The following is a 60,948-nucleotide window of genomic DNA, read 5'->3' on the forward strand; positions in this document are numbered from 1 at the left end:
TTCAAGTGGAAACATGTCAAGTATCGTTGCATATCGCTGTGTCCTCGTGGAGCTATATCCATCATCCTCTCCACTCGCTCACATGGGAGGGGAGCAGGCACATCAGGGACACTGCCTGTGGCTCATATTAGAGAGTATGAGGGCTGCATTCAGTCTGCATGCAATTCATTTGTGCTTCTGTTTTGTCTGCCTTCAGAGGTTTGTGCTGCATATTGGGCTACACCCTCAGTGTTAGATAAACCCCATCATTACACCACTACTTCTGCATATATTAGCATTTATCTTTGCTAAAATATGATAAGTAATTTGGGCAGCTGACTTACACCTTATTGCACAAAAGTAACCGTCAACACAGACATTGTTAAAAGAAAAAGAGAGATTTCATAAATTTAAATAATTATAATAATAAACATAACAAATTCAATATTATTTGTGAATTATGTGTATTTGCATTTTGTTTATGTTCACACAAATGTTTGCATCTCTCTGTAGTATGATAATTCATGTTCACCCATGGTCACAAAATGTGCTGAGGGAGCAGGCACACACAAGCGATGCATGATATGAGCCTCATTTACTATCTCTCCAAGTCTTCCATGACACTGAACATAATCTTCACCAAATGGGAGCAGAAGATGGCACTCTCCACACACACACACACACACACACACACACACACACACACACACACACACACACACACACACACACACACACACACACACACACACACACGCACATTCTCTCTCTCACACACATACACATATATGCGCGTGCATCCACATGCATACAAGCACACAAAAGGAATCACCATAACAAATGACTGGAAGAAAATGATGATGACTAACAATTATGTGCTCCAAGGTCAGAAATACACAAATGGAGTTGGAGCCATGCCACAAAGGATGATGGGTAGTGCTTCTGATATATGTTCCTTACAGATGGTGCACCGCACTTTGTCATCTGTGTCCAGCTGGAGCATACAAGAACAATCAGCATCCCTGTGAACTGTTCTGCCATTGTCTGGCAGGAACATTACTTTCAGGGCTCTCACAAGCCTTCGCTGCATCAGAAATAATGTTACACAGCAAACAACTCGACAGCACAGACCTTTTTAAGATTATTATGGCAGAGCATTATGCAAAGACTATTGGTACTGTAATAGTATCAATTCAAGCCTAAACAGACAACGCTCTGTTTGTAGAAAGAATAAACTAGAAAAAATACCCCTTTAACGACATTATTACAGTACATTATGTGTACTTCTACCTTACTGGACCACTCAGACTGTTGTGGTATTGAAAGAACCCATGACAACAGTGGGGAGATGGTCATGTAAGTTATTGAAAAGCAGGTTCAAAGCAAGTCAAATGAAACGGTCACAAGCGGAGAAAACTGCACGACATGATATCTATCAGTTTTCTGGGTCTCCCCTGAACTGAAGGCCCCACTCAATGGACAAGAAGAGGTCCTAAAAACAAAAAGAGGAACTGTGCTAGACAAGATTGTGGATGGTAGACTGCAGCAAAGGAATGTAAGCAAGTTTGCAAAAGCATCTCTGGATACAAGATATTTAACAGCGGGCAGTCTGAGAACATGCCTGGTAGGGGACCTCTGGTCTCCATCAAGTAGGTGGGGGAGAAAAAGATGATGGCCCCATTATCAGCAATCAAGGATGACACCCCTCTACATGGATCCCTTCTATGGCAGGCAGCTTCAGAAATAAAGTTACACTACAGCATGTTTTCTGCTGCCACAAGGCTCTATTATCATCAGCAGACCATAATACTTCCTATACAAAAGATGCAATTACACATAACAGCAATTTGTTTTAACTATTAATAAGAGGATCAAGTATTATAATTATCCAGATTATCTGCTCAAATGTAAACGCTGCTGTTCAGATTCTATTAATCAGATATTGCTGAGCTAATGTAAGCTTTTATTTACAAATGCTTTTCCCCACTGAACACATTATTTCAGAGCACTCTTGTACATCTTTATTTTATTTACTATATCTTTATCTCACACACTGTATGTATTGAGCTTCATTTTCTCCACCTAGCATGACTCCACCAAACTGCATTACCACATCTGCCCCCCAGCCTCTGAGCTGGGGGGCTGGCACCAAGCTGGCACCCTGAGCTTCTGGGCTTACTCCATTTTACCTTCAGTAGACTTTTTTAACTATATAACTATACAACTGACATTTTTCCTATTACAGCTACTACTGCACCCTCAAACACCAGAAGGGTGTGGTCTGTCTTTGCAACCTTGTGGCATCTTATATATTTTTTCCAACATCTCAAGATTTTTCAAAATGTTTTCTTCAGTTGTCTGAAGATTCTCAGTCGTCCAGGGGAGGTTATCTAGAGGTTGTGTCGAGGCAACTGGACTTTCAGTTTCTAGGTCGACCTAAAAACTGTTTTCTTCAGTTGATATTTCTCAAACGGAGGATGTCTGTTTAAGCCTTACAGGTCTGTTGACGATGTTAGTGACAATGATGTGACATTCTTTCCAATAGGTGAAATAGTGAAAATAACCCACAGTTCTAGACTCTTGGAAATGATTCTGTGTCATCTGCTAGTCCATGACCCTGTTTTTTATTTTTTGTTTCTTTTAAAGTAGCTGCTATGGCACCACCTGTTGGTCAAATGTAGGAACTACAGCAGTTGCTGTACAGAGTGAAGGAATCAAAAGGAGATAGAAGACTGTCCATAATATTAACTGCTGATAATGCGTGAGCAGAGTTAATTACCCTCTGCTACCTGTCCACAAAAACAAACAAAAAAATAAATAAATAACTTTTAAAGAATGGGGGGTAACATGGGCCAGGTCAGAATTCCAGTGCAAAAGCATAAATATATGTGAATTTTTAATACATTTTGATAATAGATGCAACTGATTCATCATCCATTTATACTATCCAAAAACAGTATGACAAGGACATGGCAACTTGCAATGAAAAGTCAACCTATGCTGCCTCTCTACATGATTGAACAGAGAAGAACAATAATTCAATTCAATTCAATTCAATTCAATTTTATTTGTATAGCGCCAAATCACAATACAAATCATCTCAAGGCACTTTACAAAAACAAAAAACCCAACAAGTCCCTTATGAGCAAGCAATAAGAAAAAATAACTGAATTGACTGTTTTTCATTTCTGGTCGGGTCAAATAAAATGGCACTTACGTGTTTGTAAAATTGAAAACTGATAAAAGGAAAAAAAAAATTCTTTCAGGTGTTCTTGTTAACAGTTACAGTGGACCTTAAGTGCATAGTATCGCTCATGTCAAGCTAGAGTCAACAAGAAATACTGTACGAACAATCACTACCAACAGTCATGGTGAAAATGAAAAGGGTATTGACAGCACTGACAGCATCAAGCACTGTTTTAATTCAGTAGCAAAGTGGGAAGTAAATGGACTGACAGTGCTTGCTTTTAGTTGATTCAGTTTGGTCTCAGACTAGAATCAAGACGAGCCAGTGCTTCACTCTAATGTTTCAGAATAAAATGTTAGTTATATTTAATATATACATAGGTCGTAAACTCTACAATTGAGTTTACCTTTTCACTTTTCATTCTTATTATTTTACATTTCTTTACATTTTAAATCACTGGGCAATCATCTTTTGGTTAATCTGACACAAACCACTATATATATATTTTTGTGTATAATTACCCATATAATGTGTAAATGTGTAATTTTATCTTAAACCTCATGGGGTCACTGTTGACCTAGAAAAGGAATGAATTCATTTATCTCCTGTATTCATTACCTTGTTTCCCTCTGATACTGGGAAACTGTATGGGAAAAGTAACAACTATCATAAATATAAAATTATTTTAGATTTAAAGCAAGAAAAAAATAGGTAACTAAGTGTAGTTTGACCAACTTAGGATGACAGTTTTTGTCAAGTTAAGTTAGAGTAGCTTTCCCTTTAAGTCTGTCATATCTAGCTTGGGGAAATATTCTCTCAACTTATGAATTCTGTGCATTTAATTTTATTCTGTCACAGATACTTTGAAGGTTGTGCAGGAAAAAAACACAACACACATAAATGACATTTAGGTATATTAGAAATTCTCTGACAAGAAGCTTAAAACCATTTCATCATGTCACTTAGCTGAAAAACAATATACCAAACACCGTGAGCCAGCCATTTGAAAATGGTACAAGCTCTGGCTGTGGGAATCAAAAGGCTCTCAGAGAGCACAGCTACTCTTCACAACTGCTGCTTGAGGCTGATGGGAGCAAGATAAAGTCTTGACATGCTCACTAAGGTCAATTGCTGCGTGGTGTCTATATGTACCCAAATGCCAGGAGGGCTTCCCACCCTCTTAATTAAATGCTACATTCACCTTATCTCAGTTCCTCCTGCTGACAAGACTCTCCTGCAAAATAAAAGCATCTTTTCTTCGGCTGACAGATCAAATGCTAATGAACAAACAAACAAGCAAAAATCATCATGCTAGTGTAGGATGAACAACTGTGGTGTAGCCTCTCAACGGACTGCAAAAACCACACTGCTAATCTAATGCACAAAGATCTCTGTGGGCTTTATCTTTGACTCCGATGGATCAAGAGCAGAGGTAATTACCTTGGTCAAAGAGGTCGTTGTGGAACATAATGGAAAAGTAACTGTGCAGGGAGTTGAACTTAGTTCCATTTAACCAAGCCAGAGGAAGGACACCGAGTGATATCACAAAATAAGAAAGAAAATATCAGCTTTGTGATTGTGTCGATTCAGTCAGTGAAGGACTGAACAGAGACACAGCAGCATTGTGTTAAATAATTACTATCACCTACATGTGTTCCAATCAAAATGTGACAGTTTTGTCAGCTGTTTTTTTTTTTTTGTTTTGTTTTTTTCCATTTGGAGTAATTGTTTTAAAATTAAATTCTGGCTAACACGGAGCTACTTTGATTGTCGAGTGTTGATACTTCGCCTACTTTTCCCCACAGAAACAGGTTGTTAGAGAATTCCCTACAGAGAAGAGACAAACAGTGGATTGTAAAAAGTGTGGCAACGGAGTACTTGAGCTTTATTTAGCTGTGTGCCTTTAATTCACAGGGGGATTGGGTGCAACACTGATTGTTCACAACCACGGCATTAAAAAAAAAAAAAAAGGAAGCCTCTCTGATGTTGCCACGGTAACGCACATTGTGCCTTTAATGACAGCCTCTGCTCACATCTTTTTGGTGATCATTTGCAGCCACGATAGTATCCAACTTACCCTGCAAATAGCAAATAACTTATTGGGTTTTTTTTCAGTTTTACTCATTATAATACCTTTTACAACAGAAAGAACACTGTGTCATTCATGTTTGCACATAATAATTACCTCACAGTTTGTGTGTTTGCATGCATGTCGTGTCCTGTTGTGTTCCCGCTGCATTTGTATTTGTATGCATGTATCAACATGTGTTGCTGGTACTTGGGTGTTATGTCCCTGTTCCGCCACGGCGATGATCATTCAACTGACCATCATCTCTCTCCCTGCTCCCATGTGGATGTAGTTAAAGCAGGGAAGAGCACTGGCTGACAGACATAAACAGCATGAGTATTTCTATCACGTTTATCTGACCATCCACCGTCCAAACTGTTAGGGAGTTGCTTTCATTTTCAGCTCATATTTGTATAGCCTTAGGCAGTAACCCAGAGTAATACCTAGTGGCAGGCAGGACTCAGATAGTTGTACATCACTGACGCATTAATGCTTCCACTCAATTAAGGTGAAAGTGCATATTTGTGAAGTGTTATTCCAGCTAATAGCTCAGGTTTCTTTGCTGCCATTCATAATCAATAGTTCATCTGGATATGCATAGAAATAGGAACATATGCTAGTACCTTCTCTTTGCCTGAATTCACTGTATAAGATGACAGTCTGCACTGCATACTTAATTGAAAATTCAAAGGATGAGGGGATAATAACTTGCGTCTGTGTGTGCTTACGCTCTGTGTGAATGTGGGAGAATCTGCAGCCGGCAATACAACTCAAGGTTCTTCCTAAAATAGAGACAAATTTTCATTTTAGCACATTATCACCCTATTAAATCATTTGGAAATTGGTACCAAGCACTCTCCTGAAAGCTCAGTCTGTTCATCTCAGTACCGAGCTCTATAGACTTTATTTATGGTTACCTTGAGGCATCTGTGTGTGTTTGTGCGGTCTCTTAAAAATCTCCCTCAGTAAGCAATGGTGGTGTTATGAGGATTCAATAGGCACACATCTCTGTGAGTTCAGAGATAATCTTTAGAAGTTTAATTTTGGCCTCAGTGTACCTTTGCTCAAAGAAAAGGTTTGTCTATCATTTAAGCTCCTAGAAATTACATGCTCCGCTTTTTCTTCCTTAAATCACTGTTCTTTTGGGGTTTATTTTGACCCACTGGAATTTCAAAGAGAGAATATTCCAGCTGTGGGCTACCTCGTAGGACCCCGAATACTTAAAAGGACCATGTATTCACATATTTGGGGATTGTTTTGGGGCCTTGGATTTTTACGAAGACTTCAAAGTATAATGGGATAATTATTGCACTTACCACCAGAGGGAAAGAGAAGGAGAGAGAGGGAAACACACATTGAGACAGACAGGCAAGAGAGAAAGGGGCTGGGAGGGAGATTGGTAGTAATGAGTGTTCAAAATAGACAATAAATCTAATAGTGTGCAAATTGAATGGAAATATGCTTTCACAGGAACATAGAATCTGCGATTATTATTATCAACTCTGATGATGTGTTCTTGGCTTTTTTTTTTTTTTTTTTGGTTTATTTAATGAGAATGTTATATTGCTTGAACTTGTTGTAAATCCTTTTTTTTTTTAATATTTTCACCTGCATGTAGAGCTCACCCTGGGTAACACAAGAAAGAAAGAAAAAAAAAAATACACAGCTGGTGCAAGCGTGGCTGATAGCAGCATGCTCACACTGATTAAATTGCAATCGATTTCTACAAAATGTCAGGAAATGCAAGGGTCTAGTGCCATTTAATGTGCGTCAGATGAGAGCTGAAGGTAAGGGCCTGTGTTATCACTCATATGTCACAGAATGTGGAGAATGACAGGGTGGTGCCAGGGGTTTAATTGGCGTTAACACTTGTGGTGTAGAGCACAGGCTGAGTCTCCTAGGCAATGCCCAGTCAATGTGAGTCAAGAGAAGCACTCAACAGGCTTTGAAGGGAAGCAGTAATATTTACTTACTGAGATGGATTTCGGGGGACGGGTGGGGGGGGGGGGAATTTTTATAAAGCCCTACAACAGTCTGGAGAGTGATGGGAGGCATGAAGTTCAAAAGAAATAAAAACAGAAAACAATAACTTGAGTACACACAAATCAGGATCAGTCAACACTGGGGCTCACCTGAGCAAAAGAAATCCTTAGCTGATAAAAGCTGATTTTGTCGACTAATAAAACAGAGCTCATGATCAATATTGCTGTAAACTGCTTTTGCCGGATAAGGAACCACCGCAACTGAATAAATATAGTCATGCAAAATAGCCTCTCTAGATTTATTTGTTATCCAGAACCTATTCTTCCACATGGCTATTATTGGAGTAATGCAGAAGGAACTGACTTAAAACATCTTGTTTGACAAAAACCATAAATACTTATTAGCCCAGTAATTGACCAGGAGGGGACAGCCAGCCCTGATCAACCTACTTGTTTTAAGGTTTCAAAGACATGAGAAGATTTTTCTTTTGGATTACTTAAATGGCTTTGCAGAAAAAAAGCCATTAATCAAAGGCCCCCTCTGGTCAGGAAATAGCTCCATAGAAAATATCTACAACCTTCTCATTTTAGCACGGAGATTTCTGGCAAAGCTATAAAGCACAGTGTCATGAATGACTGGCCTCACTCCAAACCCATTAATGATGTGATGATTGAACTCTCATTCACAGAATAACCCGAGACACTCAAAATGTCATATCAGGTTTGTCAGCGAAGATTGTTTTTGACAAACCAAGGTCACTTACTGGAGATGTTTCTTGTTAACTTTTTGACTTTTTGAGTAACAGTGCTGTATATGCTGGGGCCTATTTTTGCCAAAAATGATTGAGGGCAGTTGCGCGCGCACACACACACACACACACACACACACACACACATATACACACACGCACACACACAGACCCGGACACCATGAGTCATTTTAGCCATACATAATCGTTTTCAGAGCACATAAACTTGTCCTGGAAACAAAACCTGACTGATACTGTATGTTGGCCCATTAACTGCCGTCAAACTGAATAGATTTGACATATATAAGGGCTGTGCCAAAACACTCAGCTCAAAACATATTCTCCTGCACATTATAAATATGAAGACAAAGAATCTGCGTCCCTCAAGTATTTGTTGTTGTGATTTTCATGGTCACATGAATTTCCTGATGATAAGTTACTCTGCTTTTGCCAGTGAGGCTGCATTTTAGTCATGTAAAACGCTTCCCTCTGGATGCTGTCCTCTTCTGAATTGACTGAGATTGTGGGGGGGGTTGATCTCTAAAATTCCCACACAAACCATGACAGATAAATAAAACAGAATTCAGTTAGAAGTCGCTTCAAACCACAGATAATTTATTCGCCTTTGTTTCCTTGTTTTTCCTCTTCTCCACAAGGACTAGTACAAACTGTGGGCTAGGTCATCACAATACAGAAGTAGAATATCTGATGGAAATAATGCATATGAACATAAATTTTTGTATGCGAATTACAGATTCTTAAGTCTTGCACGTTTCTTGAAGTTAGTTGAGTTAGTTAAATGCAACCACCATGAAAAACCATTTTCAAATCATTACAACTTGTATGAGCGAGGATTGATGTGATGTGGGTGGAGGAGTGAGTGAAATGTATGTAGGGGAAGGTATTTTATTTGTCTGTTCAGTTGATGAAAAGGGCTATTCTGTTTGCATGGTAATAAATGATGAAAAGCGTGTTAGAAACAAAAAAATACATTATTCACATCCTGTCTATAACTGTGAGCAAGATCTTTATTAAGTTTTGAGAATTGTTTCATAGCTTCAAATTCTATATAATTCAGCTCTACACCATTTCTCAGAAGATGCAAAGTTATTATGTTAGTTTTCTTCCGCTTTGACGGTCAAGTACCTTTGCTGTGCTGCTTCCTTTCAGTTCTTTTGGCCTTGGGAGGTTATCAAATGCTAAGTCTTGTGGGAGAAGTATTTGCAGAAGGCTAACAAAATAATTGCTGATTTATTTTAAAACAAGATATGGTGATCAAATCCTTAGTTGCACATACAAGGCTAAATGTTACTTAAAACACTGCACAGAGAAACCCCAGTTATTACATTACAGCTTGTCAGAAACGCTATAAAAGAAACTCTGCGTGAGAAAATGGATTGTGGAGCTGAGGCCAATAGAACAAAAGCTAGTGCAGAATAAGGTTGAGACTTCTCCACTATGCAAAAATGCCTTAAGATAAAGTTCTTAAAGTTGCTGGCAGATGCTGCACTGAAGTCAACAGTAAAACTCCCATATGAGGTCTTTCAGTGCTCCCTTTTATTTATTTCAGCCTGAAAATAACAACACTGCCCTGAAAAGGAGATATTGCTGTCCCCACACACCATAGCTCCTGCAATATGTTAAAGACGGCACTCAATTCAGGTGTCAGCTCCAACCAGTCACTTCCTTCTATGCCACATTTGCTTTAATCTGGATGTTTACATCACTCCACTTGTCTTTCTGATGCACATTTTCTTGACCTCATGACATGTTTCCATCAAAGTCAAAGAGAAGTGGTTATAGAAAGAAAAATGAAAAAAAAAAAAAGCACAGTACTATTCAGATCCAGCTCTAATCTCCTTTCTCAAGATGACGGAAAAAAAGGATCACATATGACGGAAGAGTCTTTATAATGGATTGAAGTAAAAAAAAAAAAAAGGATGACGAGAGCCCACGCAATCACTCCACCCTCTGGTGCAAGAACTAAATCCCCAACGGAAACTCCTCATAAACATTCAATTTGTTCAAGGCTGCTCAAAATGTGTTCAGTTTCACATTTATTATACCTTTGGTGCATATCCAGCAGAGCTCTGTGGTAGCATGTCAACCAATCAAATAACCTGGTAACAGGTTTGCTCCCTGTGCCATGGCTGTTACAATTTCCACCTGTCTGACAAACTATCCAATTTAATTTAATTGAGGTCAATTATACATTAAATTAATTGTAAATTAATTTCAATTGATTTGGATTTAATCAGTGATGTGATTTGTTTGGGTCAGCTGAAAGATTCACAGAGCTGCAGGACTGTGGGTTTTAAATGCCATGCTGGATGGTTACGTTTCATATCCCTCACTAAAGGGAGAAAAAATAAGGGATCAAGGGAATGTAAATGCTTCCTCACCTCATCTAAGCCAGAATGAAAACTCCACTTTGGCTGCCATTTTCATCCACACATGTGGAGTTTTCAGGAAGGGGAATAGTGAAAAGAAACACATTTGCCTTCACAAATTGCATGAAATCCTGCCCAGCATTTGATGATAAGCGTTCAAGGCTTGAAGAGACATGCTCATTTTGTCAGAAAAGCTTTTCATAGATGCCATGAAAACATTTTTTATCAGCAATAAACAAGTGACCTTGGAGAGATAGTGGCTAATTACCAAGGTTATAATATTCAGAGTGATTCAACCTGCAGTGTTTTTTTTTTTTCTTCCCTGGGTTAGATGGGGCGTCCTTGTAGCAGACATGCTGGGGATGAGAATTGAAATGAGAGTGGATTGGACAGGAGGTATTGCATCACAATCTAATGTGGAGTCTGTGCCAGTTAAAGCATGCAGGTTTGAAATGGGGATGCAGTTCATTTTAACTGAGCTGCCTATGTTTCTGGCTTTGTTCAGGCTTTAGGTAAACAGGAAGCAGACCGCACATAATGTAACTATGGATGTTTGACAGCGTAATTAATTCACAAAAGGAATATTTTCAAAATGTAATGTAAGAATGATTCATTTTACTGTGACAAATTCTGAGAGGAGAAACAGCCAGATGGACAAGAAACAGAACACTGGAGTTGGATCTCACTTTAGTCACGGCTCTGGGGTCAATATTGCAAACAGTGTTTCGACTCCAACACAAACAATTTTGATCCTAGTGCTCCCAGTGATCCAAACATTTACTTATCCAAATTTACTTGCAGTTATTGCCCGAAAAGACAAAGTAGGCTTCAGCCCAGCAGAGTGTGGATGCTGTTAAAGCATGTTAAAAATTATGACGGCTAAGCATTTAACATGTTTTCTGTCAAATAGTTCTTTGATTGTGTTTCATTGCTTTCATAGCAGTGCCACAACTGACAGAATTTTAACATTCAAGTCAACACTGAGACCTTTTTAACCTCTAATCAGCATAGCTGTAGCTCTATGCAAACACTAGAGTTCCTGACTTTAATTATAGACTATTATTATCATTGTGGGAGGAACACAGAGGTCACTGAATCTTGCAAATTCATCCTTACAATTCTTTTTTTGTTCTCACCTCAAACTAATGCTCTTTCTGAGGGATGGTATACTTTAAGAAGAATTAAGCAGCATTAAAAGCCAAATCATAGAGAACTGATTCAGTCCACCATTTTAGGATTACTGTAGTCATATGCATTCATCAGTCTAGGTTTGATTTTAATTTAATTTGCAAGGAAAAGAGAAAAGCAGAAACTCTTGAACAATGGGCATTTAGAGTTCAGAGTTCTTACACAGAACTCATCTGTCGTCATCATTTTGGTTTGGTTTTCAAAAGTTAAGGTGATGATGAACAGGACTGAAAAGAGGTATATAATAGCACTGCATGCAATTAGATCCAAACCCATGCAAGAGCTGAAAATGGATGATTTCCCAGGGGTTTGTGCTAATCCACTAAAGTGCCATGGCACCTTGTCATGCACTGCTTTAAACAAATCATATATTTATCCTGGCGTAAGGTCACACTATTTACATGCATTTTTGCTGTTGCCAAAATTATTAGATTTGGCATCACTTCTTAAAACATTATAGCGATGTACATTTACTCCATTCATAATAAATTCAATACACATCTATAAATGCACTGTGCTTGTGGAACAACAGCACCACAGGACATCTGTGTCAAGCCTGCAGGTCTCAAAATGCCACTGGAGTCGATTAATATATTTTGCGAGACTCCTTCATCTGGCAGCTGCTGGGAAAACTGTAAAGACTAGCAGCACTCATCAATACTTGTACATAAATTCAAGTATTTAGTGCGTCTCACATAATCACCACCACTACAACTGTGTGATCTCATATAATGACACTGATTTTTAACCTGTTTATAAACCAGTGTATGAACTGTGTCAGTGGCCACATGTGTTTAGATGGAGAATCTTATTTCTAAGTCAAGTGAACTTGACAGTCAATGTAGCTGTTATAACTGGTTCATATAGATAAATGTTCTCATTAGGAGGTTAAGAGGCTTGGCATGCTGTGATATTTACCCGACTTGCACAGCGTTATGGTTAACCTACTTTTGCTCCTTCAAAGAGGGAGGGGGTAGCTGGCAGCTGCTTTTCATAGTTTTATGCCAGCGGAATGATCCATCTGTGGGTGACACGCTATGAAAGATGGATAAGGATATTCTCTTAAATGCTTTACTTAAGATGACAGTGCCTTTCATTTGAGGTGTTATCAAAGTTGCATGAAAACAGCTTAACCATGTTCCCTAACCTGACTGTGGCTAATGGCCAGATTACTGGTGTATGAAAAAGTTGCTGGTGTGCGACTCATCTCTATATCTATACTCTATAATCTGTCTACACGTTATTGCTACCAGTTAACTTTAAAGTATTACTGTTTAAGTCTTGTTAACTGCGCAGATTCATTCATTCCTGCCTACCAAGATAAACTTAATACAATAAATAACGCATATTGAAACCAACATTACAATAAACAAATCAACAGTGCTAATTGCTGCAAAGACTGCACTACAGTTGAAAGCTTTTTAGTGCACGGCGTTGAAGACAGTGAAAAGGAAGTGCTTAAGTACTTATCAAGGGAGTTAAAGCTGAATAATAAGATAATTATGAAGAAGGTCACAAATTAGGCCACATATACATTCCATCTATACGTTTTTTTCGCCGTTATTTCTTTAGATGAAACATAAATGCTGTATATGATGTTCTGATATCTAGGCCTAAAAGGTGCTCTGAGTTATTCTGAACGATCAGATCTCTTGGCTTTTGAAGGGGATTACGTTAGGTCCCAAAACTCTATGTACTAATAATCATAAATGTGTAAATTGACTGACCTTAACAGGTTCAATAAAACTAACAGGAGAGTGAGGGGGATGTCAGTTGAGCACTCGTCTGCACACACCCACACAGTCCTCAGGCAAGGTTTAATCAGCCAAAATAAGTGAAAACACCTGTGTGGGAGGACCACGGGTGTATAAAGGCTTTTATATCAGTGGAACTGCAGCAAAACAGCAAACTTTTAAATGCAAGAAAAACACTTTTACACTACACGGTTCTTTCCCTAACATCCATGTTTGATGATTTTTTTTTTCTTCTTCTTCTCAGTTTGCTTTTTCAACAAAATCTGTCACAAATGCAACATTTTTGAGAGCTGACTTTTAAATGGAGTGTTTTTGGATGCACAATGCAGACCTTATCACAATGAAAAGTACCAACAAAAAAAAGCATATATATGAGCAATGTGACACTGTAATTACCCATTGCTAAGATGTTTCAGTTCTCTGCAAGCTGATTTGTATAACGAAATGAAAGCTTGTACATATCAAAACACTTCCATGGTTAATGTGCTAATGCATGCAAACGTATGCAAACTTTAAGGTGACCAAATCATTAACTGAAGAGCTAAATCACAGCAAACGATAATAAGAGCTCGTCTCTTTAAGGCCAGTATGAGTTATAGAAATGTGATCTGTACATGGGGCTTTGTGACAACTTATTTACTGTTACCATCACTGTGTCAAACAGCTTTAACATTGTAAAGACCTGCTGTATTTAAAAAGCTCAAGGATGGTATACTTATGCCTGCATGATACTTAATCTGGCCTATTCAGCATCTACCACTTTCATCAGACAGGCAGGTTTTGCGCTACACCAAACTGTGTATTGATTCAATAAACTGTCTATTGATTTTAAAAGGCTGGGCATGTTTCTATACGCCGTCTAGCTCTGTTTACTGCCTCCTTTTTCTCTCTGCCTCACCTTTAAAATTTCCATCTTATTCGCAATGGCAGACAAAGCACTTAAAAGGGTGAAGCTTTTTAGACTCAGGACTTTTGAGCATATGACAGAGCACATTAGCTTTTCCACTTTATGCAGATATTGGCCCACTTTGTTGCTAAAAAGGCGTGTAGAGGCCTATTTTTGCTCAATTCAAAGAAAGGAAAGTGTGTCATGACCCAGTAGCACGTAGTGAAACCTGTGTGAAGTCCTGCCGGGTTGCTCCCTCATGCTATATCCTATCTTGGCGTTAAACATTAATCATGATGGACAGATTGGCATGTATTTGAAGAATCCTCCCACAGGATAATGCCATAGGTGACGCCCTTTAAACAAGCAATTCAAAAAGAAATGACTGTGTAGTCTGGGATTTTCTGTCAGACGGGTGGGGTCAATAAAAGGGGTGTTAATTCCTGTGGGTCTCTGTGAAAACTAAATGCAGTCGGCAGTGTCATACTCCTCTGAGAAAAGGAGCAGAACAATGTTTAAAGGACAGTTTTTGCAAAAGCCTCCCAGGCTGCCCTGTCAAGACTGTCTACAGTCACAAAGGGAAAATATATTGTGAAAGTTGCTTCAACGCATGCATTTATTATTACAGCGCTACTTTGAATCCAAATTAAGGAAATCATTACTGAACAGTGAATGCTGGCTTTTACATTTATTTCCATGTCACTGCGCTCGGTAGAAATTTAACAACACATTAATCACTTTGGTTAACCGTTTGGCTTTTTCCTCAACGTGTTTTCACGAGGGTTTCACATTCACCTCCTCTGACCGAAATATAAAATGCGATGCAGTATTCCTCTGGAATTCGTATGAAATTAGTTTGCTTATAGAATCTGTTGATAAACCTCTGAGTGGCTATGTATTAGCATGTAGAGTGTCTTTTCTGTCAAAGAAACTTAATTAACCTTTAATAAAAAAGAGCCTGACTTTACTCGGGTCTAAAACTGTGAAACAGATGGACAACATATTTTAAGGCTTGGGATAAAAAAATGCCTAATATTTACTGGAAGGAGTTTGACATTTTGGGAAATGGACTTGTGTGCTTCCTTGCAGAGAGTCAGATAAGAAGGTTTATATCAGTGTTATCTCTGATAAATGTGAAGGTAGCTTAGCTTAATTTGCCTTAGCCTAGCCTAGCATAAAGACCAAGAACATGGGAAACAGCTCTAGAGTGTTTTCTACAACCTGTTGATGTCAATGACAGCAAACTCTCCTAGTGTTTTATTTGATGTCTAACATTACAAGGCTGAGAAATAAGGTAGAACTGCCACAGAACCTAGTACCTATAACAAAAAGTGACATAAAAACACTTTAACATGATTTCTATCATTTTGGTATTCTTCACAATAATTATGTACACTATTCTGTAATGTTATTCCTGCTGTTCGTGAAGAAAAGCTGCATCAGAAACATCTTTTTATATGACAGTTCACAACAGCAACAGCGAAGTAGCTCTAGTCTTAAAATTATTGTATCTATAGAGATTCATTCAAACTATACATAGCACCACATCTTCTTCTTCTTTTCGTTTCGGCTGCTCCCTTCAGGCCACAGCGAATCATCTGCCTCCATTCAGCCCTATCCTCTGTATCCTCCTCACCCACACCAACTATCCTCATGTCCTCCTTCACTACATCCAAGAACCTCCTCTTTGGTCTTCCTCTAGGCCTCCTTCCTGGCAGCTCTAACCTCAGCATCCTTTTACCAATGGATTCACTGTCCCTCCTCTGAACATGTCCAAACCATCTCAATCTGGCTTCCCTGGCTTTTTCTCCAAAACATCTAACAGGAGCTGAATGCACAGCACCACATATGCATGTTTTTTTTTTTTTCATTCTTTCATTCATAAAATTCTGCACATCTGAAGTCATCTCAGACTCTGGATGATTCAATTAGGGTACACAAAGAAACCAGAAAAAACAAAGCTACTCCCTACTGGTTGTCCTGTAAGACCTGACCTGGTGTTTGTGCTATACTGGGAGCTGTGGTCCCGAATCCTCCACTGTTTTCTGCCCAGATACTGCTGCTAGATGCACAACTAGGAGTCAATTACATCGATAGATTTTAGGAGGGTCTTGGATGTGGAGAGGGTTTTGCAAACTATGGGGCTTAATATGCATTAAAACATTAAATGCATTCAAACACAGAGGACATGCCGCATAGAAGTAACACATCTCATTTTTGATATGAGACACACTACACAGTAAAGAGCATGCTGGCATACAAACTTATAGACAGCTGCCTTAAAACACATTTTCACGCGTGCGCACACACACACACATGCACACACACACACACACACACACACACGCACACACACACGCACGCACGCACGCACGCACGCACGCACACACACACACACACACTCTCTCTCTCTGTGCCAACAGCTGTTGTGTCCAATTCACACAGACTCTGCCTCATACACTGGCACAGCCCTTCCAACAACATCAAACTATTGTGACAACAAATACACACAATAATTATGCATTAGGGTGCAATAAAATACAATACCACCCTCATAAAAATTTCCACATCTGGCAACACGGTGATTGTTGCAACAGAACTAACTCAGGCAAACTGGACAGTTACACAAGTAAAACCATAACAAAGCAAAAATAACAGTGCTTAAGCAATAACAAAGAAAATTAGGGTTTTGACATAACCATTAAACAGGATGAGAGAAACATCTTACCTTCAAGCCAATCTGTTTACAGGTGGTTGAGGATGTCAGCCTGACGTGAGGCCTCTTCTTCAGCTTCAGTTGTTCCACTGACAGCAGTAAATGGGACTAATCCTTCAGCTAATAACACTTAATCTTGCTGTGGGTTTTCCAGTTCACTTTTATCCTTCTTCGGAAAGTTAATAAGTTTTGGTTGCATTTGTTCTGACACGTTAAAATGACAAAGATCAGTCCCATGAATCGTCTAAAATCCACAGGTATGAATCCTGAACCCTGTTAAAAAGTTAGAACTTTAAAACAGCGGCTCCTGCGTCCAGGAGGAGATATGCATCGCAGTGAACCCCCCCCCCCAGCTCCAGCACAATACCAACGCTCTATACATCAATTTTGCGCATTTGCACTTTTCTTGATTTTAAATAATTTCCACTCAGCCAAAACTATAAGTTTGTTAACCTTGTTATTCGAGCAAAGCGAATCAGCTGCTGCCAGTGTGTTTAGAGACGATAAAGTGAACTCATAATCAGGTGGGAGGAGCCAGCTGTAGTTAGAAGAGGGAGACAGGTGAGGGCACAGAACCGCGGTGAACTGTGCAGCCTGCTCCGCATGCACCAAGACGACAGACACTGCCTTTGCTCTCAGTAATTCACAATGCTTATGATATTAAATTCACACATTAATATGTAATTAATGTATTTATTTAAAAAAAAGAGAGAGAGCTGGACAGCCAGAGGTGTGTCAGCCGTAATGGAGGCATTTTGTAATTTGTCTTGATCATTTTAATGAAAAGGAAGTAGGCTAAGTAGCACTAAATGCTTCCAGCGCACTTTAAAATTCTTTTAAAGTTGAATGCATGCGTGGATGCATGAATTTATTAATAGTGTGTATTATTTAAAGTGATTCACAAATTAACAGCTCTTTAACAATAAACTCAGAGGCATCACATTTACATGATCCAACTTGGAATAGTTTTGTTTATGTGGGAGTTTGTTTTAGTCCTATAACACAAACATGCAAATAAATGTAGAAGCAGCATTTTTAATATTTTTCCCCTGAAGGCATGCGTGCTGCGTTCAGTGACGTTGGTTGAGCCGAAAACTACAGTAAGTACACTCTCAATATTGTTTGTTGTGTTCGCTGTTGTTTCCCCACCAACAGCTCTCAGCCAAGTGGAACCATCTCTCATAGCATTTGGTGGAGGTGGAAGACAAGCTCTTAATCGGCTGTGTTATTGAATTATTGAATTAAAAGCTTAAGTACTCAGGGTGAGCATGTCAATTTTTCACAACTGAATGGTACACTGCTCATTCCATTTTCATCTGAATAGATCATTTGTGTATGTAAAATGTAGAAGAATGGAGGTATTACACAGATCAGTTTCATTGTCTGTAATTCCCTTTCACTATGACTATAATCATTCTGAGAGACAAGTCATATTCATCCAAGACTGCATGCTAGTCCTTAATCTGCATTCAGCTCCCCTTGACAACATAGCACTTTTTTGTCAAACAGCTATACTGTAGCGTACTGTTAATTAAGAAAGGGTTTACTTCTAAGAAAATTCTGCATAATTACGACAGAAGTGGAAGTTTAACCTGTTTTAAATCCTTAAGCGAAATAGTGTTAACAAATTTGAGGTGTAAGCGTCACAGCAAATGGTTCAGCCCCTTTCTACTTGACATTCTGCTCACCTGTCTTCATCCCCCCGTGCTCTGAAAACCCTGGGACTGATACAGATAAAATGATGTGATGTTTCTGTCTGTATTTCAATGGGATGAGTTGCTGTGACCCACGCAATCTCTCTCTCAAAGAGTATTTCAACTTATGCAGATGAGCTCATCAGAGCTGCCTGCTGAGATGAGACATCTAGGTCTGGAATTGTGTCAATACCAGCACCAAAACAAATGCAAATCAAAATCCAAATTAATGTGTTTTCCCTGAGGAGAAACTGAGTCGTACTTATAGTCATCTCTCAGTAGATGACAGGATGCTGTTATCCAGAGCTCATGAAAAACAAGGCATTCTCAAACCGCTCATCGAGCCAGGGTACAAAAGTCAGTGTCTCCAGATGGAGAAACTAAACTAAACTAAGTAAAAAGAAACAGGATGCTTATGTGTGATTGTTTTACAAATGGAAAATAAAAACCGTTTCTAGACTCCTAGGATTCCTGTTGTTTAGTGATCTAGCTCTGTCAATACACATCCATGTTTATATATAAATGCTTTATAAAGAAACTATCAAGCAGATATAGTGGATGTGCTCTGGGTTTTCAAAATTTTACTCTGATCACGGCCACTTTTATGTACTTATCTTGTGCCGGATGAAAACACAGCCACCTTGTCTGAGAAAACAGGTTATGTTTGGAAAGAAATGAGCCACTGGATAAATTGCAGAGGTTTAGATTGTTCTGTTGTGTGTGCAGACCATGGTCTTCTGTCATTACACCTATCTTTTCTGCATTTGATTGAATAGTAAAAAGTGCACAATGCATATAAACAACAAATTCACACATGCGCTCTTATGAATCTAATGAGGAAAAGAGCACATGGATATTTTGTGCACTCAGAGAAATGACTCTGAAATTGCACATATGAAATGCCAATGTTTCTTACCCTTAAAATCTTTTAAAGGAAGATGCTGTGTTTTTGTTTTTCATTTGTTTGTTATATAATGCTCTTTTTAGATTTACTTATGATAACCTTTATTGCGCTATTTGCTTTTGCAATGACCCACTTCCCCCAAAGGGATGATTAAAATTTCATATTATCTAATCAAAGAGTTCATTGCAAAAAGTCTTTGCTTGTAACAGCTAGTTGCAGCTGAATGTTAAGTTTTTCATTTTTGTTAGACTCATGCCTCGTCATTTGTCAGACACATTCATATTTAAATAAAGCTATAATCACAAGTAGACATTAACTGACAGCAGCTCTGATGACTCTGAATTCAAAAGTAAGGCTATAAAAGCACGAGCATGATTTCCATCTCCACCTCCTGATGTGTATGTATAATAGAAGCATTGAGCAGAGGAAGCCCACTCCTCTTCATTTGGGTGCACTAATACACTGTGCTTGTTTTTATTAGAGATTTTAGATATAAATAGCTGTTTAAAATGTTTACTTTCTTTGGAAGTTCATCTAACTAGGGTCTTGACTACAACTACATAATACAGTACACAGCTAAAGCTGGCATGTTTGCAGAGTCACTTGCGCTTTTTGCCGTGAACACTTGAAGCACCTTGTAGACATACAGTATATGCACTTCTCTCACGTAAAAACACAACAGCTTCACAAGTTGTCACCAGTCAGAAATAATTGCCTTCCATACACACAGTGTATAGAAATTTAATAAAATACACAACAAGTACAGTAGCCCACATTCACGTGTAAGCTCAGCTTATTTTCACATAAACTGCAGAGAGGACAACAATAAAATTACAAATACATTCTTATAAAACTGTTTTTATAGGAACCCCAAATGGTTTCATGAAAAGGGACATTCCCTGTTGAACCACCATTAACAGTTCATAAGACACTTCACTTTTGTATTTAACGTCACTGATATGTATTTCAGTTGCCTGTGATATTCAGAGAGATGTTCCTTATACACTAAATGGAGACAGAGAGCTTCACTGTACAAAAGCAGACAGGACTCAATAGCGTAACAGTAGCAATTTGTTCAATACTCTCACAAAATTGGAGCTTGAAATGTGTAAAATACAGACATCTAAATTGACAGGTACAGTATACACCATGAAAACACTTGGTCAGGTAAGCACTGATTTTCCCTCCAAAACCTTCACAGCAGTCAAAGACACATATTTTCACGTAACACAACAAGTCACAAACTGAAAAAACATACAAAACAGATGGTTTTTGGTTATACAATGTATGTCTGGACACCTGTGTGGGGCAAAAAAAAAAAATCACCTCTTGGTCATTAATCTGTGATATCATCATCACACCTCTTGTAGGTGAGAGTGAGTGGAATATCTGACCTGTCAGTTACCAGAGTCCCGTGGGTCAAGAGCACAGTCTGACCCGCCACACTCCTGGCTGATGACGGAGCTGTGAATGAGACTGCTTGACAGGGACTTAGGCCTGAGCTCGCAGGTCAGGTAGGAGGGCTCCTCCAATTCGGTGTGCAGTGGGGAGCACTGACCATCTGGAGGACCATAGGCACTGCTGTCTGAACCCCCCTCTCTCTCTTCTTTGGACTCTCGGTTAGCCAAGTCCAGGGGCATGCTACCCTTGGTGGGACTGCTGGATGCAGATGGACTCTCCTGTAGTGGTGGGCTTAGTGCACGCTGTGATTTTAAGTAAGGTTTGACATTGGCCACAAGGATTGTACTGTCCCGCTGTTCCTTTCCAAACGTGCTGAGGGTTTTTCTGCTGCCGCAGCTGATGGTGCCATAAATCTCTGTCTCTACCATGGCATCCATTCCCACAGGGATGAAAAGGTTGGTGCGATTATCGGCGCTGTCTGCTTGGCTTCCTACCCGTAACTTTGGCATCCAACATCTGTCAGAATGTCCCAGTGCTCGACATTCATCGGTGCAGTGAACTGATTTGTCTTGCTCTGCAAAAACAGTTAAACATTTGTTATTGGACCCTGCTGGGGTAAGAATAAACAAGCTAGAAGAAAATGCAGATGACATTTTGAAGGATGAGCAGCAACAGTAAAAGTGCAAACAAACACAAATTTCAGCACTATTCTTCACACTCTATTGTTAATTATAGCATCTTTTCTGGGTAAAGTTACTTAGTATGCATCGATAAAATTTTTCAGAATAAAATAAGAACAAGCAACCTCTTGTAACAGCTATAGGAGAGTTCATATTTAGCAATTCTATTGTGGTTTACTAAAAGTCTAACCTTATTCATTCTAGGTATGTCTCATGATGTAATCTACAATAATGAAAAGTTAATTTTTACATTTCTTCTTTGCTGGTCAGTGTAGCAAATTGTTCAACCTCATGAACTTTTTCACTCTGCTATTTTCAACAACCAGTGTAGGTGTTTCCTGAAAAACATCATCTGGTGCAGAGGAAGTGATGTGTTTTTTCATTTACATTTCCAGCAGTAGCAATTTGTGTGGCATAAAGAGAAAAACAACTGTGAAATTTGCATGAGCAGTGATAGTCACCAAAGTGGTGTTTTTTTTTTTTTTTTTTTGGTATGTATAAGACAAACTTGCATTATTTTGGTTGTTATTTTTGTATTTTTTAAATAAATTTCCATATATGGATAAAGGCTATATTTGGGTATTAAAAACTGGGTAAAAGTCAGATCACTGTACAGAATAAAACTTCCAAGTGAAACTGGAGTTTGGAAATACCATTAGCAGCACAAACACTCATTAGTTTGACCTGTAGTAACAGTTTTTAATTACTTTAAAAAACTCTAGCGCATAATCAGCAGCTCATTTGCATTTCCTGGACATTTCTCATTTCGCTTCTTGTTAGTGGGCCCATATTGTGACCTGTCCTTGCCACAAGTGGATATCATTGACACCAAGCTTAAGATTATAGGATTGTGCAAACATGTATGTGTGTCTATGTATTAATGTCAGTAATAAAAAGTAGAGCGATGGGTAATTGCCCTATCTCTGTGCCCTAACTCAGTCTTCCATACAACATCTAAACATTGTAGACATAAAATAAGAACAAGGCGTGACACATATATAGTACAATGAGCCAATTTCCACAGAGTTATGGTGCAGAAGGTGTCATTTTTTCTGTAGCCATTACACCACGCTATCAATATTAATTTGACAATGATGCATCGAGATATTTGTAGAGGCATGAAGCAAAATGTCAAATGTATCTTTGTAAATTGGTAGAAAATGATAGTTTTCCTTCATTTGTTATACATGAGAGCAAAACAACAATTTCATTTGTAAAAGTATAAATTTAATCTTCCTGTTGTTCTGGTGACTGATTTAACTTTAATAAATGTGTTTTCTTTGCTGTGATTGCCATGGAGTTGCAATGTCAAACTAGATATGCATACAAATTAAAATAATGACACATGACTTGATCAGAGGTTGGTTATTTATTTGGGGTGTGTGCATCATATTTCCTTTTATAAATGCCCAACTATAAGAAATGAATGAGTCTGTAATACCAATGAAGATATATACACAGACAAGCTACCATATCTGCCATATTTTTATAGATGTCTCTCCCCAGTGGTCCCAAACTTTCCTAGTGAAAGATTATGACAGAAAACAGAAATTATAAAAATTCTAATATTTTGTTAGAGTCACACACACATTAACACTTCCCAGGCCTCCTCTCTTACAAAAACCTCTTTCTTCCACATAAACCAAAACCAACCAAAATGTGAAACCTAAATTTCTTCATAAACAGAATTTTTCATCCGATCGCAGCATTACTTGATATGGCACTGATCAACATTTACACAATAACTTGGCTCTATAAATAAAGGTTGCCTATCATGCTGATGTGCCATTCTGTGATGTCAAAGACCATGAGTAAGTGACTAAGTGTGAATAAGGCCTTTGATCTCATTTTGAAATCTAGCTCTGATGAGGATATTAGTCTAAAAAAGCTCCACATTATGAGTTTCCTTTCCCAGAGGTTTGGAGATGGTCTTGTTCAAAGGCAACAGTACATTCTTTCTACACTAGCCTTGGCCAGTTTCCTGGAGGACAAAGAAACCCAAGGAGAAGGTTCAAAAAGAAAAAAAAAAAAACCCCACAACCCCCAGGTGATGTGAAATCCAGTACCATCAATGCAATGCAACTCATTTCTTGAGTACATGCCACCTCTATCATGTATTATACTGCTGCCCATGAACAACACCTACACAAATACACCCACACATATAACTGCAGCCACAGGACACATTTAAACAGTTAATTATTCTATGACAGGGCAGAAATTATTAAGTTAAAAGGTGTTGTTAATTTCACCCCATAACAGTTTTGGGAGATGAAATACTATGGTGTGAAAGTCTTATGTTGTTTGTATTAATAATGTTAAGGGAAATCAATTTTAGAATCTTTTTTTGTTGTTATTTGTTTTCTATTGTTATTTTGTTATAACATTATACGTTTCTATATGAACAGTAAAATGTTTTGGAATAATTGGTGTTATTTTGTATCATATGATCTAATTGCATGTGGAACAGTCCCATTATAATCTGCATATATAGGCTGCTTTCTGTTTACATGGATAATTACCTAACAAAGACCTTGTGGATCAAAATGTTGCATTGTTGGACTTGCAAATTTGACTATGCAGAAAACCTTCCTTTTCCATTGAATGATGATTTTGTTATTGTTTTGTTGTTGGTCTGTTTTTTTTTTTTGTTGTTTTTGTTCTGCAGCTGTAACCAGCTGGCTGAGCACAGTATCCACCTTATTTGCTCAACATAAATGATGTTCGCATGAAAACAAATGTGGTTTCTCTCTTAATAAAATCAAATCAGTCAATTTTAACCAGAAACACAGCCAATGCTAATTGGCAGTATTTCCTTGGAACAGTCTTCATTAATATCTTGTTTAAAACACAATGCATAAATTATACTTATTTATCCAAATCAAGGAGATAAAATTTGAATTGCATGAGACAGATGCACAATGCATTCAATAATCAGCCCTGACATGATCAGAGCTTATTATCGATCTCTTTGTCTCTCTCACTCTTTCTCTCTCTGTGTTGAAAAAAAATATATGTTATATGCATCTTAACTGGATATTGACTATGCTCTTTTAGTGATATACTCTTTATTATGTTGTGACAGTCTTTTATGTTGTTTGTATTTATTGTTGTAGTAATGACTTTTATGCTGCCCTCTTGGCCATGTCTCCTTGAAAAAGAGATTTAACAAGACTTTAATCTGGATAAATAAAGGAACCTTTAATGAAATGAATGAGCAAAATTTCTCGTATGCAGTTTACATGAAGACGATTAAATAATTCAGACAATCGGGGGCTAGGTAATCAAAGGAAAAGCATGAAAATTATAAAATGTGGAATACAGTTGTAGCAGTAAAAATCTATGAAATACTAACTTTATGGTGTGCGAAACCATATTTGCACATATTTCTACATAACTACAGGTTTCTCCAAGTCATTTTTACGCTTAGATTCCAAAACAAATTTAATTTCTAGGCTTCACACTCTGCTTTTTTCTGTCATATTATGTGGACTTATATTGTTACAGTTATAGCATAAACCCTTCCAGTGCTATCTTTGTCAGCACTGAGATCAAAAAGAAAACCTATTTTTGAGTTCAAAATGCATTTTACATCAAAAGGGAGAACTAAATGATGGCTTTGGAGTGGCAAAACTGCAACACAAGTCTTACAAATTATAAGTGCTGTGGCTTGAAACATCAACACCCCAAATCACAATCCTGTGCCCTTTGCATTTGTGAAGAAAAGTATTTTGTAGGCACAGATACATCAGGCCTGAGCAATGAGCATAACCAACAAGAAGCAGGGGGATGCTGAATTCATTTCCATGGTACCTATCACTACTGCAGAGGAGCTAGCAGATGACGCTAATGCAAAGGGATGTATGTGCTTCGAAGGTTCAGCAAAACACGGCAAGGTATTTTTGTCTTTTGTGCTATTGTGTCTCACTATATAACCAGAACTAATTTAAGGATCCAGCCTGCATGTTTACATAAACTATATTTCTTCAAAAGTCATTCATTCATAAAATCTCCTCATAATCGCACCTCTATTCTCTGTAACACATAATGTATAAATAACACTCTAGCTGTGTGTGTTGATTTAAAAAAAAAAACTACACATATATATCACAATAATATAAGAAACTAATTATTGTTAAGAAACAAACATTAGGACAAGGGAGTAAGATCGCCTGCGTCTATTGCGCCTGCCATTGGCTTTCCATTTTTCATTTCATCACAGAATTAAAATTAGTTAAATAACAGCTCAAAAATGACAGTGTTATACAATGGCTTTATATAGTCCACTGCCATTTACATACTCACATAATAGAATCATGACAAAGTGACAAAATAGCTGTGATCTTATGGGCAACTGTGAATGGAACAATAACATGTTCTCAAAAACAAAGAAACTGTCTGCCTATTATAAATAGAATCAGAAAAAGCCTAGCGACATACCCACTGTGCATCTGGTGTCTGTGAAAGTGAATAAATATTCAGAGTGCATGATAGAGGAAGCTGCACAGGTGCATACATTACCTGTATCAAAGCAGCCAGGAGACTAGAGGGATGGTAAAGGTAAAGACATAAAGGCAATACTACTTAACCCACAAGCTTTGTTTTGGTGCATTTGGAACTGAAATTCTGCGGTGTCTCCATTTTGGATAAGAGTGCTATCTTGTTGAAATCTGCAAAACAGTGACTTTGTTGTTCAATAAACGTACCTGTGTGTGTGTGCGTGCATGTGTGCGCGTGCATGTGTGTGTGTGTGTGTGCGTGCACGCGTGCGTGTGTGCGTGCTTGTGCATATGTGTGTGTGTGTGTGTGTGCGTGCGAGCGTGTGCGTGTGTGAAAGTGACAGAAGGAGTGTGTGGGTTGGAGGGTGATGTTTTTGTATGATCAGGTCTAAGGCATTATGCATAATAGATCTTCCATCTTGTAATGAGCAGACAGTGACACCATTTACTGTTCATATGACCAACCCCAGAGGAGAGAATGCCATTCAATCTAACCATTAGTTTTGCTTTTTAGCTCCATTCCTCACATGCAAACAGGAAAGGTGCTAGCAAAACCTATTAATATTAAAAGCAATGCCTCACTTCTTTGCATTTCTCTTATCTTACACATACAGGTATATAAATTAACTGACATTCCTATCAAGCAAGCACTAGCATTGCACATGTAAATACTCTCACATGTATAAAACAGCTCTTTCAATATCTCTCCACGCGATTGGCCTTAGAACTTCGGCTGAATCAGATTCAGAAATGTGCTGCAAAAAATTGTGATTGAATTTACACCTCCTACAGAGTCAAGTTTGGTCTGCCATAATTCCTCATAGCGCACACACATGCACATAAACACTATCACACATACACAAATGTGTGAGAGAGTGAGGGAGAGATTCACACATCCTCCTGGCAGCCACAAGAGTGTTTCCATCTCTGCCCTCCTGAGCATGCCACAAACAAACAGTTCATAGCAATGTAAATGGTGTGGAAAGTACTGCATAGGGACCTGATGACCAGAGCCATTCTCTTCCAAGGCTCACGCAAGGAAATGAGAAACATCACCACTTCACTCAAGACCCCATTATCTTTTATCTTACCAGTGAGAGTTGCTCTCATATTTTCAGTTTATATCCACAATAGCTAAATATATCAGTCCCTATCGGGTCAGCCAGGTTGCAACAGATTGACAATCATCTATGATTATACTCCTGGCAGAGCGGATCATTTCAGATTTGTGAAATAAAATTCAACATTTCTATTTTCAGTTGTAAAGCAAAGCTCCTTTCAAAACAGTGAAACCACGACAAAACTGATAATAACTGAGAAAATCTTTCCAAGCAAAAGGTGGAAACACTCTGTCATGTGCAACCAGAAATACCTGTCATTTTGCACTGCAAGTGTCTATCATGATTTCTTGACTCTGTTCCGTTATTCAAGACATACATGCGACGAATATGTGTTCAAATAACAATATGATCAAAACCGACATAGATGGTTGTACACTTTGCCATGTGTATGAGTTTGTTTGATGGTTAAATCAGACAGAAGATCTTTGAACATTCCACCTTCAGCCAATGAACACTTTTATCCTAAACTTCCATCTTTCTTACACTGTGGTGCTTTCATGTCATTTTTGCAACGCAGCTCAGGCTGTCTGCAGAGTAAAGCAGTACAAAGTAACGCTACTTGCATCTAATAACAGTCTGGATTTGTCTCGTTCATGTTACATATCTGTCTGCGGCGGCTGTAACCGGAGACTGGTGGGCTTCCACTTAAACACCAAGGAGCTGCGTGCATGTTCTCAGTCCATAAAGTGTAAACAATGCCCGGTACAAGTGTCAGTTAGGCATCTTCAAGATGTCAGGAAGAGAGTGTGTCCACTCACCCTGCTCAAAAGGCTGGCCATTAACTGCTGTTGCTTTCATCTTGAGGGCCTCCCTGGCAGACGTGTCGCAGTGTGAGCCTTTATTAGTATCCTGGTCACTATCAGCTTGGTCACTATCACCATGGCCACTGTCTCGGAGACTCGCTCGTTCTGCATCCTTAAATGTTGAGCTGCGGCAGAGTAGAAGTAAGAAAAAAACATAACTTGCCATTACCTCTGCGTGAACACTTCCATCTGATAGTCATAGTCCTCTGGATGATACAAAGATGAAGAAACTAAATGCACTGGTCAGAAATCTTTTGGCTGGAGCTCTTACCTTTGAACAAATGGTTGCCTGCTGCCAGCATAATTGGACTCTGAGGGTAAATTTTCCGTCTAGAAATGAAAGAAAAATCATATTTTGTATTGACCGTGTTAAAGATTTAATGTGATTTTTTTTTAAAACAATATCCTGACTATCCAATTGGATTGGATTCAAACAGGAAAAGAAATATTCTTGTCTGGTTCTCATATTATAGTTTCTTTACTATGGCACCTGAAAGATGTCAATAAAAGCTGCAAAGCACCTGCCAGTGATGACGGCATGATAAGGACAAATCTCCATTGTGACCATATGCGCCTCCTTGGCAAAGCAAAGGAGTAAAGCATTAGCCACTGTCATCAGCTTCCTTTTTTCCCTATCTTGAGAATAATGTGTTTGTGTTGATCACACCCACATACCCTAGTGACTGGTGACAGTGCCAGGCCTTGTCATCTGTGTTATCATCTCCAAATGAGACTGTCTGTGAGACTGTCCTAGATATTTACATCGTTTACAACAGATAATTCTGCTGTGCTAAACAGCACTACAAGCCCATGCTGTCAAATTAGCATGTTAGCTGCCTTGTGTATTCAACCCTGCCATCTCTACAAGGCAAGGCTGGACCCTATTAATGGCCTTATCATGCCAACTTTGGATGCGGATGGGTGGATCTGGCCCATATTTGTGGGGAGCGAAAAAATGCGATTGTAAGGTTATGCTGTGTGCATCTAGCTGTCTGGTGCACATTGGTTCAGTAATGTGATCAGACAAGCTGCTCAAACACCTGTCCAATCCCACATTTCAGGCAAGGTTTTGTTTTCACTCTATAAGAGTGAATCTGGCAGGGTCACAGCAGCCTTGTTCAAGACTCACACTGTTTGCATGTCTAACTGTGAGGACTTTCTGAGTATTCAGACCACCTGCACCATTTTACAAGAGAAGGCTTACAATAGAGTAATTTCTAAAGTTATTCTGACTCCTTCAAAAGCTTTCTTTAGTGAAATCCTATGTACATCACATGAATACATCACAGCACTAAGTTGCCATATCATGCTTTATATATGCGAAAATACTTCATAGTGTCATAACAAGCCAAAAAGGGATAATAATGATGTCTGCTCACAGTGACAGAGTTTCTATTCTTCAGTCGATTACTTTTCTTTTGTCAGATTTGTATTGTAAAGCAGTGGGTGCAGATAAGCGAGAATAAAGGGCAGATAAAGAACACGGTGCAGCATCCTCCTTACCTGTATCACTGACATCCTGTTCGCTGGAGTGTCTGTGCTAAGCCCGGCAAAGCTGGAGTGGCAGCCTGCTCTGGGGACTGTTAGGCTGTTTGGGGTGGTTTTCAGATACATGACCTCTGACCTGGGCAGCGTGAGCGGCAGAGGGCTCTGGTAGTCAAAACATATTGGCGAAGTGATGAGAGAGGGGCTGCTCACCACATTCATCCGGCTCGCAGAATCTCTCTCCTCCATCTCACTCTGCACCAGCATGATGTCACTCTTGTTGATCCTTTTCTTTTTGCCCTTCCCCACTGGAGCATTGGAGTACTCAGCCATGCGGCAGTTATAATTCCCAGTCTCCTTATCTTGATGCTTGGACTTGACAGCGATGGCGGTCATGACTGCTAAGAGCATGACAGAGATAATGCAGAGGGTAACTATGAGGGGTAGAGATACATCCCAGTGCTGCTGTTCCCCAGTCGCGCTGGAGCCACCTCCTGCTGCCGTTTCTGTGTTTGCCTTAATGATCAGCTTAGCCACGGCAGATAAGGGGGGCTTGCCATGGTCAGTTACCTTCACCACCAGCTCAACCACAGGGGCAACGTCTTCCCAGAGAGCATGGGCAGTCCTTACTTCTCCTCCCACCGGATCCATCTCAAACAGGTGGTCGTCATTTCCTTCTGTAATCTCATAGGTCAAATGGCCACTTTCTCCGTGGTCATGGTCCACCGCTTTCACTGTAGCCACGATGTAGCCGATACCTACGTTTCTAGGCACTGGGATTTCTGCTGTATCATTCTGCAGAAGGGGTAAAATAATAACTGGGAGATTGTCGTTGACGTCAAGGACATTGACCCTGACTGTGGAAGTGCTTTCCATGTGAGGAGATCCTCCGTCTTTAGCTTGAACTTTGAATTCAAAGGATTTCGTTTGCTCGTAATTGAAAGAGCGAGAGGCATATATGGCTCCATTGGTGGGATTAACAGACACATAGGTGTACACTGAAACATCTCCTATATGTGATGGCAGAATGGAGTATGACACTGTTCCGTTTCGACCTACATCTGGGTCGTGTGCCAGAACGGAGCCCAAATACTCCCCTGGGATGTTGTTCTCAGGCACCTGTAGCACATACACAGTCTTTGTAAAGCGTGGTGCATTGTCATTCTCATCTAAGATTTTCACAGTAAACGACTTAGTGTAGTTCAAAGAAGGGATCCCATTGTCTCTCGCCACTATTGTAACATTGTATTCGTCTTTCATTTCCCTGTCCAGAGGCCTGTCAGTGAGCAGTGTGTAAAAATTATCATTGTTTTCCTGCAATCTGAAGGGCACATTTCCCAGTACGCGGCACTGAAGTTGACCATTTCGACCAGAATCTTTATCTGTCACTCTGACCAAAGCTATGACAGATTCTGGAGGTGCTGCCTCACTGATGGCTCCCTGCCGGACAGAGACAAAACTTATTACTGGCGAGTTGTCATTTCTGTCAAGTACTTTGACAGTAATTTTACAGTGGCCTGGTATTGGGTTGGGCCCCAGATCTTTAGCCTGCACATCAAACTCAATTATTGGATTCTCTTCATAGTCAATTTCTCCCTGGACCTTGATGACGCCAGTATTGGGGTCAATTGAGAACAGATCTTGGATTCTCTCAGATGCATATCCACTAAAGGAATAGACCACCTGCCCGTTGCTTCCCTCATCTTGGTCAGTTGCGTTCAGATCTATCACTACTTTTCCAGGTGGGGAATTCTCTGGAATCTCTATCACATAAGAGGATTTTTCAAAAACTGGACTATTGTCATTTGAATCAGTCACTCTGACATTGATTTGCATGGAGCCTGATCTTGGATACTCCCCGCCGTCTATTGCTGTGAGGAGAAGGGTGTGATGACTCTGATCCTCCCTATCCAGAGGTCTCTGAACCACCAGCTCTGGATATATAGTCCCATCACCCCTCACTTTTAAATCCAAAGAAAACGTATTGTAATCATCTCTTGTGACTTGGTAGGTTTTTATTCCATTTTCCCCGGAATCTGAGTCATGTGCAATAGTGAGAGGGAAGCGTGTCCCAGCAGCTGCGTTTTCTGAAATATCAATATTAACATGATCTGAAGGAAAACTGGGCGAATTGTCATTTATATCCTGTATGTCAATCTTGATCATACATATTTCCTTCTCGTTGGCAAACACCTCCATGGAGAGCTGGCACTTTGGGTTACGCCTGCATAACGTTTCCCTGTCAATCCTTTGTTTGGTGAAGATTAGTCCACTCTCCGGGTCAACATCCACCAGATGTGGTGCAGAATTCTCCAGCACTCTGAAGTTAGATTTTTTCCCTCTCTCCGTGGTCCCATATCCCGCATCTTTCGCTATATTACCTATAACAGTGCCAGGTCCTTGCTCCTCCGGGACAGAATAATTGAGATTTTTCAATGTCAGGGCTTTAACCCAGAGCAAAAAGAAAATGGGTACAGAGAGACGCATCCCTTCAACTGGATATGCGGTAGTGGCAGAAAAAAAAAAAAAAAAAAAAATCCTCGTTGACTTTCAACCTGTTGATTACGGCAAACCTAGAGGACTAAACCCAATCCACACATGTGGCTGACGCCGATTTCACACTAATTAGGTATTAAATCGATCTGACTATCGTTATCTCCTTTCTCTCGGTATTTTAGCCTCCTTCACATGCCGTTCGGCTATGATGAACTCTTTCTGTAAACAAAGATGACCGCCCGACGACACCTATTGCATGAATTAAAGATCAAATTCAACATAGTGCAGGAGAAAACGCTTTGTTTTTTTTTTGTTTCCCCCCCCGTGCTCACAGAGGGACTTAATGAATAATCGATGACTATGAAGTATTAATATTCCCTACTGCATCCAAGGTTAAAGCATTTGAATCTCTGTGGTGAAGGTTAGACCGTAGCTCACAAAAGCGCATTGCCCTCATGCGACATCTACACCTAGGCTACAGCAAATACTGACATGCCCGTTCAAAATGCAGCATTGCCCGATGTTACCATTCACAATGCATTTACTTTTCTTCCTGTGCGGCACACTGTTGCGTTTGGGTTCTCCTCTCGTCGCATGCACAGCCCATGCCCATGCCACAAAGTAGAATAAAAGCGGGGTATAGAGCTGTTTCTCTTCTCCAACCTTTCAGTTGTACCGTCATTCAAGAGCATCTATAGCACGCCTGCGACTTTTGCCCGATGATTTTCCTATAATCAGTCCAGTAATCCCATAATCCAGTCCGTTTGGACCCAGTGCTCTTACATCCTTCATTCGGACAATGCTCCCCGACACTGCCCCCGTGAATGTTGCCAGGAAAAAAAAAAATGGTTGCTGGAAGAAGATTTCAGATAATCAAAATTAATCGCTTTTTTTTCCTGCGCTCAGTTTCTCTCCGCGTCAACTGTTGAAACCTGCTCCCTTCACACTGAGATCTGACTGGAATCCTCTCGACGCCTTTATAACAGACTCCAGTGTATTTCTTGGTGCATTTAACATAGTTTCTGATCGTCTTCCAGCAAATGAGTGAACAGTGACAGATCTTGCCTTGGGGGGGTTTTCTCCAATAGGTCTGGCAAGATCGCATGAAGAAGGGCTGTTCTAGTGCTACGTGATTCATTTACTGATGTGCGCGCACAAGGCAGCAGCATCAGAGGGAGAAACGTGCTAGTGGAGGTTGCACCTAATACATGTGGATGTGAACTAGGGGTTATGGATGGATCGGTGAAATGTGTTTGGCTGGGATGTAGTAAAAGCAGCAAGGACTTGACAAGTGGTCATTCTAGGGATGAAGTGGATTACATGGGCAGTGTGGTGCGAAAAATGTAAAATCAAAGCTAGCAAAATGTTTGAAGAATAACTGGTTCTCTTCCCCCCTCAGAGGCTATGCTCTCAGTGTCAGCGGAGGTCTTTGGATATTCAGGACTAAAGATTCTTATCAATAATGAAAACAATACCACCTGTCTCCTGTATCGCACCTTCTTATCATTAGTTTTGAGAAAATCCAGTCACAAGATAAAAGAAAAGACAGACTGTGGGTGTTTTAGAATAATCTCTGTAAAGGACATGAGAGAATTGCTTCTTCTTATTATTTAAAATAAATAAATAAATAAATAAAATAAAACAAGGCTTATTTCACAACTGAAATATCACAGCTGTTGGTATAACCTGCTTTCTGCAGCTATCACACTTACCTTCAACAACCTATCCACATCAATCTCATATCTCATATTGAAAAGATAGACTGACATTTAGTTCACTCAGCATTTCAACAATATGACATTTGCATTGTTATTCTCACTTGACCAGATCTCAGTGACGCATGGGGTTTCTTGGCGATGCGTTTACCCTACCAGAGTAATTCTGTGAGGAAGCCGTGTCAACACTGGGGCAAGATCAGTGTGGCCTATTTCCTCATTTAATTCCATGTTGCTCAGGATCTAAATCAACCTTGAGTTGTCCCTGAGTTCATTTCCATTGTCTGAAACATGGCTGCTTTCCTCCTCTGGGGAGCATCAACTTTGCCTGGCCAGGGTGCAGCCCGCATAAATTGGCCATTTCTGCAGGTAAGAGATAAGGACAACAAAGGGAAACTAATTATCATTCAGTCTATGTTAAAACCTCAGGAAAGGACTGCTATTGACAACTGTGTCTGCATTGTCACAGTCATACCGTTTAATATGATCTGAACTCTAAATGAGAGGGTGGCTCATATCCATAATAAATAGGTCACTCCCTAATGTGTGGCTTTGTACAAACTCAATACTTTGTCATGGCTAACTTTCACTAATGAGACCACTGCACCTGCCCTGGAATGAATCGCAAACTCTGCTGCTTTGTTGGCAGTAAAACACACGGACGCATCAGTTGCTTCATGACGAATTGATTTTTACTTGAAAGCACATTATTCTGTTGATGTAAAATCATACCTGTTGTAATTCCACAGAGGCTGAAATGACAAACAGCAGCTATGCTCATTTAAGCATACACGCAATATCTTGGCATCTCTTTCATGTGATTCACTTACCACTCCGCGCAAGCATGATTAGAGGTGAGATTAAGTTGTTTATCATTCTGTTTTTTCGCCCATTGCTGGTTGCACCACACCTCAAGCAGCACACTGGAATACTGATGATAGTGAGTGAGAAAGATGATCAACACAAGTCTCAGATTTTTGCAGCAGGGTGGATGCAAGAGAGAGCAAGTTCTGCTTTGTAACAAATCTCCCCATAAGACATTGAGTAAACATGCTTATTACATAAAAGAACAGCAGGGTTAGTTAAGAGTTACAGAGGAATTTAGAAAATCTATCCTTATTAGTCACAGAGAAAAATGTACAATAGCTAAAACAACATACATAACATGAAGTCATTTAATTAAAATACTAATCCCACTACTGCCACCAATACTATAATACATCAATATTTCTATATTTTTTATAGCTTACTATTATGTGTGCCCTGCCATGTACCATGATTCATATCCCTGCATAATCCATGTTATGATTCCTCAGCAGACTACCCATCTTAACGGGTCAGTTCACTCAATTCACACATGCCTTTCCTCTACTGGTATATACTACTTGTATATATAGCAACTTCTCCAGTACAGTGGAGGCAAATTGAATTTCAGACAGTTGAAGAAAATATATTTGAAAAACTGACCAGCTGCATGTTTTTCAGCAGCGGCTTCCAAGTTACGCTGCACAACCCACAGAGCATGCTATCCACACTTTTCATAGAGAATGTTTTCTTAGTAGAAAGTAGTTCAGATGAAAACTGTCCACAGAGGTCTGTGAATTATCCAGTATGACCATTTCCTGAAACTGTTACTGTTGCATATAATTTTCCAATTCCAATATTGTGACCACCTTTAAAATTTTTTTTTATTCAGTTCTGTCAGTGTGATGGCAGAATGGGACATCTTGAAACTATAGCTGATAAAACTGACACTATCGTCATGGCTCAATATCACCATAGGCGCCAGTGGGAAAATGCTGATTGTGTGAACTGACTGGTAATGTATCCAATAGGGTCCTGATTTAATTTATTCAGCGTTTGTCAATCATTTCTGTGAAATTTGTGTTTATCTTTATCAAAATGAAGAACAGGTCAAAAGCACAGGTGTCAGAAAAGTGATGGTTTTGGTTAAATGTAAATAAAGATGTGCTTCAAGTCACTGTAGAGATTTTCCACAATTTTTCTTTCTAACTTTATCCACAAAATGTGTTTTTGAGTAGCTGAGGTAATGCAGTTTCTTAAATAACTGAAATCAGTTGTGTTGATTTAACTTGTTAACTCAATTTGAAAAGGGTGTTACCAATTGATATAATATAATTAAGTTGTTCCAACAATTGTGTTTTTTCAATGCAAATGCCTAAACAGGACCATAAACACATTTAATGGTGTTGTAGTTGGATTGGATTTTTTGTGCAGAAAGCTAAATGTCATCAGTGAGCATTTCAGTGATACCTTCAGTATCAATAGTTTTGCAGCTTGCCAGATACATTAGTTTAAACAGCATGTTGTAATTATATTAACAGAAAATGTAATATGATTGTTATTACATTTCCTAGAAAAAAAAACAAACAAAAAAAAAACTAACCTTTTTTGCTGTTGCACATTATTTGTATAAAAGTGTAATTTCTAGGTGGCACAGTTGACACTGTTGCACTGGGTGACATGTTACTTCATTAAGATAAGCATGGGTGCTGTTTGTGCACTAGCTGTGTGTTTAGGAACAATATTGTCAACAATTTCTGTTCATTTTTACACGAGTGGGATGATTTGCATATATTCTAATCCTGTTTGCAAAAAATGCAAATGATATTCAGTTGGCAGACTTTTGTCTACAACATTTCATTCAAACACAATATTGTTTGATTCTTTCAGATGCTACATATAAGTATAGGATAGTAAAAAGCTATTTTTTTTTATTTTCATTGGTCTTCTGCAGTCAGTGTGACCCTACCCTGGTCTTTCAGGCCATTTTGCTTCAATTTCTAAAGGTTAACAATTGTCATAAGGATCTTTCACATCTATTGTTACAGACAGAACAGCTTGCCTGAAAGTGGATGCAACAAAGGGAGCCTCAGATATCTCACAAGCCTTGTTATCATGTTACATGTCGAATAGATTATTTTTGTTACAGACCAGCTGTGGATCTGCATGTAAATGTGAAACCTCAAGGGTCAATATGCCAATTCTCCAACATTTCAGTTCTGAATAAAACTCAGGGGTCAACCCTTGCTTTCCAGGGCTTTTCAGAGTTAAAGAGTTGATGTTTTTGTATTTGATTTTTTGAGAAACTCTATTGAGCTCCAAGATCTAAGGAGCCTTCTGCCAAATTCTCAAAACTAAAAGTCCAGCTTGAAAGCATTTTGTATTCTTTGTGGCATCCACTGGAGCTTTGGTTGGTGGTCGGTAAAATGGGTTTGATAAATTCTTAACCTAATCTGCATTTGGGAGGGAAGGAGCTAAGAGTGTGACTGTCTGCTGAGAATGTGCCTTTTAAAAGGGTTTATGCAAATATGCACCTAAAACCTCACAAATTAGCTGCTCATCAATCACTCTGATAATACATTGTTCTGATCCAAACACAAAACACTTTAGGATTGTAAAGCTAACACGTACTTACTGGAACATAATTGACATTCAGTTCACATCAAACATTTGAGACTGGAATCATGAATGTAATTATAAGAAACAAGAAAACAAACCCCATGATGTGTTAACAAACCTCCATGTTTCTGTACTAACAACGAAAGGCAAAGACCCTTTAATATGTTTAGGGGTCAGGGTGACATTTTGATATTTCTGACAAGTTACTAATTGCTTTCAAACAAGCCAAAATTTAAGGGTCAGACATGTTAAACAATTATTGTTAGGCTGAAAAATAACTTTGAAGTGGTGGGGCTTGCTCGCAACACAAATTACATCCTTTGTTTTTAAGTAGATCTTTAAGTCAAACTAGTAAACACAATGCAATGCAATGCAATTACAAATTTATAAGTGTCTGCTTCTTGATATGTTGTTAACTGAGAGATGGTTAGAATATCCATCCATCCATTTTCTATACCCGCTTTTTCCTGAAAGCCAGGGTCACAGGGATCTGCTGGAGCCTATCCCAGCTCTCTTTGGGTGAAAGGCAGGGGTACACCCTGGACAGGTCACCAGTCTGTCGCAGGGTTAGAATATTATAATAGTAATAAAACACATATTCATAATAAATATTTCAGCAAATCTGTACAGTTTAGAATTTAATCAAGTGGGATTTGTTGAGGAATCTTTAATTTGTATTACAAATTAGTGATGTAATTGTAAATAGCTTGAGCTGGAAAGACTACACTATTGCAACCCTAACAAAGAATTATCCCCCTCCTGGAGAAGCATTGATTATTCATCTCAGTAATGACCTCATGTCCTAACTTGTTAGACTACAGCACTCTCAAACTTACCAAGTAGCTTCAGAGACTGCAGTAACAAATTACAGTGCAAATTTCAGAAGTGGCTTACAACACTAATTCACAATTACTGAAAGAATCTTTGTCTTTGACAATTATAGGAATATTGTAGGCTGTAATAGTTTTAATTCTAAAATTTTCATTCAGACTTTCAACTACGGTTGGAAGCTTTATTGAAGGCATTTTTTTCTGTCTGTAATGTCAGAACATCCACCAAAAAGTCACAAGCAGTCAACACTTACCACAAACTATTCAACACCTTAAAATCTGTGCTGGTTCACCCTAAAGATAGCACATCCCTGGAGTGAAAAACTACAGTGGTGTATGGCATCCCATGTGACAACAGCGGGGAACACTATGTTGATGAAACAGAAAACACCCTGGGCTGAAGACTGAAAAAAAAAATCATATATAAATATATATATATATATATATATATATATATATATATGTGTGTGTGTGTGCGTGTGTGTGTGTGTGTGTGTGTGTACAGAAAGCATTGAGTACCTGCGAACACCAGACTCGACTGGCAAGGGGTCAAACAACACTGACGAAGGAACATCCTTGAACAGAGACAGGGTTCACGTTACATTGCATACTTTGGTCAAGCTCCACAGAAACAAGCTGAAAAAAAAAGCAAATGAAACATTTGGAGGAGCAGCAGGGTGGTGAAGTGGTTAGCGCTATCACCTCACCGCATGAAGGTTGTGAGTTTGAATCTCCTTCAAACCTGGGGCCTTTCAGTGTGAAGTTTGCATGTACTCCTCATGTCTGCATGGGTTTCCTCCAGGTACCTCAGCCTCCTCCCTCTGTCCAGACAGGTTAGGGTTAGGTTAACTGGTAACTCTAAATTGCCCATAGGTATTAATGTGAGTGGTTGTCTGGCTTTATGTGTCAGACCTGTAATAGATTGGCAATCTGTGCAGAGTGTACCCCAAAGTCAGCTGGGATTGACTCCAGCCCCCCTGCTATCCTAAATTGGACTAAGAGGTATAGAGGATGGATGGATACATTTGGTCTCATTGTAGTACTTTGACAAGACAACTAGTTCCATTTCAAGATTTCAAGAAATAGTTTGACACTGATTTGCTTTCTTTGTAGGAGGTAGAAGAAGAAATTGGCAGCACCTTTATCAAATCTTCACCTTGCATATGGAGCTATGGAGCTGGACCCATTAGCATAACACATTGACTAGAAACAGTAGAAAACAGCTAGCTCAGGTTCAGAAAAACATCTCCCAAAACATCTACATTTCCTTAAATAACAATAACAAATTAATCCATACACAGTGATGTCAAATTTACAAAACAGTAGTTACATCGTGGAAGTATTTCCATATATTTGCCCAGCATTTCAATGTAGTACCTTTACTGGTTGCCTGGCAACCTCCCTGTGATGACAAGGCTCTGGATAGCCCAGAACTAAAAAAAAAAAAAGTTTTAGTACGCGAATCTCCGTAAAGCCATAAATTGTTATTTTTACATTCGTTTGTGGGATTAAACAACAAGATACATTAGTGAGCCTTGGAGGCGCTGGTAGGCATATTTTCTAAAATTAGATAGATGTAAGCTTGCTGTTTCTCATTGCTTGAAGTCTTTATGCTAAACTCAACTAATTTCATCCTGGCTTCAGCTCCACACTTGAAGCACAAACTTTGGCGCTGTGAGACTTTCAGAGACCTGAATAAAAATAGATTAAAAAAAAAAAAACTATGAAAATATACTGCATAAATGTTTAAATCTATTTTTATCTGTTTTCTCGAATCTACTTAGTAGATTTGGTATCATAGAGTCCGTTTGATTTGTGCCACAGAAGAGCCATATATTATGGAGACAGATGTAACATGTGTGCCACTTTATTTTTGGGGCCTCTGTCTAAATTTCATTGAGCTGAATCTAGTGCACAGTCTCATGAAGGTTGTACCAGATGCCTCGTCTCACTCTTAGCTCAAGTGTCCCACATACAGTGTGATAGAATTGCTGGTTACACTGCTCTTAGGACTAGCAGAGAAGCAGCAGGTTAGAAAAAAAACACCTCCCAGGAGAAATGATTCAAGGTATTGGAGAGCTAGAGAGGCGAATAAAGTGAATGCAATTTCAAAGGGGAAATAATGGAGGTCATGGTGTTTGATGTTCCTATGCTGGCCACGAAAATAACTTGGTTGATGATGGAATCAATCACACCTCCATGGCACTGAATGTTAATGAATATATGTTTAGTTGTTTGTTTGTTTATTTTTTTTCCTTGCATTTTAAAACAGTGTTAACATCAAATCTAGCTATCCATTACTCCAGACAGAGTGAAGTGTAGTTATCTGCAGTGTGCCGGGTGATATCAGCTGACTGAAGCAATAATATCTGAAAAGTGACGGGTGTTGTTTTTTTTTTGGTTTTTTTTTTTTTTTTCATGCTGTTCTCCTCTTGTGTTTTTGTTGTGATGAGTGAACACAAGGTCAAAATGGAGTTTATCCTCTGATATCACCTGCCAGTCCAGACAAGAGAAATGCTCACTCAAGGTGACATTACTTTGGTGTCTGTACTCAGCATGCCACTACATCTTTCATTTCCTGTGAGCTAAAATTTACAACTTATCCTTTGACAGGAGGAGTAAACATCTCTAATATGACCCAGGTTGTGATCTTCCACGGTAAACAAAAGAAAACCTGCCGCCGCCTCTACGATCCTTGACAATCCCAAAGTAAACAACATACAAAGCGTTTTTTTTATTTGTTTTGTTTTTATATATCTTAAATATAAAACATGAGTCCTAAGCCTTTGAAATTTAAAATGACAGGGTGTTTGATATTCAGTACATAACAGAACAATTTATCCATCATAAGATTTGTGACAGCGTTGACAGTGACTCAGTTTCTGTATTCTGTGTGGGATTAGTGGAAGGTGAGAGCTACGAAATGAACAACGCTTACATAATTAGATGGAATCTGTGATAATAGATGGTTACAATAACAGCATGATTTGGGAGAGCTCATGACACTTCCTTATTCTTTCTGTAGAAGCACTTTATCTCAGGCTGCAAAAGTTATTTAGTATGCAACAGATCAATCACCACCCTCAAAAAGTCATTTAAATTAACTTCTCGGCCTGATATGTATCCAGTAAAAAGGTCGACAGAGGCAAGGGACATCAGAAAATTAAAAAGGACATATTTTTTTGTGTGAAAATGAAATGGGACAAAACTGAGAGAAGCATCGGCCACACAAACCTATCATGATGTTCCATAACAGATTGTCTTTTTTTTTTTTTGTCTTTGGATGTTTCTTTTTTTTTTTCACAAATTCAAACAATGAGGAGCAGACTTTTTCCTCACACAGAGGACCCATCATTTTTGCTCTGACAACACATTAAACTGTTCCATTGACAACCAGACCAGGAGTCTGGTGATTGTGTCCTCTAGCAGCCAGTGGCCAAAACCATGACAGCTAAGCGAAATGACAGTGAAACTCTGTCCAACTTGTTAATACTTAATAAGAATTGAGTGTAAGACCTCTGCACTGAGTCTGGCTCAGTCTCTCCTTTTAAATTAGGATGGGTCCAAAGTGAATGTTTGATTCTCACTAAATAAAAATAAGCCAGTAGCCATGCAGTGCATGTCTAATTGCAGATGAAGCATCAAATTAAAATGTCAGGGACTGGGTGGAGAAGCTGTGGCTGCAGTGCTCTAGTGTTTAAATTTATGTTAGAGATTATACCATTTTCAAGGAAGGTGTAATTTGTGCAACAGTATTACCAGAGCAACACCACGTTATTAGTTTCGACAATTCTCAGTCATGTTAATGTTGGAAAGGAAGGAAAACAGCATGCCACCTAGTGGGATGTGAATAACCCATATATCTCACCACCAATTAGTATTAGGCTGTACTGTAAAGTGACAGGAAACTAATTCATAAATACTGTAGCAACATGAAAGAGGAGGGAAGCCATCCACAGAAGAAAAATAAACTGTCAGTCCCATACAGATAGGAGAACGTCAACCGAGCCTTTCCAATTATTTCAAGGTTAACTGTGAACCACTAATAACTTCAGGGAACCGAAGAAACAAAACATTGTTAGCTAATTACATAAGCAAGTCATTTAGACTGATTGATGCAACATATTATTCTGTGCCCCCATTCTCTCTCTCGCCCTCGCGCTCTCTCTAATTTTCTCTTCCATATAGGAGAGAACAGCATAAAGGCTGTGTCTCCTCTGGCAGCTGTCTCCACGGCGGCCTATAGTGACACAAAGAGACACCCTCTCTGCACAGTGGTAAACCACAATCAACTGGTGAACAACTGGTGCAGATTTATCATCATCAGCTCAGGAACCAAAGCTGTATTTGTGAGCTGACACATTCTGCAGATACAGAACTGCAGACAGTGCCATTACTGTTTAAGACAGAGGTCAACCAGTGCGTTACTGAGGTGAGAAAGCAGCCATGTGACTGAGAGAGCGCATTTATTCACTGATAACCTAAATTAATATTCCTCTGTTTGTCATCCTGATGAGACAAAGCATTTTGTTTTCACACTGGTTTATACAGACTCCATATCACAGAGGCTTAAAGGGAGATAATTTGTGTTTATTGCTGTTTTTTTCTTGCCTCTTCTGTCACTGAGGTAACATTCAGAATACTCTGTTCAGTCATGCATGCAATGATATTAGTTATTTATAAAGATGCATAATAAGAGCTCATCCTGTACAAGCCCAACTGGGAATTGAGCATTTGTTGTACAATATTGTAAATATGCTCAATAGAGCTGTCAATTAGTTATCCCCAGCGTTTGTATGGAATCATGCATATGATTTACAGTAACATGGAAAAAATGCATATTAATTTGTTTCTGAATACATTGAGCAGTTCAGGATTTTTGGTTCTGTTAAGGATAAAGATAGAAAAGCAGAATATGGGATTTGTGACACTGAATTACTCATGGATGTGCTTCACCCCTCAGTGTGTGCTCATTTTTGTTTGTTCACCAGACTTGAATGCAACATAGCCCTCCAGATGATGCTACCACTGACTGTGATATTTAATTCACTCGTAGCCTTTAATGAAATTTTGTAAACAGGACAATAGTGCTGTCTGGTGAATTTCTCACTAAAAGCACCAGCCATACAAAGAAGTAACACATCTGAAATAGCAGTAAGAATGAAAAAGCGCTGACACTTTATTCCCACATTACCTGATGTTGTTGGACACAGGCTGGTTTCCTTTGACACAGCTGATATTTTCTAATAGCATAGCAAGAGCTCATGCATTACAGTTTGGTGTGTTAGCAGACTTTCTAGCTTTAACAAACTAACAACAACAACCATAAATTGAATACTGCCATTTAGTCTGTTGAATAGTGTTCAGATCTTTGCCAGCTTGATGTATATACCACTATGGCTCATAACTGATGCTTGGATAACCTACAATTTTTTTAAGGTTGTATAGCATGATGTTTCCCCCTAGTGGTATAAGTACCAAAATAAACATTACAGACATTAGTAATGTTACTTAGTGCTTCCATAGTCTACATACTTACATCATCTACTGATTTATGTAATATTTTCTTCAATAACCTATTTAGTTTTACTTCACCTGTATGATTGCCTCACAGAATATCCTGCATATAAACAAATTTCATAACATTATGCTCTAACAAAACATGTAATGCATTATGATTGATTTTAAAGGGGCACACAGCTAAACTATAAAAATTGTAAACAACTGTAATGATTGACAGGGGAGCTGAAATGGCTACAAGACCTCTGCATAATATCTTCTGGCAACATTTCCTTGGAAATGGGCTTTTTTCACTATCTCTAGTGTTAATATCTTACCACTTCTCTCTCTTTTTCATTATCTGTATCTGGCAGTAGAGAGTTGAGATATGAAAGAAATTTAACATGTCATATTAAAGCAATAAATATAGCAAATCAATCAAATCAAATTACTAAATTCAAACCCATACAAGCACAAATGTCTAGAGAGAATGTCACACCATACCAGATTGCTCATTTTTTATCTTTATCTAAATCATATTCATATCCCTGGTATGCTCAGAGGCTTACTGTTGTGTGTTTTATAAAGAAGACATAGAAAATGTCTTATATTAAAGTTTTGATGTTTTTGTTTTATGCGTCTCGTCTTAATTTAAACTGTCTATGGCTAAAGTCACTTCCACATTTAGCTAAACTTCCAAGTTTAGTTGCACTTTGCAACTCCAAGAAAAGTTAATATCACACACTACACACCACATTGCAGTGTTTTGAAAACAACATACTGCAATGTGTTAGTATGACTTGTGGTGTCGTTACAGTGGCAACACATATGACTTACAGGAAGTTACATTCTGGTCCCACACATCCACTGTCATGGAAAAAGTCCTCATTACAAATGACACTACTCTACACAGTTCCATAATAAAACATAAGAGCTGATCAAAAAGACAAAATCAGTAAACGTTTTGGTCATCCATATTCTTGACTTATCTTAAATTATTAAATATGTTGTTTTATAGCAAAGTCTGTTCCAATGTAGTGCTACATTACCAATTTGGAGGCTTCAAAACAACCTAAAACAGCCCGTCTTTAACATGCCCATAGTCATGTATGACATGACTGATATAGACAGCTTAGTGGATGTGATTTCCATCCTGAAACCAGTTTCAACCTTGAGCAACTGGAAGATTGTTACCAGGTTCAGAAATGTTCCTTTTGTATGAATCTGGGGCCAGCAAATGGTTAGCTTTAGTATAAAGACTGGAAACGGGCAACTGCACACAGCAAGTCTTGTTTTGGTAAATTTACTTTCATTGTCACAATAACAAGTTGAAGTTGCAAAACACTAAAGTTTAATACCCAGGCTTCAGCCAGAAAGTTCTAACTTGAACATGTTGATACAGTAATTACAGAGGGATGAACAAAGCTTAAATGATAACATCACTTAGTAAAAACTGTTGCTTTTCCCTTTCCTTTGTCTCATGTGTTAACTCTCCTGCAGTACCAGGCATCAAAGCGGTAATGAGCTTGTAAATGATTCTGACAACATCTTGATCGTAAAGGAACATAGACATGACTTCTCTTTCTAGACAAACTGTCAAGTGGAAAGCACGCCAGCCTCACAATGCAAAACATCCAAAAGTCAATATCAACACTTGGCAGTGAAGACAAAAATGAAGATGAAATGCAAGTAGTACAAAACATTATATTGAGGAATTTGCTTGAAGCACCAAATGACACTGAGTCAGAGATGATGGATCTTCACATGCTGAGTGCAATGGGGACTTGTATCTTAAAGTCGAGATGGTAAGAGGCTGAAACAATATAATCATAGTCATACAGTTATCCATTTGCTAAAAATAAACCTAACACCAACAGATGCAAAGGCTAAAAAAGACGTGCAGATCTGAGTCATTTGTCAGCGGACTACTGATGAGCTGAAAAGCAGCTCTAAAACACTCATTTTCTGTTACCTGGGGAGATTTCAGATGTACTGCAGGACATTAATGTGAAGTCCATTTGGATATGAGTGAACATAGTGTCTGCCAGCCGTGGCATTCCAGACAGACACATTTCATACCGAACATGCACATGAACATACCTTGTGGCAGAAATTGCCAGGTCAGTGCACAGCTATTTGACCTACAAGGAGCATATAAAACAGTGACAAAGGGAACCATATTGTATTGATTGATAAATGCATTTTTCCTCTGTGTACAATTGGCTATCTGTCAGAACAGTGCACATCACTAGGGGCACAAATATGACCTTATTTCTTATTGCTTGCCTTTTCGACTGCGTGGCCTTCAATCCTCAGTGGACTCTATGTCAAAAATATAGTTAATAACTTTGCAATAACCAAACAGCAGTGAGTTTTCAGAATAGAAGTGTTAAATTAAAAAATGGTAGTCAGGTGGGCTTAAATATGGATTTAGTTTTCAATGCTGTCCTCTATTCATGAGGCATATCGCGGTAATGTGTGAGAATTCTGTTTAGTGCTTTTGAGTTATGTAAAAGGAGTCTAATCCACACTACTCCAGCTTTTATCACAGCTATCTAAAACCACAAAAGCAGGTATTTATGCTTATGCAAATGAGCACAGCTCTTATCCCCCTTTTCCTCTAGATGAACAGAAAACAGAAAAAATAATGGTTCATGCTACCATCAGCTTGCACTGATAGCTCTAACTTGGCAGCACATTTGGAAACTATTTATTTTCTCTTCAGGACTGGCCCTTAGATGGCCATTATGTAATTTGTAACCACCCTTTACTCTTGTCTCATTTGGTTTCACACATCACAGGCTCATTTAAAGTGACCTTAAAAATAATGAGGACAGAATACTGTGACAAACTTGTATATGAGCAGATGAAAATGAGCAGGTATTGAATTTCCGTTTCAAATGCGTATTTTCAATTAGTTTTTTTAACTTTTAACTTAAATGTTAAAATGTTGATAAAAAGCAATATGAAAGTAGTCTGGTGCGTTTGAAGCTGTTGATGAAAACTCATGCATGGCCCCATGGACATAATCCCTTGATTGAGAGATGTATTTATTTGATTTTATCTTGAATAAATTATTTTCAGACTTTATGGTTTCTTGTATCTGTGTGTCCTGGATTTAGCTTCATGCGGTCCTGTTGCTGCTCTGTTTTAGGCAAGTCAGCTCTAGGCAAGATCGAAAAAAAAAATATGAAAATACTGACATAAATGGTGTGCCCCAGATCAACAACTAATAACCAGTGTTCAGGTTGATGTTTGTCAGTGCTGGTTATAGTTTCAAAACCCATCAATAAATCATTCTGATGCACAGACGGTTTGCACATGACCTATATTGACCACATTCATGGTTGAATTACTCCAGAGCAGTGACCAGTTCTGCAAATATGACAGTAAGGCATTCAGAGTTGGGGTTACACGAGAGAACTGAATTTCACCTCGTGTATAGTTTGCCCCATTTCTTGATGCTGAAGCAGCTGAACATGTGCCCCTCATAGTTACAAATGACAGGAGTTTGTCAAGAAACCTAATACATGTTGCACTGTCTGTACAGACATTAAATTATTTAGAGGAGCTGAAGCAAGTGTGACAGCTACCTGCATGATTTTGTTGGAATAATAGTTTAGACTTTTTTTTCCACTTCAGCACTCGCTCTGCTCTTTCATTTCCATGCGAGAAGCTCAGCAGAGAAACCTAGGAGTCTTCAAAGCCAGTCTCCCAGGTAATGGAGCAGCTTGAGCTTTTACATCTGATCATCACTGACGGGAGTCTTGATCATGTAGATTCAATCTGGGGGAAAAGTTCTACATGTTTACAAATTCCGATGGAGGTCTCTGATGGTGAGGGAATAATATTTCATCCTTCAGAATTACAATGGCGCTTTGTCTCATCTCATTATTTTAGTCATATCATCACATATTGAAAATTTAAAAAAAAAATCATATTCCTGAGGATTTCAATCACACTTTTATTAGGATAAAAAACAACAGTGCATGTCATAAAATACGACACATTGAAGCTCAACATGAAGAAAAATACTCATAAAACAATTCTGTTCATGAAAATATGTACACCTTTAAATTATAGAGTGAGAACAGGTTTTACATCAAGTATTTACATCTACAGTCAGCACATCTCAATAAGCTAATCAAAATATTTTTTTTAAAAGATAGTCGCAACCTCTGATGCTGTAGCTACAGTTACAATATTTGGACTCTGCTTGTGAATTTCAGCACCTCCAACACCAGCCTCACGCTGCTGCTGCTGGGGGAAATAAGGTGGCAGGGTCCCAGTCCTGGAGAAAGTCTGCATGTTGCTCCATGATTTTGGCTGATTTGTGCCATAACCAGAATCCTTCCATGAGTGGGGATAGCCATGGGGATTGTTGAAGAGCGGTGCAGAGAAACCTATTGTGTGTGCGTTGTCTCTTGGGGCCTTCAGGCTCTGTGCTGGTATTGCACAGTAGGTGCCTTGGCAATCCTCAGATAAGCTGTTCCCAGCACTAGATGAGCCTGAGTGAAAAAAATTTAAAAATATATATATATAAATGAGAATTTATCGATGCAGGTATTGCATTGTCGCCATAATTCATTTAAGTCATCCTGGTGAATAGTTACCCTTTATTCAGTAGTTTGTGAAATCTAAACTGGAAAGACTCACTTTTTATCCTCGGATGGAAGGTACTGAAATTTTTCTTGCCTCCGTCGCCACTGATATCAGAGTCACTGTCGTTGAAGTCACTGTCCCCTTTGCCACTGTCCTTCACGCTTAGCTGGTCAGTGTTGCCAATGCCACTGCAAATACAATCAACAAATAAAGTATTAGCCATCACCGCACCGCATTAGCTTCATTATTGATGTCTTTTTGCTCACATTCAAAGCCTGTCTCTAACCTATCCATCTAACCTCATTCCACAGAAATGCCACAAGCAACAAAATGTATGTATGGTGCATGTTAAGTACCATCTTTGTTAAGTGAAATTTGACTGAATAAAACATATCCTATTTGACAATAAATATTATACTTAGTTCTCTTACTTTACTTGCAAGCAGTATTTGTCACCTTGCCACACAGATGCTGGTTGGAAATGCTTCAAGGCCAGGAACATCTAAGACAAAAAAACAAAATGACAGCACAGAGCTTAGTTTCCTTTTCTGGCAAAGAGATCAAGGCAGCACTTAGAAGCATCATATGCATATGTAAATAAAAGATGAAAAAAATACTCTTGTAGTCAACTCACCTTTGACTCTGAGTCCCCACTCCTTTGTTCGTACAGGCAGGAATCATCCAGAGATGAAGCGGTCCTCTCGTGAAAGAAGCCTTGTTGACCTGTGTATATGTTTGGTTCAGTGGAGCCCAGCATGGGCATGGGCCTGCTGTCAAACAGGCTGTGACATACTCCTCTCTTGGTGCCACGGCTTCTCCCCCCACGGCTTACTTTGCATGTGACAACAACAACCACTATTGCAATCATCAACAACGCACAACCCCCACTGAGCATAATAATGATAATTAGTGAGCCATCCAAGCTGTAGCCTTCTTCATTGTTTGACCGCAGCACAAAGACGACTTGGTCTTCAGAGGGCTCCGTGTCTGAGACGACAAACCTAATAGTGGCACTGCTAGAGAGTTGGGACCTGCCACTGTCACTCACTGTGATTTTAATTTCCAGCACGTCTCCAATTTCAGCTGTCAGCCATTGTTTTAAAGCAATCTCTCCAGTGTCTTTGTTCATTGCAAAAAGCTTTAGGTCACCTTGTACAATTTGGTAGGAGAGCTCACCATTCACTCCCTCATCCTCATCTTCAGCTGAGACGCGGAGAGCCAGATATCCAGTGGGCGCATTAAAAGGCAGGGGAATATCAGCAGAGTCGTTGAGGAGGACAGGGAAGGTGAAGTATGGATAGTTGTCATTCTGATCCACAACTTTAATCCTGATTGTTGATGTGCTTGACAGAGAGGGCGAACCTCTGTCTTCTGCTTGGATGACCAGGTCAATCTGCTGGAGAGTCTCATAATCAAAAGACCTTAAAGTATACAAAGACCCTGAGAGTGAATCAACTGAAACGTAAGTGGACACTGGAGAGCCCCCTGGCACCTCTGAATCAATGAGTTTGTATGAGACTTTGGCATTCTTCCCCACATCAGGATCTCGGGCAACAACTGTGGTTACGTACGAACCTGGGATGTTATTTTCTAAGACTGAAACTTCATAAAGTGACTTACTGAAGAGAGGGGAGTTGTCATTCTCATCTGTTGCTCGGATAGTGTATTGTCTGACCGTTTTAAAAGGTGGACTTCCCAGGTCTTCTGCCACCACAGTCAGGTTATACTCTGGGATCTTCTCTCTGTCTAAAGTGGTGGTGGTGATAATCATGAAAGTGTCCCCATATGCCTGTTGCAGTGTGAAATGCTCGTGCCCGAGCAGGCTTACGCGCACGTACCCGTTGGAGCCCGAGTCTCTGTCCGAGGTGCTGATCAGAGCTACGAAACTTTCTGCAGCTGCAGCTTCTGTGATGTAGGCGACTCCATCGCTGCTGGAGGTCATCGGTTTGATGCCGATTTCAGGCGCGTTGTCATTCACATCGACGACATCGATCACAACTTTGCAGCTGGATGGGACAGAGTTGGAGCCCAGATCAGAGGCTCTGATGTGCAGCTCGTATGACCTCCTCTTCTCAAAATCAACCAGCGCCCTCAAGGTCACGTCCCCGGTATAAGGGTCGATGTGGAAAAGGCTCGCAGCTTCTGATGACAACCCCTCAGCAAACGTGTACGTGACCTCGCCGTTAATGCCGTAATCTGGGTCAAACGCGTGGACTTTGAGAACTCGGTGACCTACAGGAGAGTCTTCACTCAGTTCAACCTTCAGAGAGCTGTGTCCAAACGTCGGGCTATTGTCATTAAAGTCCAGGACTCTGATATTTACAGTCATTGACCCGGACTTTGCAGGTATCCCTCCGTCAGATGCAATAACTTCGACTGAGTAGGTGTCCTCCACCTCCCTGTCGAGCTCCCTCACCAGCACCAGTTCAGCAAACTTCACTCCATCCTCTCTCTCACGCACTTCAATGGCAAAATGACTGGAGGAAGAAATGTTGTAGCTCTGAATGTAGTTTTCACCCACATCCTGGTCAAGAGCGATTTCCAGGGCGAACCTTGAACCCACCGGGACATTTTCCACTATCTCCAGATGCGTCTCGTTGCGCGGAAAGCGAGGGGAGTGGTCGTTGATGTCTTTTACCTCGATCTCCACGTGGATGAGTTGAAACTTTTCTTTGGAAAAGGCCACGACGTCCAAGGTGATGAAGCACCGAGGAGACCTGGGGCAAAGCTGCTCTCGATCGATGACTTCTGCAACACTCAGAAGCCCGTCAGTCTCTCTTATTTCAATCACCGAGGAGTTGTTTTCCTGCATGAAGCGAAAGGACGTGTCAGGGTCATCCGCCGGATCAATCTTCAAATCTTGAGATAAATTGCCAATTTCTGTCCCGGGAGCATCCTCTTCATACGTAAAATACCTCGTAGTCGTACACTGAGCAGTGTATACAAATAAAGCAAGCACCAGGCACAGGCCGACTGCAGCAAGCTTGCAAAAGCCCATACTGGAGGGTTAGAAAACTCTGCCCAAAAAACTCATAAATGATGCAAACACAACACCCGCTGTGCTCTGTCAGGTCGAATCACAGCCGTGTTCAACTCTGTCTTTGCTGCCGGGACTATAAAGCCCCGGTATATGCAAATAGCCTGTCCCGTCGACCAATGGCCTTCCAGCAGTGCACCAAACGGAAAACGTTTGGCTCTTCTCAAACTGCTGTTGACTGTTGTAGGTGCAAATGGCTCATTAGATAAACTGATTTTGGAGTTTTAATCAGGCTGAGGACCCTGTTACTTAAATAAATCTGCACATGACAGTTAATTGACTTAGCGAATCACTTAGAGAACTGTAGAGGTCTACATTACAAGTAGCTGAAACACTGATTTTATTCTTATACACACACAAAACTATGTATCAGTCAAATGTACTTAAAGCAGACAGACTGATTTCATAGTGAATCACTCACTCTCACACACACACACACACACACATTCCTCCCACAGTCCAGAGACATGCAGGTAAAGTTGACTGGTGACTCTAAATTGTTTGTAGGTGTGAATGTGAGTGCAAATGGTTGTCTGTCTCTATATGTCAGACTTGTCTATGTTGTACTGCTCTTACCCAGTGTCAGCTCCAGACTCTGTTGTGATCTAAGCAGTACGACTAATAGATGAATGGTTTTTTATATATACATATATGAATGTATATATTGAATGCAATGGGAAAGTGTATACATACATATATATGTACTTTCACATATATATAATATTAATTTAAATGTTTTGGAAAAAAACTGGCCTATATATCATGGACAGTGGCCCAGTGGTTCATTTTCTGTATCCTACTCAGTCAAGAATGAATGAGAACATTGCTCCATTTACACTGGTACATATGTCCCCTGCATTTATTACTCAGCTTGGCTGGTAGGCTATCTGATCAATTGTGGTGGGCCATCTGTCCCAGTCCAGCCCTGTATATACCTATATGGGTATATCAGATCACTGGTGTTTTAACACATCAGCAGTATTTTTATGTTGTACTTGGTCCAAGCCAATTCACACTGGTTATTTCATAAGATTATTTTATGTTTGCATGTACAATCTTTACCTCCAAAGTACAGCTTTCAGGCAACTGTGTTGCAGGAAAATGCACCATACTTCCTTCTGAAATTAGTGTAGTACAAGTACTTAAAAACTGTACTTCAGAGCATATCTTAATATACATTTTTACTTTCACCTACAACTCAGAACACTGTCACCTGCACAAATGTTCTGATGAGTTATTGTAGGGTACATTAGTAATGTAAATGAAGGAGAATACCAATCTGTGATCCAGGACTTTGCTCAGTGGTGTCGGTGGAAGGGCCTCCAGCTCAATAAGTGTAAGACCAAAGAGTTGCTGGTGGAGTTTCACAGGAATAAACAGACAAAAACCAGTGAACATCCAGGGTGTGAACATAGAGACTGTGCAGACATATATATGCCTCAGTGTATACATAAATAATAAATTAGACTGGACAGACTACACCACTGCCCTGTGGTAATGAATATACATGCTGAAGACACTAAGATTCTTTGTAGTGTGCAGTACAGTCCTCAAACTTTTTTTATGACTCTGGTGGCATCAGCCATTTTTATGCAGTGGTGTCACAGCAGGAGACAGAAAGAAACTAGACAAACTGATTAAAAAAAAAGGCTAGCTCTGCTCTCTAGAATCAGTTGAGGAGGTTGGGGATAAGAAAATGAGGACCACACTGTTAGCCATCAGGAACAACACCTCCCACCCCCTTCAGGACACCCTGAGTGCTCGGAACAGCACCTTCAGCAACATGCTGCTACACCCACAGTGTGTGAAGGAGCCACCACAGGTCCTTTTTCCCTGCTGTCATGAGACTCCACAACTAGCTCTAAATTTGTCATTGTTCGCCTGCTCCTTATTCATGTTTATACACTTCTGACATCTAACACTATCATTATTATTATTATTATTATTATTATTGTTATTGTTATTGTTATTGTTATTGTTATTGTTATTGTTGTTGTTGTTGTTGTTAGTACAGTAGTAGTATAATATAATATTTCTATAGCACCTTTGAAAACAGGGGTTTGCTTTGACATGCATGGGGCAGACCAGGAAAAACAAAACCAAAGAATTAAAAGTAGTTAGAATTAAAATAAGATATAAGATATATACACACATAATAAGATATATCCACACATGTACGCACAGGTACATATACAAATGTATACACACATACCTACATCCATATATGCATACATATGTATACACACATAAATACAGAAGATAAAAAGATCTAAAAAAAGATGACATCACATAAAAGCCTGTCTATAAAAATGGATTTTAAGAAGTGATTTAAAAGAAGACACTGATTGTGTGAGCTATCTATCTATCTATCTATCTATCTATCTATCTATCTATCTATCTATCTATCTATTTTCTTCCACTGGGTAAAAGCAATAGAAGATGCAAAAGAAAACTTGAGACAATAGTTAATAATGGAAGATGATGACTTTCACTGACTTTCATAAGCACTTATATATCATTACCAAGCAGTGCTCATTCTGACATTTAGTTTTAAAAAAAAAAAAACTATAAATATTATTTATATTATTTTTTCTCTCAATTCTTATCTGTTCACGTTGGCTCGAACAGCAGAGGAGGAATTTTAATGCAATGCATTTAAGAAAACCCACAGAGCTAGACATGTGTCATTTGATTAGGGTTATGTTTTGGACACCCACAATGTTAATTACACATAGAATTTCACTGTGGCTCGGTGGTAGAGTAAAAAAACCTTTCTGTATAATCATGACAATCTGTATTGTAATAAACACTCAATTCTACTTAATTTACCCCTTTCAACAATAGTGTTAAAACAAGAGCCTTGGAAGTCAGAAGAAAAAAAGTGAAGGGAATAAACTACATTGAATAGCCTCCCTTTCTCTTCACACACACACACACACACACACGCACACACACACACACACACACACACACACACACACACACGCACACACACACACACACACGCACACACACTAGCTCCCATAGTGATAACAAAAAAGCATGAGTCAGCCAGACCTTTGTCAACCACATGGGTGATTTGCTTCTACTGATTAAAAGGCGTCTGTGTCCCTTCAAAAAGCTCTTGACACCTCACAAAAGTTTGGGTTACATTTGTCTTAGGCCCCCAACCCCCACCCCCCTCCCAAAAGGGCACATACAGGAAGGTGTTAAAAAGCACAGAATAAAGAGCCACAGAGATACTTGATACTGTGTCATGAAAAGGGGATAAGGAGCTCTGTGCTGCCACATTTGAAGTTACATAAACCCAATTTTGCTTGTATACTGAATGTGAAAATTGATTTTCTCTTTCAAATAGTGGTTGCTGCTATTCTTGGCAAGAATACCAGGCAGTGTTAACAAAAAAACAACAACTAACTGTTAAAACACTTTGTAGCAGAGTAGGCTAATTTATAATTTATGCTAGTCAAAGCTGCTGCATTTACATACTGAATGTACTTCAGTCAGATTATATTGCAGCAGGAGTGAATGCTTAGAGTCCACAAGGTACCAATTCAACAAGTGGTTTATCTCTACACTGAAGCCTATATTGTGCTACAAATCGTTCAACTCAGGGGTATTTTGGACTATATTTTAAGGTAGGCCAACTCAGATCATTCATATCAGAAGTGTGACAGCATTATATCATCACTTGTGGTACTCGTTCATTCATCCATCCATTACCTATACTCGCTCATTCCTATTTAGGGTCACAGGGATCAGCTGGAGCCTATCCCAGGTCTCTTTGAGTGAAAGGCAGGGGTACACCCTGGACAGGTCACCAGTCCATCACAGGGCCACATAGAGACAAACAACCTCACACACTCACACTCACTCCTATGGGCAATTTAGAGTCACCAATCAACCTGACATACATGTTTTTGGACTGTGGGAGGAAACCAGAGTACCTGGAGAAAACCCACACAAGCACAGGGAGAACATGCAAACTCCACATAGAAAGGTCCCTGATGGGTTGAACCTTCTTGCTGTGAGGCAACAGTGCTAACCACTAATCCACCGTGCTGGCCCCCACAATACTCAACATTGCATAATATCCTGTTGAGTTGAGTGTCAAAATTTAAATTGACTGCATCATAACCTACTCATTTCTCGGTTATTTTTATTCACTCTCTAGCTCTAGTTTCATCCTTTGTTAAAAACAAGATCATGCTCAACATATAAACTCTGAGCTAGAGGCGGATCAAACATAAGATACTTTGCTGCCATTACCAGACACACAAAGCCTTCAGCGCAATAGTCCCATGCTAGCTGGGTGTTAAAATCCAGGATTTCATGGCTGTGAGGAGTCAGAAGGTAATACAGAATTATTAGCCAAATTTGTTGTTTGCCACTAAGAGGATTATGTTTTAATCTGATCAAATGTCTTGTGCACTTACCGCTTTGTGTTGCAATGGTTTCAAGGTAACAACCGAGCAGCAGTAGATGAAAATATTTAGTCTGAAATTAAAGCAAAGGCATAATGATTAAAACAGCAGTTAGACAGGTAGTGATGAGTTGTTCATTTGCTATTTTATTCATGTAGGTTACATTGTGTTTGAGCTAGCCGCCTCAATACAAAACATCACCTGCTCGTGTCTTAGGTATTTCTGTAATCAATACATCACTACAAGGTCAGCAGAGGTCTGGCCACAAACAAAGGCTGACTAACACAGGAGTGATACTTGTTTGTCACTTAAGTCAGGTGATTAATGCAGATCACGGCTTGATTAAGACGTGTGTGGTGACAGTAAGAGCATTACAGCAGATTAATGGGTTTGGCCATCTGGTCTCTCACTGAGGTGACTTTAATTAATGGTAAGAATATTGTTAATCTCATTTTGGCAGTCAACATCACAGTGATCACATTGATGGTCAGAAATCGGTTTGATGTCAGCCAGCCTTTGACATCATTTGAAGGCCATTTGAAGATTGTGTTTTTCTCTACCACATATGCCACCAGGTAGGAAGACAGAAAAAGCATTTGGTGACACTGGGAGCAGTAATCCTGGCATATGCCACCGGGAACAAATGTCTCAAAGGCCCACCTTTTGGATAACAGCCACCATGTCACCCACTGCTAGAAATTTCTCCGACAGTATTATTTATTTATTTATTTTATTTTTTCTCCATAGTTTCTAGGTTCCAAATTCTCGGTGAGAAACACTGAGATAGACTGAAATGCTAAATAAATGTTTTATTGTATTAATGCCATATTTGACATATTTATTGTTTTCACATTTGTATGTTTTACAATATAATTTTTTAGTCTTTCTGAAGTTACTCTATGTATTTTTTTAACTGAAGTGATCAACAGGTGAAGTGGAAACACTAGTCATTCCCTTATGCATATAGGTTTAACTGGATTTGTTCTGTAATAAAACTATAGATGCAATACGCTTGCAAAAATATACACAGTTAAAAAGCCAGGGTTGAAAAGAAATAAAGTCACAAAACTACAGGTATCCTTAGAGACGTGATACAAAATGGACAAATATGACGATATACTAACAGGCTATTATGCTCACAACTAAAACATGACATGGAATAAAAAACACGAGGAAACTGCAGGGACTTAAGTTGCATGTCACGTCATCAAATTAAATGACAGTGTTGACATGCAAATTTACTAACCACCGGGCGATGCATGTTGTGGCAGATAATACCTGCACTATAGTTTCTCAAAATGCTGGTGGAATTCAGATTTTAAAAAAACTAGATCAATAAATTTGGACTGAAATCTGATTATAGTAGTGTGTGCACTTTGGTATGTAGAACAAAGTGGGAAGATTGTGGTACTTGCATGTTTATTATTTGCCTTCCTAATAAATATCTAAATGGATTCTTGTGATAACAATACAACCTTGGAAAATATGTACTTGAATTCATGAAGTGAAATATACATTTATAACATTTAGCTGGTTACAGACTTCTTGCTAAGGCTAGAAGCTCAACCAGCCATTTCCAAGCCAGTCCCTTATCAGTTTCATCATCTCACTTTAACCTTAGGTGCTCTAATAAACTGGGGGTATACATGTCACTGCTCTGGCCATGAGGGTCATGTGGAGGGTTTAATCTAGGCCATTTGGACTGTCTGAAAGGCAGATAAAATGAGATTATCCCATGCTTGGTACTGCCCCTTGGTGAGACGAGAGGGTGGAAGCATTTGAGCAGCAGCTGTGAAGGTGCCAAATACTCAGACTGGCTAGTGGTCTCTGTTGCTTTTGGCACCTCCTGCGGCGTTACAGGCACAGATAACCACAGCTCATCCTCACAGCTCTCCAACTGATTACAACTGGCCAAATGTTTAACATACTGTCCCTAATCACACTTAACATTCTGTCACAATATGCTCCTAAATAGCTTTTGGGGCCACATAAATCACATAGGAACTTGTAGCCTTCATGTTATAGAGTCTAATTGTTTTTGGGGTGTTTTTTCTTCCTATTGCTTTCTTTTTTTTTTTTTTTTTTTTGCCTCAACTATGTTACTTATGCATTCAGATAATTTCAGAAGGGTTGAAATCTCTTTTGCAAAGCTACTGTATGAGGGGCAACTTAAAAAGATATATTTACAAAACAAAGATCAATTATGGAAATAAATGCATAACATAAGAAAATCATAAAATGCCTTGCTATTTTATGATAAATTAACTAGTTTATTAGGGCTAAGCATGAATAATACAAGGGTTCTCTGTAATTAGATCTCAGTGGACTCTACATGTTTTAAACAAATCCAGAATATTTATATGGATGCCATGTAAACATGTTTCTAAGATTTCTTCATGTTGGCCACAAAAGGCTGAGTCTATTAAGAAATTTGGAAAGACAGATTTTGTTGTTTAAATCTCCTAAAAGCCAAGGCAGATCAAAAGCTGCATTAGTATTCAGAGACAAATCATGTTTGGCTGAGGTTCCTCTACCCCCACTCAACTCCAACCATTCCCCACTGTGTAACTAATGCTCACTGCCTGAGAACGATTGGAACAACAGTTGCTGTACTTCATTATGCATAAGAATTTTTGAATAAGCTGTGACCATATGTACAGACAGGTATGCTACTGATGCATACAAAAATATCTGTCATTGGGATTAAAGCATATAGTGAAATGTGCAAAATCTAACTACAGGTAGCAAAATACCTGGCCAAGAATCATAAGCGACAACAAAGCAAAACAGGTTTTGGAATCTAGGCGAGTCATTTCAAAACGAGGAGACAACCCCAAAAGGGTTGGATTAAAATCAGGGATGAGGGTGCCATCTACAGGTTGAAACTTTGCCATGTTAACTTTTGAAGACTTGCAAGCAATAACAACTCACCTTTTGAAAGCCTCTGTGCTTTTCTCCAAAATAGTTTTCAGGCAGACACAGTTCTCTCACTGAAACATAAAAAAATCAACAATCCATCAATTAATTGAAACACCTGTTTTAGGGAATCTGTGGGTCTGACTTGGTTTACTAGGCTAACAACCTCAAAACAATGTAGCAAACTATTCTGCTTGATAACAGCTCTCTTCCTCCTGTAGTGCAGTGTGGCCTTGGTATATGGCTTAGACTTTCTGTTGGTAAAGGATCCACTATGGGTTTCAATCCAATTATGATGACTACTTCACATTTCATGCTTCATATTGAAATTCACAGCCTTAAGCTACATGGATGAAGGCCCCAAAAGATCAGCGGGCCTGTGAATTAACCTCCAGTGATATTCTGTGTGTGATGATTGCAGGCACATATTTGACTTGACATATCCCTTTCCAACTTTCACTTTGATTTTCATTTTCCACATCACCACTGAACTGGTCATTGTAGATACTACAGTACGACAAATGCCCCTTGTTTCAGTGTATCTGCTTTAAGGATGTACACACTTGCAATCCATATTCCCAAGGCTTGTTGGCTGTTACTATATCAGGTGAGGTAAATAAGAATTTTTCTGGTAGTCCTGGCTGTGAATACATTTGATTCACTCTAGGACAGTTATATTATTCAAAGCAAGGAAGATTAAGTGTAGGCTCCTTGCTTGTGCGCGTGCGAATCTAAAAACGTGTGTGCACGAGTACAGTATATTTATATGTTTCTGTGTGTGTGTGTGTGTGTGAGTGCATCTGTATGTCATTGCTGATTTGTGCCTTTTCAAGCACCGGGTCCCTCTTCTCCTCCTCCTCGACTATATTTCACATCTTCATATTGCCGTCCTAGAATGTCGCCTCCTTGAAGCAATTTCCTCTAAGCCATTATCTGATGGGTGAGAACTGCTTCCCATTGGCAGGTGCAGATGACACTTGGGCTGGGCAGGAGCTGGCTGTTAAACGAAAGACTGGCTCCTTACCAAGCTCCAGTGTGCCTGCTCCTGACAGCCCCCACAGGGCTGGCCACTGGGGGCGGACTGTTGGGCCAACTGGCCACTGAGGGGTGTAATCACTCCCTCTGACATATTTGGCAAAAGCTACCCATTTGCTCCGTAACAAAAAAAGACTTGTGTGAACATCTTGTTTAATACCGTTGGGCCAGGAGATGGCAATATTGAGGTGCGAGATGTACATTTAAGCACTTCAATTCTGTAATTGTTCATATCATATAAGAGGCTACAGAAAGAAAGTGAGGATTAAAGAGTCATGACGATTTATAAAAACCTTATGAAATAATCCCAACCAATCCAACATAAGAGTATTTCAACATAATGACTCTGTTATATTGTATTAGATCTTAGCTTGTTTACCTTGTATCTTAATGTCACAAATATATAGTCAAGAGCAGGTGTATTCCATTTACTGCTATTACATTTGACAGTGTGTGGACACACACTGTGTATAATGTGTTTTTAAGGCACATATTCAAAGACAAAAGCTTGTTAGAATAGCAGCAATAAAAGATTCTGAAGCAATACTCTCTTATTTTTCTACATTTACCCATAAGAGTTTACAATTAGGACTGCAGAATTACAACAAAGGCACTAAAGAGGATGCCTACAGTGTATAGCGTGCATGCGTGTGTGTGTCTGTGTATAAGTGTATGAGCAGAGCAGAGAGATAGATTTATGTCGAGGGGCATCAGCTTAGAGGATGTTTTGTTTCCCTACTGTGTGCTGAGTGCAGAGGGGAGTTAAGGGATTCCAATCTGGTCGTCGAGTCCTGCGGTGCGAAGAATGTTTGGAGTGTGCTTGGTGATAGCGGACTCTATTACGAGCCTGAGTCTCAGGGTAGCCTGCCATTGTGTCTGCAAGCGAGGAGGTTAATCAGATCCCAGCTCCATTATGAATGCTTGCTATTTCTAAAGGGCTCTATGAATAGAATACTGTAAGCTCTCGTAAAAATGAATCTGGGCTCTGTGCTTTTACAGAACAAGGCCTGATAAAGAATACTGTTGGTGTACACTGGAAGAGAATCACATCCTCCAGAGCAAAAGCAAATGAGTGTTTTATGGGGGCCTAGTTATTAATTATCAGAGATTAAGAAATTCTCTTTCTGGCTCCCCAGCTATGCTTCCCATGTCTGCTTTGTTTGCTGTAAAGGGCAGATTAGCTTAATTGATTTTTTTAAAGTATTAAATTAATTTAATATTGTGAGTCATTGACATTTGCCTACCCACAAACGGGCTAGCATGTTATCTGTCTCTCCACATTAAAGCAGGACACTCTGCTAAACACTGATAGTCACTCTTTTGTTTCAATTAATAACTATATTTTTATTTTATTCTGTGCATTTGTCCTCGTTTCATGCATTGTAGTTCATCTGATAGCTGTGTTAGTCTGTTGATAGGCTTGGTTAGTAGTAGGACGCTAACAGGAATCCATTTTCGCTACTTTCAACCCTTCACACACATGGC

The 60,948-nt window shown here is 39.2% G+C and overlaps 2 protein-coding genes across 2 annotated transcripts; both read right to left on the minus strand.

Annotated features, from left to right (window-relative positions):
- Positions 1 to 20,894: 20,894 nt before the first annotated feature.
- Positions 20,895 to 31,973, minus strand: LOC113123591 (protocadherin-17-like). Its single transcript, XM_026295778.1, has 4 exons — positions 29,505 to 31,973; positions 28,273 to 28,331; positions 27,957 to 28,126; positions 20,895 to 21,472 (listed from the first exon to the last, which is right to left on the minus strand). The coding sequence occupies exons 1-4, from the start codon at positions 31,971 to 31,973 to the stop codon at positions 20,895 to 20,897; spliced, it is 3,276 nt and encodes a 1,091-aa protein (XP_026151563.1).
- A 15,634-nt stretch (positions 31,974 to 47,607) lies between these two features.
- On the minus strand, positions 47,608 to 51,049 carry LOC113123705 (protocadherin 8). Its single transcript, XM_026295945.1, has 4 exons — positions 48,686 to 51,049; positions 48,483 to 48,553; positions 48,106 to 48,239; positions 47,608 to 47,957 (listed from the first exon to the last, which is right to left on the minus strand). Exons 1-4 carry the CDS (start codon positions 51,047 to 51,049, stop codon positions 47,608 to 47,610), a joined length of 2,919 nt encoding a protein of 972 aa, XP_026151730.1.
- Between the last annotated feature and the right edge of the window lie 9,899 nt (positions 51,050 to 60,948).

Source organism: Mastacembelus armatus, chromosome 21 (genome assembly GCF_900324485.2).
Source record: "Mastacembelus armatus chromosome 21, fMasArm1.2, whole genome shotgun sequence".
Classification (NCBI taxonomy): Eukaryota; Metazoa; Chordata; class Actinopteri; order Synbranchiformes; family Mastacembelidae; genus Mastacembelus; species Mastacembelus armatus.

What these genes read in the sequence shown, in the direction of transcription:
- LOC113123591 (XM_026295778.1), bottom strand. Translation starts at nt 31,973, where the DNA reads ATGCGTCTCTCTGTACCCATTTTCTTTTTGCTCTGGGTTAAAGCCCTG. An exon ending in AGGCAACCATTTGTTCAAAG is followed by an intron (nt 28,127 to 28,272) that starts GTAAGAGCTCCA and finishes ACTCTGCCGCAG; the next exon opens with CTCAACATTTAAGGATGCAG. An exon ending in TGGCCAGCCTTTTGAGCAGG is followed by an intron (nt 21,473 to 27,956) that starts GTGAGTGGACAC and finishes CTGTTTTTGCAG; the next exon opens with AGCAAGACAAATCAGTTCAC.
- LOC113123705 (XM_026295945.1), bottom strand. Translation starts at nt 51,049, where the DNA reads ATGGGCTTTTGCAAGCTTGCTGCAGTCGGCCTGTGCCTGGTGCTTGCT. An exon ending in GTGGGGACTCAGAGTCAAAG is followed by an intron (nt 48,554 to 48,685) that starts GTGAGTTGACTA and finishes TTTTTGTCTTAG; the next exon opens with ATGTTCCTGGCCTTGAAGCA. An exon ending in CTTCCATCCGAGGATAAAAA is followed by an intron (nt 47,958 to 48,105) that starts GTGAGTCTTTCC and finishes TTTTTCACTCAG; the next exon opens with GCTCATCTAGTGCTGGGAAC.